The following is a 72,089-nucleotide window of genomic DNA, read 5'->3' as shown; positions in this document are numbered from 1 at the left end:
GCAGATCACTCTTTTTAGGACTAACCATCTGTAGTCCTTAATATTTTCTAGCAATTTCAGAATCTGGGGCGCCGAGCATTTAGCTGTGCTCATATTGATTGACTTTTTTGGTATACCACTGGGATATCATCATATTGTCTATTAGTTTCTGTTTCTCTTTGTAGGAGCGGATAAGGCACATGCAAAGTGTGTTTAACAGGGAGCGAAATAAGTACAGAAGGAGCTATGAGAGCTGGAGGGAAAATGGTCCCGGTGCGTATAATCAGCACTACCAGAGAGATGACTGGTATTGGAAGGCTGAAGCACAATTTAGGGATCAAAGAACCAATTTCAGGCAACCTCAAAGAGATAGTGCAAGCTGTCCATTATCACATCACTACTCGGTTTTAGGTCTTGACAGGTAATGCTGCCGCAAGACAGGGTTATAAATGCTCTTCCACCCTATCATTTTCAGTATATAGCCAAGAGCTCAGCTGGGTATTTAGCAATAATAATTGACCTTTCTGGACTTCTTTTCTCCACAGGTCCAGAACGCAACCATATACAGAAGATGAGATTAAGGTAAATTAATTATATTTATTATGCTTTTCTGTTGTTCTGAGGTATATCATGTATTCCATTTCCCAAATTTGATGCTTCATTTTGATATAGTAGTTATGTTTTTTTTATAATATGACATTTCTGGTACATCTTTATTAAAAGTTGACTTGCTTTAACTTTACCCACTATACCGGTTGTCTTAACCATTAAGCTTAACCATTAAGCTCATAATCTTCTCAAGGTGGACAGATTGCTAATTTATGTTAATGTCCATCAAATAACCCAATGAATTCATAATCTTCAAAAATGGTTCCTGTAATGAGTGGTTTGCTTCATTAATGTATTACATTGTGACTGAACCACATTTGGTCAAGTATGTCATATTCCAGTAGATAGGACGCCCTTGCAAAACCCTTCCTGTAAATGTAAGGGTTAGTTAATTGACAAAGTTTGCTGGTCTATGTCATATCAACTATATTTGTTGTATAGTTTGTTAGCTTATAGTTCTCATTTTTAAGGTGGAGCTATATCAATCAAAGAACTTAATTCAAAAACTGGTATTATCACCGTTTCTGCTCGTTACCGGATTTCATGTCATGCTTCTGTTTGCAGACAGCATTCAGGGCGAAGGCAAAACAGTTCCACCCAGATCAGAACCAGAAAAATAAAGGTGAGATGTGATGCGTCTGATGTGCTGTTAGTATTAAAAGCTTATAAATTTTAACAGCATTAATTTGGATTTTTTATTTAATGTTACATTCCTGGGACCTTTGTGCTATATTTCAGAAGCTGCAGAGGCAAAATTTAAAGAGGTAATGACCTCCTACGAGGCGATAAAGCAAGAGAGGAAGAACATGAGGGCATAAATTAAAAACCTGGTTATTTGTCTAGGAGAGTTGGGAAATGTAGTGTAATAATAGGGGATGTAGAAATTCAAAACCCTATACTTCTACCTCGACTCCAGTGTTGAAGAGTTCATACCCACCTGTCATCACTGCCGATCAACTTAAAAAAAAAAAAAAAAAAGCCGAGTTCATACTGAGGTTGTAGTTGTAGGCATTTTGCAAGAGATGAATAATTTGATAAAGGAAAAAACAATATTGATACGGAGTTAATCTCAAAGTTAATTCTAATTTCTTTAAGTAATAGCATGTATCCTCATTAACTGATTTGTCCTTGTTGTGATCAATATCATTAGAGTTAAATTTACCAATTTTTTTCTTTCTTTTTTCTCGAATGTGTCATCATATCGCATATGGTGGGCAAGTAAATTATACTTCTGATAGAGAAGTCTTCGTCTATGTATAAATCAAGCAAAACGATGATCAATCGAGGCAATTGGCCATCCAAATACTGCCAAATGTTTACACGGGTTGTATAAAGAGAACAAATCTCGACCGATTCCGCTGCACTGGATTATTCTATATGTCTATTGTGGGACCATTATTAATGTCACGGACCAGCAGCCAGCGGAAGACTTGCTGGCACCGCACCACCCACCAAGAGAATATATGCTAAAGCTTAGGGAAAATTTATACCTTAAGGACACATTCCTATGACATTTAACTTGAATCTTAATAACAAACAAAGCATAGTTTCTTTATCCAAGATACATCCCACCATTTTGTAAAACATTATGTACTTTTTTCTTTTTCTTTTTCCTTTTTTTTTTTTTTTTTTTTTGAGAGAGAGAGAGTGGAAAATGTGAAAACTTATAGACAGCTTAAAGAAAGAGGTTGTTAGTTGGCAATTACCTTTCCCACACTCTAGAAAAGGGGGAACACTAATGAGATTAGGAAGTATGGGTTTCTCACTTAAGAGGGGGAGCTCTGTAATATGCAGGAACAGTCGCTGGGAAAAACATTTGCCTAACTCCTTCTGACTTGATAATAGGGAAGATGATTCCTGATGCCCCCTGCAACATCATTACACCCAATATTTTATAACTCATCTTATAATACATTGCCAAAAGACAAATTTTAAAAATAATAATAATACTGGCATGGATCAGGATCCGCACCGTGATCAATCTAGCTCCAATCCAGATTCTTTTGGGTGAAGGGAATGGAACCAGTAAACGACCAATACCATATGTTGCCACGGCAAAGAAATGCATCACCAAACTCATAGGGCGAGGATTCAAACCAGAGAGCAAGGAGATTGGTCCTGTTGAGAACACACCACCAAGGCTTAGATAATCGAAGCAAGCTTGACGCATTTCCTTCCTTGCTTGATCAGGTGAAGCACTGAACACCTTGTACAGGGCGTCAGCCAACGTATTGATGGTGGATGCAACAGGCTGCAAAAACATAACATTACCATGACTTCACTGCAGTAATATGAAATTATAGTATTACACTATACACACAAAGAAAGTTCAGTTAATTTTTGACTTCAACATTGGTACAATCTGATTTGAGAGGGGAATCTTGGCACATCAATATCCATAAATAAATAAAATCAGCTTATTAATACAGTTTACCTTGCGCAAGGTGTAAAACGATTCAAGATATTTGCAAAGGTTAAGTGCATCATTGAGGTCACGCAGAGGCCTTAGCAGATCACGGAGGACAACAATGTCAGATAAAGCCACAGTCATTCCTCCACCAGTTAATGGATGGCGCATGTTGAATGCATCTCCCATTAATAGTGCTCCAGGAGTTGGATAAGGAGAAGCCGGCATGCTCCTGTTTGGCATTGTTCTAATATTTCCCTTATCAACAGTTGCTACAAATGAATCATAGATTTCTGGGGGAACCTATCACATATGCAGCACATTGTCAATCCAAGAGATTAATAAATATAAATTCAGATGTAATGAGCAAAGAACAACTTCTACAAAAATAAACAATGCCATGTCTTCGAATGTGCAGCAATAAGAGCAGTTAAACACCTGATGAGCCACAATGGTCTTCAGATAGTTTGTCATCTCCCCGTTTGCAATAGAAGGAACCTTCTGACCAGGTATATCAACCAGACAGCGAACCTCAGTGCTGCTAATGGGATAGAACAAAATGGGGGATGGATCTGCTAGTATAACATGCCCATGATTTGAGTATGGAAGATGGCAATTTTCGAGGACCAATCCAACAAAACAAGAGGGCACCTCTACCTGCAGATTAAAAATTAGGCCTACTAAATTTCTTTAATTTCTAGTTTACTCTAAATGATAAAAAAAAAAAAAAGGAACAAAACGATGAAAATATGGGGAATTTGATTTCTTTATCAGATAAGTCACCTTAGGGTTGCAAAGGGAGCGACGCAAGTTTGAAAAACAACCATCACAAACAATGGTCAGAGGTGCAAAGGCTGTCAATTCTCGACCATCTTTAGTTTTGTACTGCACTCCTCTGACTGTCCCTTTTTCTTCAAGTAAAGAAGTAACCGTCCCTTGCTCTAAACGTACACTGGTGAAAGAGGGGGAAAAGGTATAAGTACCTTGATATCAAATCACTATTTGTTACAATAACACTATATTAGGCAGTTCAAACATTCACATCGAAGCATCAAAGTTTTAAATAGTAAAAAGTTTGAGCAATGAATATGAGGAACATAACAAATAAAAAACTGACTAATATCTAAAGAAGGGAAAGACATACCTGGGAAGAGAAGCTGCTTTCTCCCGCATCCTTTGTATGAAGCGTCCATTGTGAAAGCTCCTACCAGATACATCTGAGTGGAAATTTTCTAAGGGGTAAGAAAGTCGGGTATGTTTCCCATCCTTGAAAAGAGCATAACCAAATACCTTCTGAGCATCAATTTCCTCTACACAATCTGCAGTCAGGAAGTACAAAAGAACTCTATTCCATTATGAGTGAAAGTAACCAAGGACAGTTGATGTTTAGACATCAACAAATTCATAATCCAACACAACTTCTAACACCATGAACGTCTACACATAGTCAAGCAAATTTAACATTCAAGAACCTTCAAGTCCTAATTCAATTAGCTTGAGATAGCCGCCAGGTTGTAGCAATTCCCCAACAATACGGTCAGGCTCTGTCAAGTCTCTTTCAATGACATGCACTCGACGTCCATCCTGTAATTTACACCACGTAATCAATTTAGTTGAAATAACTTTCATAATAGTAATCACAAATATTTTGTTAAAACGAAAATGCTATTATCTGAGATTATGCTTAATTCGCTCATAAGTAAACCATTAAAATTTATATAAGCAAGTCAAAACCCTGAGAACGGAACAAGATATGGATGCTTAATGTACCTTTATCAATTAAAATTTTATAAACAAAGGCAAGTATGGGGTGTTGCTATACATATGTGATTGGTGGCTAATTTGGAGGTCAAATAGATAAATATGTGCAGGTATTAGTTTAGCTGAACGCCTAATTTGTTATTAGAATCGAGTGTTTGGTGGCTAAATTAGCAGCAATGGGATCACAGATGACAATAAGTAAGGAGAAGAGGGGACAAGAAACTTATAAAACCGAAGAAACGTAATATTTGTTATTAAAGCAACTTGTCCTAAGGAATATTCCGTTATAACTCCAAACCAAGATTATATTAAATTGAAAGGGACTAAGTAGAAATTGAGTTACATAGAAATTGCTAATGGCAGCAGATGTCATTTTATTGAAGTCCACTAATTATGATTGCTAAATGATAACCGGTTAAGTAAGCCTACTCTTCCAAAGGAGAAGTCAGAGATATGAAACAATAAGTACAGCCTTAGAGATGATAAATACTGATTTATAATTCCAAAGCTCATAAATCACTCCCAGAATCCATGGCGGACAGGCACAAGATCGGTTTTTTGTTAATAATGCGTATTTAAAAGTTGTAACATATTCAAAACTAGAGACGAGAAAGTAAAAAGGATTTTAAAGTTATTGTACAAATCGCATGAAAACAAGATAGAAGTGAAAGCAGAAAAAGCTGTTGGGGAAACTCAGAGAAGGTGCAGGTGTGGCACCAAATGAATAGGAAACAGTATCACTTAAACTCCTCGGGAAAAAAAACGAAAAAGAAATGATGAAATGAAAAACTTTTACTAGTTCCTAATTGGTTACTGAGAAATGCGAAGTAAGTGGAGGGAAATGGAAAACTGAAAAAACGAAAAAGCACCTTGCCGAGAGTGTGAGCGAGGGCGGAGCCAGCAACGCCAGCTCCAACAATAATGACATCAGCGTCGCTGCCGTCAGCGGATCTGCATTCTCCGTTACCCGCGAGGACTCTCTTCACGGACTCACCCCTCGTCGGGGAGATTCCGTTCCCCTTCCGTCTCTTCAAAACGGAACAACGGAGAACAACAAGCGTCATCGTGGAGCACAAGATCCATGCCCACAAGTACCAATCCGCCATTCGTTCCTTTTTTTTCCTCTGAATGCCAAACAAGAAAAGAAATAGAGGCACGCACCGCCAACCCAACGATGAAGTCGATCGAGAGAGAAAGAGACTCAAATCTCGCTCCTTATTCTCTCTATTGTCTACGGTTCTGATTTCTTGAACTGCTGTGCTTGTTTGTTTGTTTGACGATTCAGAAAAGCTTGAATGCTTTCGCTTCGCTTTGCAAAATTGCAATGCTAAATGTGTTTCTTAAACCTTCTGAGAAGTAGAAAGAAACCACGAGGGAAGACGCGAAGTGTACAAAGTTTACAACTCACCAGCATATGTGCCTAGCTCTTTCGTTACTCATTTACTAACTTGCGCCTCCTATGAGCCTTCCCCTAAACCTACGCATCCTTCTTTTTAATTCCAAATTAAATTATTAATTTGTAATTACTCCCTGCCTAGCCTAGCATGCTACTTTATTTTTTGTTTTTTTCCCTATTTTTTTGGTTTATAATGATTTTTTTTTCAATTTTGCTTTTTCATAAGTAAATTTTTATTATTTATTCAATAAGTAGCAAAAATGCTAAAAATATGTATTTTTTAATAAGTAAAAATCATCTCCCGTAGGTAGCCCATGCACACATTTATATATATTATTTCGAAACCGAGAATAAGGGACAAAAATAGGGAGTGAGTGAAAAGTTGATGATAATAGATATTTATTTGGTTACGGAACAACAAAAGAGGAAGTGAGTGAGTGAGTAAACTTGGATAACATCACGAGTTTGGTGTGATAATCATTAATTACGTCTTTTCCCCATCATTAATTATATAATTAATGAACTTAAACCTGGTTAGGTCCAAAAGAAAATATAAACAAAATAACGAACCCAAGCCAATAATGAAACATCCAAAAACAAAAAGTAAAACACTCGAAATAGTCTCTGAAAACATGAAAATTTCCTATACATCCCTATAAGTAAAGGAAAACAAATATAGCAGACAAACCGACCAAATAAAAATGGAAAGAATAATCTACAACCATTCTTCCGTTCCATCAACCATGAAGCAGGTGAATCTCACTAAGCAACTGATTACATGTAGATGTTTAACCATGTGCTCCTTTTCTTCAAAATGCTCTGTGTTGAGCACTATTTTCAGAACATGGTCAAAAACCCGCGCTAATCCCATGATTCTATCCACAGCCGATCCTCCTCCACAAGTCTCCGTTCATTAATAGTTAAATCTCTTTAGCTAGGCAGCAAGCTACTTTATTTCATTCTCTTGAAACATAGTTGCCTTTGCTTTGCTATCCATTATTAAAAAGTTACCTAAATCACCAAAATTGATGCGTTTTCGATTTTGGATTGCTCGATCAGGGGAAGGCATAATTTTTTTTAAGACTGAAATTAAATTGTAAATTTTATTATAGTAAAAATATAATTTTATTATTTTTATAATTTTTAAAAATTAAATTAAATTTTTATATTTGTTGGGATCAAAGTATAATCTTACTTTTATTAATTTAAAATTTTAAAAGATCTAAATATTTTTTTCATTTTAATTTTTTTACAAAAAACTTCATAGTTTGACTAAATTACCAAAAAACTAATTTTTTTAAATTACAAAATAAGCGAATTTTTAAAAATTTACAAGAATAGACTGATTTTGGTGAAACACTTCTAGCTCAAAGAAATCTCAGGAAAACGCTTTCAATTGGACATGTTTTCAACATATTGACTCAAAATTAAAGCACTAAAAAGGCTTTTATAAAGACTCAAAGTCTCATTTTCTTTTTTTTTTTAAGTAATGTAGCTTGTTCTTAGACAATATAGATTTGTAGTCTTTAATCTTAGGTTATTAGTTAAAAGATGGAGCAATCCCACATTGTCTAGAAATAAGCTTCAAACCTATTAATAGATTTATATATACACATATCGCATATTCTATATTACTTAAAAAATAAAAGAAATCATATTTTAAGCCTATATAAATGTCTTAAAAAATTTTAAAAAAATAAGTGCTACCACTTTTTAGTGTTGATGTGGCAAAAAATATTTCTAATTTGGAACTGTTTTACTAAAATTAACTAATTTCTGTATATTTTCAAAAAATTGACTTATTTTTATAATTTTTAAAAAATTAGCTTTTTGATAATTTATTCTCATAGTTCACACTATTAATCCTTTTTCAAAATTACCGACATTGCTTCCTTTTCCACCCAACCTCAATTATTTTTATTTTTTCAAATATTTTAATTTTATTTAGTTAAGTTATTTTAATTTTAATAAAAATTAAAATAAAAAGAAATAGGTATTTATTTTTAAATATTCAGTTAATCAGATTGTATATTTAAATATTATATTTCATTAATAAAAAAAGTAAAATAAATAAACAGTAAAGATTTATATTATTAATTAAATAAAATATATATTATAAATTATAAAAAAAATGGTACTCTATTATAGTAAATTATATTTCATTCTTATTAAACGATCCAAAAGACTATCCTATTAACTTATGTTCCAAATAATTAGCTATTTGTGTTTTTATTTTCGTTCCTCGCATCATATCGATTCGTTTTTTTAGGTAACATACTTTTGTCTTCTTCTTTTTTCCTGCTTTATTGTTATTTTCACTTGCTTTTATGTAAATTTTGGAACTCCGACTTGTTTTTTTTTTTTTTTTTTATTCTTTTGTCCTTGGTTGACGAAGCAAGGAAAGAAACACGAAAAATGTATCCTTCCATTTTCTCTAAATATATCCTTATAATGCTTACTTCAAGTAAAAAAAAAACCAATCTTCCGGAAAAAGAAACATTTTTTCATGTTTCTTTCCTTACTTTATTAACCAAGGATAAAAAAAAAAAAAAAAAAAACATAGGTGTGAGTGCCAAAGTTTACATATGAAAATAAGAAAAAATAAAAAAATTTGTTACCTAAAAGGCAGATCAGTCCGATTCGAGGAACGAAAAACGAAACGTAAATTGTTAATTGTTTGGAATGTAATTCGATAGGGATCATTTAATAGGAATGAAATACAATTTTGGTTTTATTTAATAAGAACGTATAATTTTTCATGGTTACTAATATATATATATTTCAATTTAAATAATAATATAAATCTTTACAATTTATTTTATTTTATTTTAATCAGTAAACTAAAATATATATTTTATAATTTAAATAAGCCAAATTAACTATTTTTAAAAAATACCTATTTATTTTTATTCCTAACTTTTATTAAAAATATAAATTAATAAAAGTAAAATAACTTAATTAAACAAAATTAAGTTAATTAAAAAATAATTGAGGTTGCGTGAAAATAGGAATGACAAAACTCGAATCGCTATGGATTCTGAATCGATCCACTTCAAATGAAGTTGATTTTTTGTTTGAAAAGTGGATGCGAGGTGGATTTTTTTATTTTGACTAGTGGGTATGGAGCAATTATGGTAATTCCATGTCCAATTTCAATCACCCAAATATAAAAAAAATTATCATTTTATCTTAGTATGTATATATAAACTATTAAAATAGTAAAAATATAATAACGTAATAAAAAGTATATGTTTTATATTTAAATATCTTTTTGAAAAATAATGTTTAAATATTTACCTTACTTTAAAAGATTAAAAAAATTAAAGATAAAATAGCAAAAATTAAAGTGAGGCATAGTAGGTGTAGGTGCATCTAACGTCTATAGAGATGGTAACTGTTTTCAAGATTGTATATCTATAGTAAAGCGGGTAGGTGATAAAGTAAACATGCCAATTATAAAGCAATAATAGATTTGGCAATATCTGCCCCGACTCCATTGCTATAGAGCAAAGTTGGTAATTTTGGGAACTAGGGATTAGTGCTGTCAATTATGAATAAGCTTTCTGTAACAAAAGTAAAACGACAGTTGAAATGACTTTTCTATGGTCTTCATCGCTTGTATCTTCATCGCTTGTATCTTCATCACTGGAATGCTTATCCCATCGTTATGGATAGTCGGCAATCCACGATTAGTATCGAGGGATCCAAAATAGAAAACGGATTAGATTTGGGGATTTAGATAACTTAAAGGGAACCCACTTCACCGAGTTGCGCATATCTAAGGAGGCTTCCACCCTTCCCGGTGACTTCAATTTTCCAAGAAACGAATTAACATAGGTAAATCTCCTGCTGTGATTGATTGACCCCATCATGGACTAGTTTATTTCTAGAGAACCCCAAAGCCCATATCATCACAATAATAGCTCTACATTTCTCCCTGTCATATTTCTCAAAAAAGTACATTGGTCACTCCCCAAATTCTATCTATAGGCCACACAACATATAGCACTCGCCAGACCTCATTACTCAACCCACAGTCTCCGATATCATGCACTGATGTCTCAATGGCATTGGCACATCCAGGACATATAGCATTAGTAACTAGCCTTTTAATATGTAAATTGTGGAACGTAGGTACATAGTTGTTGAGAATTTTGATACAAACCAAATGGAGCTCACGGTTTCAAGTTCTGCCATTTTTATTTGTTTTTAATTGCTAATTTGCATGTTGTTAAACACTGCCTTTAACTTAATTTCAATTTTAGTGTACAGAGGACCATTTAAGTGAAACGGTAAGTTTTGTCTTTGCTTTGGGCAGCTGTTTGATCTCTTTTGGCTGTACCTTTTTAACCTCATTTGACAACAAGGAGGGTATTATGAAAAAATACAGACCATTTTTCTTTCTATTAGTTTTCTTCTCTTGACGTCTTCTTATTCTCTTCTCTTTCTGTTCTTTCTTCCTTCCCTCTGATTACTCGACTCAATTTTCCAAAGATATCAAGGGTATCAGAGCCATAACATCTTGATAGCCGGTGATGGAGTCACCACGAGATTGCAAAAGGATTTGGGTGTCATGCAAAAGACATGAGACTGATGCAACAGGAACTCACTCAACTTCAAACCAATGTATCCCAAATAGATGCTCGAATGGAATCTCGCTTCAAAGAGTTTCAAGAAACCATAAAAGTTGGCATTCGAACCGAGCTCTAAAATTTCTTTGACCAATACGTCGGGCGTGGGACCCCAACCACCCAAGGGCAAACATTCGACAAGGGAAAAAGGGTGTTGGGGGGTATGCCTTCGGGATTTCCACCAAAGGAGTCACTTTTATTATCACCTATGGTCAAATCAAGTCACGTAGGTGTCCATTCAAAGGCTAGTACCTTAGACTCTATGGGAAGAAACTCCAAGTTCGAATGTCCAAGGTTTGATGGGGGTGACTTCCGAGGATGGTGGTTGAAATTAGAGTAATTTTTTGAAGCCGAAGGTATATTGGAGCAAGATAAGGTGAGAACGGTTATGCTTCATATGGAAGGAAAAGCATTGGACTGGCACTATTTTTCTAGCCAACGACATAGAGGGATTCAAATGTTATCGTGGGAAACCTATGCTCGTGGACTGCAAGAGAGGTTCGGCTCTTCCAACTTTACTGACCCGATGACTGAGTTGGTTACCTTGAAGCAGCAGGGGTCTGTTGACCACTTCCACGACCAATTTGTAAACATTCTTAACTAGCTACACCTGCCCGAACCTTACGATTTAAGTATATTCATAAGTAATCTTAAAGTGGAAATTGGCCAGTACCTTAGATTATTCAAACCTCAAACGCTGTTAGAAGCTTTTATTTTAGCTAGACAGGTTGAAGGCATTGTATCTACAAACATGGTCAAGAGGCCTCCTCTGATGGGAGGAAGTGGGGGTATTTTAAACTTTTATTTCCTAACCCCAAACCGATCATCATGTCCCCGCCTCTAGAGGACTCTCTCTAACAAATAACAAACTGAAACCACCTCTGAACAATCATCGCACTCCAATCAAGTCCTTATCCCAAGCCGAAACGGAGGATAGGAAAAAAAAAAGGGGCTATGTTTCTGGTGGCCGCAACGTATGCCCCGGGACACAAGTGCGTGAAGTCTCAACTGTATCAACTAGTGGTGGGATCTCACAATGAAATAGGAATGAAGACCATAACCTCACCAATGGAAGAGTTTCAAGACTGCCCCGAATAGCTTGAGAATACTGAACCCGAAGTTGAAGCCATCCCTCATGTTCTCTCATTACATGCCTTACAGTGATCCCAATGGCATAACACCGTGAGAATTGCAACTAGAATTAGGCACATTGATGTAATAATATTGGTAGACTCGGGCAACACACACAACTTTGTAGTCTCCAAACTGGTTAAGAGAGTTAACTTATCTGTGGAACCAGCTAATAAAATGGAGATTATAGTTGTTGATGGAGGAAGTTTGTATATAAGGGGACAGTGTCGAGCTATTAAATGGCAAACACTAGGCTACAGTTTTGTAACTGACTTCATGGTCCTTCCGGTGAAGGGTTGCGATTTGGTGTTGGGAATACAATGGCTACTTTCTTTAGGAGCCATCACTTGGAATTTTCAGTTTCTTATTATGAAGTTCGAACACGAGAGCCACGATTACTTACTTCAAGGTATTCAACCTGGAGGCTTACATATACTGACGGGTCAACAAATGTCCAAATGCTTGTCTATGACACCACTCGGTCCTTGCCCAATAATATTGGCTGCCGAATAACACACCAAGCTGAGAATAACACCTGCATCTACCTCGATAGATTTGCAACAACTTTTAAGAGAATATGACAATGTATTCTGAATGCCTGATACACTTCCTCCTGTCAAAACACAATATCATATAATACCACTGCATGATGAGAAAAAAGTTGTAAATATGAGACCCTATAGGCACCCTACAGTATAGAAGACGGAAATTGAGAAGCTCATCAGGGAGATGCTGTGTGCTGGGATCATAAGAGACAGTAACAACCCTTTTTCTTCACCAGTTGTTATGGTTAATAAAAAAGACAAGAGTTGGCACTTGTGTGTAGATTACCGCCATCTGAACCAACTAACCATTAAAGATCGTTTTTCGATACCCGTCATAGAAGAACTATTAGATGAGCTTGGACAAGCTCTCTTTTTCTCCAAATTGGACCTTCGATCGGACTATTATCAAATCAGAATGTACGAAGGAGACATTAGTAAAACCGCTTTTAAGACACATGAAGGGCATTACATATTTCTGGTTATGCCCTTCAGCTTAACCAATGCACCTTCAACATTTCAGGCAGTGATGAATACTATCTTCAAAGATTTACTAAGAAGGTCGGTCTTGGTATTTTTTGACGATATACTTGTCTATTCCAACAGCTGGACTGAACATATGATGCATTTACAAGAGGTGTTGCAGCTTTTGAGGAATAACCATTTGTTTGTCAAACAAAGTAAATGTATATTTGGCACTTATCAAATAGAGTATTTAGGGCATGTTATAGTTGCAGGAGAGGTGACGATGGATGTTGCAAAGGTAGAGGGAGTTTCAAATTGGCCCGCCCCCAAATCGCTCAAAGAATTGAGGGGCTTCTTAGGTTTTTCGGGTTACTATAAAAGATTCATGAGAAGCTATAGGGTTATGGCTCGACCGTTGACCAATTTACTCAAGAAAAACTCTCCTTGGAATTGGACCAACCATAAACAAACTGCATTTGAAACGTCAAAGTAAGCAGTATGCCAAGCACCAGTGCTATGCCTACCTAACTTTAATGAAAAATTCTGTATTGACACGGACGCATGTGGTCAAAGGGTCGGGGTCGGGGCCGTGTTACACCAAAAAGGGAGACCAGTGGCATTTTTTAGCAAAGGGTTAGGAGTGAAACATCAAGCACTTTCCATCTATGATAAGGAAATACTCACGGTTCTTTTGGCAGTAAAAAAATGGCACACCTACGTGGTTGGAAGGAGGTTCCAAATCAGGACTGATCACTAAAGTTTGAAATTTTTAGGTGATCGACAAGCTATTACTCCATTTCAATAAAAATGTGTCGTTAAAATGCTCAGTTATGACTACTACATCACTTATAGGAGGGGTACTTAAAATTTGGCGGCCAATGCTTTGTCTAGGAAGGCCCACGAATTCGAAAGACAGATCCTTCAATATGTGGGAAATACTTCATGGTCAGACTTATAGAAGAGAGTGGTGGAATCTGCATGAGTTGACCCAAAGTTGCACCAAGTATGTATTGAGCTTCAAGAGGATCCTCAGAGGCATCTAAAATATTCGTGGAATGGGCAGGTACTAAGGAGAAAAGGGAAGGCAGTTGTAGGGAACCACATAAAAATTAGGAGGGAGCTGTTCGAATGTTTCCACTGTAGCCCATTGGGAGGTCACTCAGGGGCGTATGCTACTAAGGTACGAATATCCGGACAAGTGTACTGGAAGGGCCTAACCAAGGATATGCGAAAATGAGTCAGAGAGTGCCCTGTTTGTCAACGGTGCAAAGCAGACCTTGCCGCCTCCCCTGGTCTCCTACAGCCCCTACCTATCCCTGATCGAGCTTGGGAGGCTATCAGCATGGATTTTATAAAAGGTTTACCTATCGCCCGTAATAAAAACGCCATCCTAGTGGCAATTAACAGACTCACAAAATATTGGCATTTCTTACATTTCTCACACCTTTTTACAGCCATCACTGTAGCTCAAGAATACTTGACACACGTTTACAAGTTGCACGGTATTCCTGAAACAATTGTATCAGATTGGGACAAGATTTTTGTGAGCAATTTTTGGCAAGAACTGTTTAAAAGATTAGGAGTTAAACTTTGTTTGTCAATAGCATACCATCCACAAACAGATGGACAGACTGAAGTTCTGAACCGGTGTCTAGAAGGCTATCTAAGATGCATGGTGAGTGAATGCCCTAAGGAATGGATGCATTGGCTACCTTTAGCTGAATGGTGGTACAATACCACACACCACTCAGCCATCCACACCACCCCATATGAGGCCCTTTATGGTCAAGCACCACCCCTACACTTGCCTTACCTAGCTGGCTCTTCAAATGTAGCTACTGTAGACCGAAGCTTGCAAAACAGAGAAGTCATAAGGAAGCTTCTTCAATTCCATTTGAAACAGATTGCCAACAAGAAAAGATCTGATCAGAGTTTCGAAGTAGGGGATTGGGTGCACTTAATGCTACAACCATACAGGCAACATTCACTCTGCAAGTTGAAGAATCATAAGCTCTCTCCTAAATACTTTGGACCATTTCCTATAGAAGCCAAAGTGGGTCAAGTTGCTCACAAGTTAATCTTACCAGTCGGATCAAAAATTCATCCTACGTTCCACGTTTCCCAGCTCAAAAAGCACATTGGTAAGACACCAACTTCATCTATACTACATGTAGTGGGGACTGATGGCGTCATCGACAAGGAACCCATAAGAATATTAGACAGAAGGATGGTTAAGGAGGGCAATCAGGCAGCAACAGAGGTGCTAGTTGAATGGTTCAACAGTTATCCAGAAAACTCAACATGGGATGACTTACAAGAATTACAGCAGAGGTACCCTGCTTTTGATCCTGGAGGACAAGGATCCTATTTGAGAAGGGAGTATCTAATATAAACCAAATGGAGCTCACGGTTTCAAGTCTGCCATTTTTATTTATTTTTAATTGCTAATGTGCTTGTTGTTAAACACTGCCTTTAGACTAATTTCAATTTTAGCGTACAGAGAACCATTTAAGTGAAACAGTAAGTTTTGTCTTTACTTGGGACAGCTGTTTTATCTGTTTTGGCTGTACCTTTTTAACCTCCTTTGACAGCAATGAGAGTATTATGAAAAAATACAGACTATTTGTCTTTCTGTTGGTTTTCTTCTCTTGACGTCTTCCCCTTCTCTTCTCTTTCTGTTCTTTCTTCTTTCCCTTTGATTACTCAACTCAATTCTCTAACGATATCAAATTTTTGCGGTTGTAATTCTAATTTTTGCGGGTGTAGAAAGTTACTAAAGAGTTGTGTAAAAAATTCTGTAAGAAGTCTTCCCATATCGAGATAAAATTTCCATTTCCCTCCTTCCCTCTCAAGCTCAAATCAAGAAAACCTCTTGCACTCCAAATTTTTTTAAACGAGTCATTTTAAAATTTTAAAAGTTTTTAAAATACTAATATATTCAAATGTATATTTCAAAATGTTACTATATTTTTATCAAAACGATAAAGAATATTGTACTCTCAATAAAATAATATATATATTTGAACTTTGAAGATAAATTATTGAAATAGATAACTATGAATTTCAAACATATATCTTAAAATGGAAATAAAAGACATCAAAATATTTTTCAAGAAAAATAAATCATACAAAATATCATTAAATTTGTGAAAGTATATAAATATTTTAATGACATAAAACCTAAAAACATGTACTAAAATTAGATAAAAAACATATTAATATTTTGAAAAATATATCTTTCAATTTGAATTAATTAAATTTCTTTTTTAAAGTCTTTACATTATTTTTATCCAAACAAATAATATTATTTTTTAATTTTGAAAATCTTGATGAAAAATAAGCACTCCTCACAATCCCTCATCTGACACACACTCTTAGAATTTGAATGAGAAAATTTAGATGTCTGTGAAATTCTCTAGTTTTTACTCGGAGATTGACATTTATTATAATTTGTTGTTTTTAAGTAATTATTATTTGTCATGATATTAGTGACCTATTCGTTTTTATAAATCTAATTACACCCATTATTTTATCAAAATTCTATGTTAACTTTTTATTAAAAGAAAAAAATCTCTGATCCACACAATATAATTACACTCACTAATATCTTAATACTATAGATAGATCAGCTTTGCTACACAGCACACATATGATGACTTTTGTCTTTCATGGGGAGCAAACTAGGATACGCTGCTTCGTAGCTAATAAAGTTGTTTCTCGACTTTCATAGAGATGTTTGTATTAATAATTAGATTTTATTTTTTTATTTATTTATTTTTTAAATAAATAAAATTTAACTTACAATACAAAGATGTTTATAGAATTATGGGCTACGGCTTGTCATTTCCTCAATTGGGCTCTTCAGGTATTTTCGTGGAGGTGATGTAAAATTTTATATGCATTTTTAAGTGGGTATGCAGTTTTCCAACGAAAAGCTCAATGTATACACATTTCCATAGGTCAAATTCATGGATGAGGACATCATTCTTTTTTCTTAAATAAAATACTATGATATTACGCCATATGTCATAACAAATTGACACATCGGTGCCAATTATTTTGAGGTCAACTTATTGTTACATATGTTATTAGTTTTTATAATAGCTAAAGCTTTGACGTTTGGCTTTTTATCACGTATTGGTAATTATTTATTTATTTATAATATCCAATTAAAAAGAATAAAAAAGTAAATGGAACAATGGAAAAATTCAATTGATATAGTCCGTCTAGCCATTAAAATGAAGTGAAGACAATCCAAAAAACTTATACTAAAATCAAATATTCATGAGAGACCAAAGAAATATAAAAATTTTGGTTAAAGAGAACCAAACATGGGGAGCACAAAAAATAGGTGTGGACTTTGCACGTTTTCATGTAATTATTGGTTCACATTTAAAAAAGTAAAAGACAATTTATTGGATTTAATACAATCATATTTTTCGTTTTTCTTAACTTTATATCCATTCCAATTATGTGATTCATTTTATTTATTACAAATACAATAAACTATAATAAAAAAAAAAAATGAAAAAGTTGAGTGTCCGGGTTGTCTAATTGGCCAGTTAAAAACCTATGTATATGGAGATAAAATATGATTGAGATGAATGTTGTTTACTCCCACCCAACCTTTTCATTATATATAATACAGATGCTAAGGTCCCACATGTTTTGAATTTTTCTTCTTCTGTTAGGTCCATTTTATGATGAACTCACTAGTTTGTAGTATAAATGTAATGAAATAATGTGGTTGTTCAAAGGAATTAATCATACAAATACAGACTCAAGAAACTTCCGTAACCCCTTTTGGTTTCATTGGAAAACAAAATAAGCAAAAGGTATGGGGTGTACGCTAAGCTGTCATGCATGAATCAATGTTTGGTAATTTTATTCCACTCCCACACCATCCATGAATTTTCTTAGTTTAACTTTGTTGACCAATGCTTTCCCTTTCCCTTTCCTTTTTTTTTCTTTCCATTTTTGACCCTCTAATTTTACAAAATAAAATTATTATTTTAATCCTTCATTTAATTTTTAGTCTTTTTAATTTTTTAATTTATATTTTTATTAAATTACTTCTTAACGATTATTAATTTTGTTGATATTACATACACGTAGATTACTATGTAGGTGACATGTTAACATTTAATTACTTTTTAAATTTTAAAAATATTAAAATATTATAATTTTATATTTTTAAATTTTTAAAATAATTTTATATATTTTAAATTTAAAATTTAATTAAATATTGGCGTATTGTTCACGTAGCAATTCACCGTGTGTAACGTCAATAAAGTTTAAAAAATATTAACTTTTTATTTATCTTAAGAATGATTTGACAAAAATATAAATTAAAAATTTAAAAAATAAAAATTAAATAAAAGGTAATCATAATTTTTTATAAAGTTGGAGCACGAAATAGATGATTATATTTTTTTACATATCCCATTGTATTTCTTTTTGTTATTGACCTAAAGCTACAAGGTGAAGTAAATTATTTGTACAAAGTCCTCGTTTCGTTTATGCACGTGGATGTTTCTGAGTGTTCCAACTTTGGTAAATATAATTTTTTTTATAAAAGTAATGTATATTCATATTTGAAATAATATGAAATCAAATGATGAAATACTCCATGAAAATTGAAAAGGGCGGGCCGTGAAAACTGAAAAAATTAAGTGGAACGTTGTCTCGTATTTATTAGATATATTGTGGGCATTTAAGATGAGAATCGATGAGAATTTGAAGGGAATTAGAAAATCGTGCGACGTCGAGACGAGGAGCTCCTAAACGTCGAGACAACGCGATGTCTTTGGCAACTAAGCAAGGTTGTGACGTCCTGATGAGCAAGTAGATAACGTCACGATGAGGGGATGATTTCTACACAAATATACAGTCACATTTTTTACTCTCAATAAGACTTTTTCTTTTATCGAACTCTAATTCCTACATGGTTATTTTAATCATATTGGACCCACATCTCAGGCCTATTTAAAGGGTTTTTGGAACTCTGTTCATATAGATTAGATTTAGAGAATCATATTTGCATTAAATATCTCTTGTGTGAGATTTATTAAAGAGTTTTTGAGAGATCTTTTTGTATCTGGTGATATTTGGGTTTCTTCTGGGATTTGCTCTTTGCATTCGGGTTAGATACTCTCCATCGTTGTACTCTTTGTTTGTTGCTCAATGAAAAATTAAAGCCTTCTTTGTTTATGATTTTTTTATTCTTCAATGAGAGTTTTTCACGTAAAATATTTGTGTTCATTTTTCTCCATTTTTACTATATCGTTATTTATACAGATCGATCCCTAATAGGATATTTTTAACATTACTCTTAAAAAAACATATTCGTTTCTCTCTTGATAAATTTTGAATTAAATAATACTGAATTGATGTTGTATTTGTCGCTTTATATTTTGTTAATTCGTTAAATATTGTATAATCAATATTATTAGATATCATTTGTGGAAAAAATATTATTAGATATCTTATATTGTTTTCTTTATTAATAGTTAAAAGATACAGACCAAGTTAGCTTTTATTGCTTACATTTTATGTCAAATGATTATTATTATTTAATTAAAATTGGTTCTTAAATATTTTTAAAAAATAAGAGTTAAATTAATAAAAAAATGTAAAAACGTTGAAAGATAAATTTATTTTATATTTAATTAAAACTATTGATAATTATATATATATATATGACGATAAATATAATTATTAATCCGTTAATGTAATGGTAAAAATGGCTTAAGGTAAAAGGAATATTAGAAAAATAAGCACAAAATTAGAAGTCTTTATTCCATTGAATTTAAATCCTCAACAACAAAAAGGAAAATTAATTAACTTCTTCCATCAATAAAAATCATTGTTCACTATTACTGAACACTAATGTTATTAGAATCGTAAAATAATATGTGGTATAAAATTAAATAAATCATGAATAAGAATTTATCAAGTTAAATTATCAAGAATAAGATTAAATGTGGAATTGTATTAAATCCATCTATTTCTTAAAATTTTTAGATTTTATGGTTTTGATATTTTAAATTAGTACACAAGTAATTCAAAGAAAGTGGCTCTCTTTTTCCTAAATATGGTATATTAGAAAAGTTGCGTATGTGTAATTTGGAGACCATAGCTATAATATATAACTTTTGTACATTAAACCTAAATTTTAATAAGCTCATCATCAATTAGAAATTAGTTAATAGAGTATCTACACATATTTAACATATATTTTATTTAAAAACTAAAGCCTAATAAACTTTAATCAAATTAGATCACTTTTAATTTAGACTGATTTTTATGGTAATAAATAATAACATGTAGTTACTATTATTATATACGTGATGTTTATATTTTCCAACAAATGTAACTAACAAAAGCAATAAGAAGCTAACACATACATATAACTTTAATAAGTGGATTGACATGACATTTCACGTTAGAAAAAGCTCAAAAATCCTTAAGACTAATATTTTTATAAAGACTATTACAAAATAATACTATGCACATTTGGAGTAAATTTGAAAAATAGATATCTAAGTTTATTCAAATCCAAATATTCATTACAAATTATTAAAATATTAATAACATAACAACTGCTTAATAAAATGACAAATGCTATATAATTTGTATATATATACTAGTTTTTTACTCTGCATTTTGATTGTGTGTATACATTTTTGAAATATAATATATTTATATACAAATATAGTTTATGCTTTAATTATGAAGAAGAAATTTTGAAAGATGAAACTGTCATAATATGTATATATATAATTAATGACTATGAATTTTAATATATATAGAAACAATATATATATATATATATGATATATGATATATGATATGCTTTTTACCCGTTAATAATTAAATGTCATTAAATTATTTTGTAAATTTATTATAATGTATTGTTTATATATATATATATATATATGAAAAATATTCAAGGAAGGATAATATTTGGTACATTGCTAATAGAGTTTTTAGACTCTACAAGTAGGCTAAATAAGTTAACAAGTGTCTTATAAGAATATGGTAAAATATTAAAAGAAAACAAATATATAATAAAATATTAAAATAAATATTTAAAAAAAATGCATGATAAAATTTTTAGACTGCTTGTAGAGTAAAAAAGTACACCAATGCCAATGTACCAAATAGTACTAATCTAATATTTAAATGTCGATATAATTTATCAAGAAATGAAAAATCAGAATATAAATATGTTATGTGAAAAAATATTTAAAAACATTGATAAATTCAAAACAGTACAGTAAAACATGTCGATGCTGATGGTACCAATACTAAAACGAAAACAGTACGTCTACTAGTCCAACATTGACAGCTTTAATTTGTTATCATTAATAAATTGTCATACTTGCTCCGTCCTGTTAAATTTGTCGCATTTTAATTTTTAATGGTAATTTTTTTAACTGTTGCTTAAAATTTTTATTTTTACATACAAATGATATAATTCAATTAATTAAAATACTTAAATCAACAAACATTTTTAAAATAAATTTTTACTATGAAAAAGAAAGGTGATTTTATTTATTAAATAGCATAACTTAAAAGGTCCAATTCTTTTAATGTGTTTGGGATTTATTAAATTTACTGATTACTGTAAATATGGATTTAAAATGGTTTGAATGAATCCACCAAAAAGAAAAATGGTTTAAATGAATTTTAATTGACCCGCTACTTTCTTCTTTCTTACTTTTATTATTGTTTGAACTGTTCTCTTTCAAGTACAAAAAACAAATTTCTTTTTACTGGTAGTATTAGTCAGTATTCAGTACAATAAAATAAATATTTATTTAATTCTTTAAATTGAATTTTGATTTATTTGTAATTTTATAAAAAAAGTTCATTAAAGTTAATAAAGGAAAAGGAAATTGGAATGATGTTCCCAAAATCCAAGTGCATTATCCATTGTTCTTCCTTTTTCACCCATGGAGGACATTTTCCTTGTTAGAAACTAGAAACAGCTTTGAACTTTCTGGAGCTCGGCCTGTGTAATCATTTTAGTGGTAGGTATAATATTTTCTTTTTTCAGATTAAAATATTTTATTTCCTTTTATTTTAATCACATTTGGGTATTTTTGGAACAGGGTTAGCATTTTTACACGTGAGGGAAATCTATTCATTTTCTTTACCGCACACTGAAATTCGTCCCATGATTTTCTTTCCTAGTTATGAACATAATCACCATGCATTAATCCCTTTCCTTAATTGCCGTCTTTCCCGTAATTTAGCGTTTAAAATCTTTAAGATTTGGTTTAGGGTAAAAATAAAATCTTGTTTTGTCCAATTTGAATCGTTGATATTGACTGACAACGTGCTGTCGTGTTTTGTGGTTTTTTTTTTCTCTCTTCTTTTTTGAAAATCAAAATCAAAGACGTGTTGAGCTGTTACCATCTTTTTCCCAAATCTCTCTTTCCCTTTACCCTCATAAAATTTTTGGTTTTTTTTAAAGCCACCTCCTTTTTGCAAGCTGTAAGCCTTTAATTGAATGAGATGAGCTTTTTGGACCTTCCTTAATTTCCCACCCTCTGGTCTCAACTCTCACAAGCTCTCTCCTCTATATCTCTCCCTCACACTTCTCTGCTCTTCTTCAAAACCTTGTTTTCCCCTTTAAGTTTGATTGCTATTCTTTGCTTTTAGCAAAACTCCTATTCTTTTGTTCTTTTTTTTTTTTTTTTTAAATATCTGATAATGTTGTTTCACTTTTAGCTCTTCTTCTGTTTTTTCCTCGTACGGTTTTAATTTTCGACCGCTCAAGATCAAACCGAACAGATAAGTTCTAAGCATTTGAAAAAGGAAAAAAACCCAACAATGGCGCCGTCTTTTGATTTATGGGCAAAAGGCAGCCATAAAGGTACACCAGTTGTTGTCAAAATGGAAAACCCAAACTGGTCAATGTTCGAGCTTGAAGGTCCATCCGAAGACGATTTCCTCATCGGCAACACCCCGACCGGTTCTCGAGAAAAAGCGCGCGGCAAAAACGCCAAACAACTCACTTGGGTTCTCCTCTTAAAAGCTCACCGTGCTGCTGGCTGCTTGACTTCCCTTGGCTCCGCATTTGTCAGTCTCGGTTCAGCCGTCCGTCATCGGGTCGCTTCCGGTCGAACCGACGCCGACAGTACTTCCTCCAACGAAAACAAAACCGTTAAAACTAGGTTTTATAACTGCATCAAAGTGTTCCTGTGGTTATCTTTGTTGTTACTGGGTTTCGAGATAGCCGCGTACTTCAAAGGCTGGCATTTTGATGCCCCAAAGCTTCAGTTGCAGTACGTTTTCACTTCGCCTTACGGTGTTAGAGACGTGTTCGACTGGGTATACACTCGTTGGGTATTGATTCGGGTGGAGTATCTGGCTCCCCCTCTTCAGTTCCTCTCAAATTTCTGCATTGTTCTCTTCCTTATCCAAAGCTTGGATAGGTTAATCCTCTGTTTGGGTTGCTTTTGGATCCGTTTAAAAAAGATCAAGCCAATCCCCAAACAAGACGCTGTTGCAGATCTTGAATCTGGGGAAAATGGTTTCTTCCCAATGGTCCTCGTTCAGATCCCTATGTGTAACGAAAAAGAGGTAAAACAAAAAGCAAAAAAAAATGTAACTTTTTTTAATCATTAAAACAAACCCATTCTGTAATCATGGTTTAGTTTTAACATTTCTTTTTATTGTTTTGCAGGTTTACCAACAGTCTATTGGTGCTGTTTGTAATTTGGACTGGCCAAAATCCAAAATCTTGATTCAAATTTTGGATGATTCTGATGATCCAACCACTCAGCTGCTTATTAAAGAGGAGGTGCATAAATGGCAACAAGAAGGTGTCAACATTGTATACCGGCACCGTATAATTAGAGATGGCTACAAAGCTGGGAACCTTAAGTCCGCCATGGGTTGTAGTTATGTTAAAGACTGTGAATTTGTCGCCATTTTCGATGCTGATTTTCAGCCCACCCCCGATTTTCTTAAACGAACCGTACCCCACTTTAAGGTAACTAAAATTAACTTAATTCTCTTTCTAGTTTGATTCAATTTAGTGAATTCAAGCACAATTTAGCATGTTTAGGATCAGTTGAAGTGAAATTCAATATTGGTTATATGCATTACAGGACAATGAGGATGTAGGATTGGTTCAGGCAAGGTGGTCGTTTGTTAACAAGGATGAGAATTTACTAACCAGACTTCAAAACATAAATTTGGCATTTCACTTTGAGGTAGAGCAACAAGTGAATGGTATTTTCCTTAACTTCTTTGGGTTTAACGGGACTGCTGGAGTTTGGAGGATTAAGGCTTTGGAGGAGTCCGGTGGGTGGTTGGAGAGGACAACGGTTGAGGACATGGATATTGCTGTCCGAGCTCATCTTAAAGGATGGAAGTTCGTTTTTCTCAATGATGTCAAGGTATGGCTTGAGTTTAATCTGTGATATTGCTAGTTGAATTTAGCAGCCATTCACTTTCTTGGAAGTTAATGTTTGTTGTTTTTCTATCATCTGTTGTTTACCAGTGTCAATGTGAAGTTCCTGAATCCTATGAAGCTTATAGAAAACAACAGCATAGATGGCATTCCGGTCCTATGCAGTTGTTTCGTCTCTGTTTGCCGGATATTATCCGTGCTAAGGTGAATACTTTTTCCAAAGCTTGTTTTGGTTAACCAGCAATTGTTCTATTTTGTTGAATTCTGATTCCTATCTTTGTTCTTGTATGTCGGTAATGCAGATAAGCGTATGGAAGAAATTCAATTTGATCTTTCTGTTCTTTCTGCTCCGGAAACTGATCCTACCGTTTTATTCATTCACTCTTTTCTGCATTATTCTCCCGATGACCATGTTCGTTCCAGAGGCTGAGCTTCCTGCATGGGTTGTTTGTTACATCCCTGCTACAATGTCGTTCCTTAACATCCTTCCGGCACCAAAATCCTTCCCGTTCATTGTTCCTTACCTTCTTTTCGAGAATACCATGTCGGTGACCAAGTTCAATGCTATGATATCTGGTCTTTTCCAACTCGGCAGTGCATACGAGTGGGTCGTTACGAAAAAATCCGGACGATCTTCGGAGGGTGATCTTGTTTCATTGGTTGAGAAAAAGCCAAAACACCATCGGGTTGGATCAGAACCCAATCTTGAGGAAATGAAAGCTGATCTCCAGCAAGAACAGGAACAAAAGGCTCGTAAAAAGAAGCATAATAGAATATACACGAAGGAGCTCTCTCTGGCGTTCCTCCTCCTAACAGCTTCAGCTAGGAGCTTACTGTCTGCACAGGGTATCCATTTCTATTTCTTGCTGTTTCAAGGGATATCCTTCCTTCTGGTTGGTCTAGACCTTATTGGTGAGCAGGTTCTGTAAAGGACAGATTAGGGGCTGATACAAATACGCTGATGCCGGCGGAGACACGGAACTCAAACGTGAGACTTTGAATTGGTCTGAGAGTGATTTTCATCATCTTCTACCCTCTAGATTCTGGCCTTAATTACACCCAGCATAAGTTAGAATGGTGTTACAATGACAGCATAAATAGTCTCCATTTCGAACATAGGCAACACTTGAAATTTGTGATACTGTTCAGTGTATGTAAGGTTTTCCATTTTTTTTTTCTTTTTTTTTTTATTCTTTTGTTTTTCTGTCAATTCTTTTGTAAGAAAAAGAAAGAAAAAAATTGTTGTTCAAACTTTAAACTTAAAACAAGATGTAGTTAAGAGTTTCGGTTGAGGGTGTAAAATGGATGATCCCTTCCATCACCATTTTTTTCACCAAATCCAGGAAAAGTCAAGGAAACTTCATATCGTTATTGTCATATTTGGACAACTATCTCCTTTACTCTGTACATTAATCTTACCCAAACTCCACCCCAACCATCATTTCATGATCAAAAGCAACTTTTATAATTTACTTTTGGATAAACATATATCTTATCAAATTATGTCATTTTTGGTATTATAAAAGCCATCGTATTTTTCTAAATAATTTTAAAAATGATAATATTTGTATAGATTAAGTTGTTTTCATATCATCTAATTTTATTATACCAAGAATATCCTAAGGGTGTAAATAAAGGAAGAGTCTTTTTCATTTCTCGGCTACCTACAAATGGCAGTGTAGTAATGTAGGCTATTAATTTACGTACTTCATTTTTCTGAAGTTTTCAGCGGACAGTTAAAAATTTAGATGGAAAAAAACAGTGCCCATGAATTCTGTTTAGTTACATTGATTTTTATTACCTTGTTAAAAGAAATGTTTTTTTATTAAGAATATTCTCTCCATTTATAGAGTTTAAATCGGATCTCTCCATTTATAGAGTTTAAATCGGAAATCACACTTCAAAATGTCAATTTCCTTATCAAGGGAGGACTAATATAAATGAGTTGAAAAGCAAGAATAGATAACCCAGAAATGACGTTGTTGGGGTAGCTGGGAAGCACATGGGGGGTCTCCATTCCATTTTGTGGGTTCATAGGATGTAGCTGGCTCACCGAATTTATGATTGTAAAGCAGCTGGACCACACTATTCCATTAGGATGTGGATCCCCCCATTCCATAATTTCTTTTGTTTTCCCTCCACCCCCACGCCCAAACTTTAGAATATGATGTAATTGAAGGAAGAAAACTCCAACATGTTTTCCGATGATTGATGAGTTTCATGCAACCGTCTGCTTGCTTTCACAATGTTGTTCTTGAAAGAAAAAATAAAATTACATGAAATTGAAATCCATGGTCCAGCTGCAACATCTGGGAATTTGACTGGGTGGCATGTTGATGTGGCTTTTGGGCCCCATAAATGAATAGCTTGGATTTATTTTTGTAATTTCTCCCATTTTGAAAAAGGTATCTATAAAAGGATAATCCAGTGTTGTAATTGTCAAAAGTTACGCCAAAATGCAACCATTTTCCTTAAGGTTTAGCCTCTATATTAAACACGATGGCTTAATATAGTTGCGTAGATTGTAGAATACAACCAGTTCATCACTTAAAACAAATAACAAAATGGGAAAAACCATGAAAGGAATCTCAAGTTGGTAAACACAGCGACCACTCAGGTATGGCATAGAATAAGATGGTGACCCCTTAAAAGAAGGAAAACATTGGCAAGGATGTGGGTGACTAGGGACCAACGCAGTCGAATCATTTGCTAAAAAATATATGGAGTACGTATGGACCCAAAACAAAATTAAAATATGGGCAGTGCGCCATAACATCGTGGAAATGAAAGGGTGGAGGCATCACCCTTATGAAAAACACCAATCTTTATTCGTTGAAAAGTGAAAAAACTCTGATTCAGAAACTACACATTGTGGTCCTCTGTCCTTGCTGATTCTCCATATGAGGTCCATGATCAATTTTTATTATCCAAGTCAATATTCCCGGAATGCTACAACATACTCTTTTAATTTGAGCTTCAAAGAAGGTCCTATAGCGCAATCTCCAATGCCTCTGAATATCATGACTTAACCAGAGAGAGGCATCAATTTCAATACCTTCTAAATCTGTTGCTGTTGGTCACATGAAAAGCAATGACAAAATATGAACACCCCAGACATTGTTTTGATTGAAAAGACTGAAGGCCAATTCATTGTGGTCTTATGGAGTGAAAGACCCCAATAATTGAGAAATTAGAATGACTTCCACAATAAAAGACTGGGCCCCCAAGAACCTAATGACCTTAAGGCGAATGCCCATATGAACTGGGCTCCCATACACTTTTCACTAAATCCCTCCCTCAAATGAAATATTATTATACATTATGGTTTTTACAAAAAATAGTTACAAGTTCGAGAATAAATCCACCCCAAAATTAAAACATAATAAATCAAATTCGTGTTTTGAATTTCGCACTATTCCTATAATAAATTATTTATATATATTTTTGTGAATTATTAAAATATTACATAAGCATGAAAGGAAAAACAAAGTTAGTGGCTCCCCTCCCAAAAATAATAATTCAATTTAAACTCTTTTAATTTTGTCGTATAATATATTTTTGGTCCTCCTAAACTTTAATAATTAATTTTAAAATTTTAACATAAAACTATTAACTTTATAGTTTTATCTCAATTCCATAAACTTCATCCTTGCATGAAAAATAACAATAACAATAATGGAGACCATAGTGTAGAGAACATTGATAGAAAGCTAAAATAAATTTTAATAAGACATTCAACTTTGAAAACAAATAAACTTATTTTAGATGTGTTCATGGGTTAGGCTAGAGAATGATATTAACATATTTTATGTTTGCTCAAGCCCGACTTAGCCTGAAATATGGGTTTAAAATTTTGGCCAAACCTATCTATATTTGCAAAAGATAAACCCAAACCCATTTCAGACTCATCCGTATTTAAAAAAAATATTTTATTTTAATATTTAATAATTTATACATATTTTATTTATTAAAAATTCTTATAGTCATCTTAACATTATTTTAAATTTTACAATAGGGCAGCATTATATATTTAGTATAAGTTTGTTTTCATAATGTGTCCTAAATTACACAATATATAAAATAAACATAAGTTGGATCAGGTCGGGTGAGCCTTGAATGTTTAAGCTTGAGCTCAGCTCATATTTTAAATAGGTCTAATTTTTTTATCCAGATCTATTTTTCGGGCCTAATATTTTTGCCCAAGCCCTCTCAAATTTCAAATGGGCCTTCAAGCCTAAATAAATAGCCCGATCCATGAACAGATCTAATGGCAATACAAATTGCTTACACCCTATGCAACGACCCGAACTTTAAGGTTATTAAAAAGGTGTATCTTCGGATCACTGTTTTTGAAAAATGGATTAGAAAATATTTATTAAAAATATTTATGAAGTTAATCGAGTGGTTAATTAGAGTTTTAATTAAGTGAATTTAGCTTAATTAAGAGTAATTAGGAAAAATGACTAAATTGAATAAAGGATGAAAGTTGAATTGTAGATTAAAAGAAAATAAAAAGGGACCAAATAGGCAATTATGCCTAATGTATGAATTTAGGCGGCAAAAGATGGAAGAGTCTAGGATTTTCTTATATTATTTAATTAATTTATTATTATGGTTATTATTATTTAATTGATATTAAGTTATTATATTATGAAATAAATTGAAATAAAGACAAATGTGTGATGATAAAATTGTACAAGTGTAATATATGTATTTGAACACTTGGAATATAACTGTATATTTACTTAATTTTAGAATAAAAGATATTTATTAATTAAATAATTAAATAATGAGTTTTTGTTTGATAAATAAATTAAATAATGACAATCGTAATGAATTTATTGGTACAAATGTGAAATATAAGTGTGTACAATTGTAATATTAGTATTTAATATTAAATAAGATATTTATTAATTAAATAATTATATTATGAGATTTTTATGTAATAAATATATTAAATTATAAAAATATATGGTAAAATTTGTGACGTGTAATAATAAAAAATGCATACAAGTGTTAAATAAATATTTGTTATTAAATAGATTTTTAAATATAGATATTTTTTATTATATTTTATATATATATATAGTAAAGACAACGGAGTTAGCTAGAGAAAATACGGTTTGTATTTCTATAATCCGAACTCAGTCATTATTTGTTATATTTATATTTAGTGTTAGAATTATGATATTTTACAATTGAAATGGATTGATTTTGGTATGTGATGAATTTATCAAATTTATATTGATTGAAATCATTTTGATTGAATTTATATTGATTGAAATATATAATATATATATGTAACGCCCCTTACCCGAGACCGTTGCCGGAGTCGAGCACAAGGCACTACTAAACTTATTTGAGCACTTAACCAAATTCAGATAATTTATATCATACTTTTTAGATAAGCTGTCCAACTGCGTCATAGTTGCTAAATAATTCATATCTCGAGTTATAAAACTTGAAATCCAAATCCGTAAATTTTCCCCGAATTTATACTCATATATCTAGTTACCAATTTTTTTATATAATTTTTGGTTGGTCCAATTAGTACAGTTTATTAGTTAAATCCTCCCCTATTTCAGGGTTTGGCTACTTTGACCCCTGTGCACTACGAACCAAATTTCTCTCTGTACAAAATTCAAATAACCATGCCGTTCATTTCTCTTAAAAATAGACCCAACGAGGAATCCATACATATACAGTATGACTCATAATTATTTTTGTGCAGTTTTTAATGATTTTCTAAAATCAGAACAGGGGATCTCGAAGTCATTCAAACTCTGTCTCACAACAATTTAAATATCTCATAGCATAAAATCCAATTGCATACACTGTTTCCTCTATATGAAACTAGACTCATTAGGCTTTAATCTCATTTTTTTCTCAGCCCTTAACTCAATTTCCACAATTTAAAGTGAATTTTCAAAGTCAAACTACTGCTACTTACCAAAAACTGTTTTAGTACAAATATTGTTAACTAGTTTATAATATCTTTACTTCAATTCATTCAAACTCTATACATGCCATATAAATCTTTAAACATAAAACAAAAACTACCGGAATTGATCTGAATAGTGTGCCCTGTTGTGTTGATCCGATTTACCAACTTCTCTTTAATTCAATCTACAAAAGAAATTATCAAACACACACAAATAAGCTTATTGAAGCTTAGTAAGCTCATAGGCATAAAAACACAAATCATATCAAATATTGTACACAATCATATATCTATTAGTTTAACTATTTCATCCTCCAAATCACAATTTCATTAATAACTCATTGGAATAATTTCCATATGGCTACTCACAATTTAACTCCCTTAGGCCCATTTCTCATTTACTTCATTGTCAAATTAGGGAACAATAAGGAATTGAGTGCTTCATTATCACATTGCCATAGTAAACTATGGACTTTCACATTGTTACGCATCACACACAAGCCATAGCCTTGCCATGGTCTTACACGGTTCACATATCATACCAAGCCATATCCTGACATGGTCTTATACGGAATCACATTATCACATTATACCGATGCCATAGCCCACTATGGTCTTATCTGAGTCATATTATCACATTGCACCGATGCCATAGCCCACTATGGTCTTATCTGAGTCATATTATCACATTGCACCGATGCCATAGCCCAGCTATGGTCTTAAACGGCGCACTTATCACATATTTTTCGTCAATTCATCGAGGTCACGAATAGAAGCACTCAAATCCATTGTTCCTACTAATTTGTACTTTTAGTTACACATTATTTATTAGTTAATGCAAATTGATAGTATTCATCAACAATAAAATACTTTAACAATCAAAAGATTTTCATATCAAAACATTGAACTTTGCCATATGAACTTACCTGGACTAATTTGCAAAAGTCATAGAAATTCAGGGACTATTCTTGAATTTTCTCCTTTCCACGATTCAGTTTGTTTTCTTGATCTATAATTATAAAATCATTCCTTCATTAGCATCCATTTCAATTCTATTCTATTTCACAATTTATGCCCTTAAATTTTCAAAATTACACAATTACCCTAAACTTTTCAATTTTTACAATTTAATCCTGCTCAATTTATTCATAAATTGAACTAATTCTTCTCAAATAACACTTTATTTAAACATTATAAACTATTTCACAACCTTTTACATTCAAAGTTTCATCACAAAACCCTAATTTTATAACTTTCACAATTAGGTCCTAAATAATGATTTCTATGAAAATCTCTTCATAAAATCATTATATAATAGAATTAAAACCTCAATTCCTTGATAAATCATCATAAACTTTCAGCACTTATTCATGGAAACTTTCAAAATTATCCATATAATCAAAAACTAATGAATTAAACATATGGACCTAGTTGTAAAAGTCACAAAAACATAAAAATTATCAAGAAAAAGCAAGAATTAAACTTACATGATGTAAAATATTAAAAACCAGCTTTCTCCAGACCTTCTATGGCGTTTTGGCTGATAAAATATGAAGAGATCTCTAGATTCTTCAATTTTGTTCTTATTTTATATGTTAAAGTTGTGAAATTTCCAATTTTGCCCTTATTTCCCTTATTTTTCTGCTGATTTTCTTGCCTTTTCTGTCCAGCCTATTCACTTTTAGGCTTAATTTCCCTTTAAATCTTCCTTCTTTTAACACTTGAGCTATTTAATCCTTTTAGCAAAATTTATTTTTATTACAATTTAGTCCTTTTTATTTAATTGACTACCTAATCGTTAAAATTTCTCAACCAAACTTTAATACTAGCTAAATGAAACTTCATAAATATTTATAAAAATATTTTATAGCTTGATTTTCAAATTCGAGGTCTCGATACCTCGTTTTTGACCCGCTTGACCTAATAAATTCTTTTAATTCACTAATTTCACCATTTCACAAATTCTTCTAAATTCTTACTTGACTCATAAATATTAAATTACTATCTTGTTCAATCTTATTTGTCGGATTTAGTGATCTCAAATCACCATTTCCGACACCACTTGAAAAATTAGGTCGTTACAATATATATATATATATGATTTATGTAAAATTTGAATATTGAATGAATGTTATATTAAAAAAATTATATTGATTGGAAATATGAGGAATTGATATGAATATATGTGATTATTAGAATGGTATATTGATGAAAGACTTATTAAATTGAGAAAGTGAATCAAATACCCTATTAATGATGTCGGACCAGATTGGATACAAATGGCATGCCATTGGATTTGTGATGTGATGGGGAGATTTGTAGTTCGGCCGAGAAGATGTTTCTGTTATTATATACTTCGGTTTATCCGAAGAGGCATTTAATGCCTTATTGGTGTGTTTGGGAGGATATGATATACTGGTGTATTATGGAGGATTTATAATATTCCGGGTGTGTTTGGGTTGGATATTCTGGTGTGTTTGGGTTGGATATTCTGGTATCTATCAGAGTCCGAGTCTTGTTAATAGCGATAAATAAGTGAAAAGATAAATCGAGTGAATTTGATTGATTGAGCTATTGGAATGAAATGAGAAATTGAATTGAGAATTGAAATTGAGATATGAGATTGAAAACATGAACCAAAAGGTTCATGAAATGAGTGAAGTTCAAATGGATGATGATTGATGTTAGAATGAATTAAAATTGTATATTGTTAAGAAGTAAAGTGTGAATACAAATGAATTGTGAATATATTGTAAAGAATTTATACGGTAAGCAAATGAAAAGAATTGAGCAAATATGTTGTTGTGTTTGTTATATGGCTTGTATAGAATTTTTATGGTAAGTAAATGAAACTTATCTATAAAATAAATAAATGAATAGTTTTATTTGTTATTGTGATTTTAAGTTTAATTGTTATATTATTAAGTGTTTGGATTATAGAAATACCACTGAGTATACCATACTCAGGTACGGTTTGTTTCCGTGCGCAGGTAAAGTAAAGATAGAACGTTGAATCAGCATCCCAGGCCGATCCCGAATTCAATGAGGTAAAGTGTGTTAATTATGGGTAATGGCATGTACCTAGGATGTCTTATGTGTGTGTCATTTTGAAATTGTAAATGTAAGGATGAAATAAATAAATTTAGGTTTGGTTATGGTATAAAATAGGATTTGACTAATTTGGTATGAATTTGAATTTTGTGAGACAATGTCGATTGATTTTGGAATTCCCTATTCTAAATTGGGAAAATCATTAAAAATTGTATAAAAATAATTATGAGCTATAATTTATATGCTTAGAATCTTTAATGAGTCTATTTTCAAGAGAAATAAACGGGAACATCATCCGAGTCCTATGCTATGAGATAATTAAATTTTAGTAAAAAAGGGTCGAAGTTGTCAAATAGCAGACCAGGGGTAACTTTGAAGAATAAACTGTACTAATTGGCTATATTAAAAATTCTGAAAATTTTATGGTAGAAAGGTATATGAGTCTAGTTTTAAGGAAAATTAACGAACTTAATTTGAAGTTTCGTAGCTCAAGTTATAAATATTTTAGTGACTGCTGCTCAAGAAGACAGCTTTGACATAAACATAAGAAAATAATGGAATTGTGTGTAATTATTTTGTAAACTCCGGTAATGCTCCATAACCCTCTTCTGGTGACGATTTGGGGTTAAGGGGTGTTACACCCTACAAATGGCATTTGTGATCAAATTAGATTTAGAGGTGTGCATGGGTCGGGCTACCCGGCCCGGCCCGAAGGCCCGCCAGAAAAATGGGAGAGTTTGGGTAAAAATATAGGCCTGAAATATGGGTTTGGGCACAAAAACGAGGCCCGTTTAGAAAATGGGCTGGGCTCGGGTACAATTTTTTCGGCCCGGGCCAGGCCCGGCCCGAATTATATAATAAATATATATTTTTTTTATTTTTAATTATATTTTAATTTTAATTTTAATTTTAATATAATCAATTTTTATTATATTTTTCAAATCGTGTATTGTTTTAAGAATTGTTTTAATATATTTTTATTTGTTTTTTTGTTTTAATATTTGTTTTAAATGTATTTGATTATTTAATATATTTTAAAAATTTTATTTAATAAAATAAGTTAAAAAAAATTTAATATGGGCCGGGCCGGGCTCAGACTTCATAATTTTATTTCGGGCCGGGCTTGGGCAGATTTTTAGGCCCATATTTTGGGCCGGGCTGGGCCCGGGGCCTAGAAAACTAGCCTAAAATTTTTTATGGGCCCGGCCCCAACCTCGCCCGGCTTGACCCGGCCCATGCACACCTCTAATTAGATTGAGCTCAGGTCAAAATTTCTTTCCAAAGTTAAGCTCAAATAAAAGATGGGTCTATCTATTATTTTGCTCAATCTCATTTTTTAAATTGTGGATTTTTGTTCATATCTCTTCATATTTTGAGAAAATTTTATATTTTGACGAATAGTTCAACCTTTGGACGAATCTATTTGTGATGTTTTTTTTTTCTTTCTTTTTGTAACTAAAATATTTACTGTCAGTAGCAATAACTAATCTCCTTATCGGGATGCTCTCCATAAAAAATAAATAATTAACCATGAAATATGCTCCATTTTCATGAATCACCATTAAAATCTCTTATTGACACTCTAATAATGAATATTGCAATTGGGTTGATATAATCCTCCTTCACCTAATTTGTAGTTTTACAGTATAAAAAAAAATACAACCTTTCATTTTTTTTAAGTGGTAATTAAAAAATTCATTCAAACACGATTTTCAAATCCAATTAAGTAGCATTGTGAATGATAAAAGGTGAAATTAGAACACACTCACACAGGCTAAATGTGAACGGGCTTGCTTAAGAAGAACAAGTCTCCTGCGTTACTCAGTTATTTTGACCCAATTGAAAGATTTGCTTAACATATGCTTTTTGTTATGTTACATCTTAAAATTCGATTGAGTTGGTGTCACTAGCAATTGAGTTTTAATTCGATTGTGAAATTATTTAAAAAAAAAATATTTTGGTTTTTTCTTTTATATTTTTATGTAAAATCTTGAAAAACACCATAACATTTACTCTTCAATTTTACTATTTTAATGAAAATCATATTTTATTTTTATTTCAGTTTTTATAATTTTATTACATTATTATTTTTACTCACAAATATATTAAAATTTATTATTTTTTATACTTTCATATCTCATAATCATATTGATATCCTTCTTTCCATTTTATTTTACTGTTATATTCTTTTCTTTTCATTTTATATATATAGTAGATGCTTGTTAGTCCAGTAGGCAAGGAAAGAAGATACTTTCTTTCAATAATAATAACTAAGATTTGATCTTTTCATAAGCTTAAAAATAATAATAATAAAAGAAATTGAATGTAGCAAATCATGTAAGAGAAAGTGATCTTAAGGGTTCTTTTTCCTCGCCCACATAAATTTGACACTCTTTTATAAACGGTGTTAATTCAATTAAAATTGATATAAATATTATTTTACGTATAAACAAGATTAATCATCAAGCCAAATTAAATGAAGGCAACAAAATATGTAATAATATATGTGTAACTCAACATCAAAAGAAAAACAGTATTTTATTTCTCTGACAATTTTTACCATTTTTAGACAAGTAGAAAAACACAACGTGTTCATAATCATTTTTATTTTGCGAAATTCTAAAACCTTGTTCCATTAGACATAATCAAATCATTGAATTTTTGCCTTTGATTTTACTAAATTTCTTTCCTGCTACAGTAATGATTATGAAATACCTTGAGACAGCAGTAAGTTTTAGTTAGGTTTTTTTTTTTTTTTGTGGGCAAACTAAGATCGGATCGGAGAGGGAAAAATTAAGAAAAGAATAACAAAGTTGCAAAGCTTGTGCAGAGTGATCCCAATCCCAAGATTTCCTCACATGCAGACCTTGCAAGCTTATTTCCTAACCCCAAAATTAATTAAACCCTTAATATAATAAAATATCTTATGCGTGCGAATATTCGATAATCGCGCCCCAAGTCCCCAAACTATTTTTTTATTTTTCTCAATTATGTAATATGTGAACCCTAGATTAATCATTTATCTAATCAATCTTTTCCAAATTCCCCCCCTTTTTTATTTCTTCTGCATGTGACTCTTTATTTGCAATAATCTTTGAATGATCTTCACGTAGATATTTGCGGTCACAATAATAAAACCTAACTATAAAGAAATGGTTTTTTTTTTTCTCAATTTCTTTTCGTTATTAATAATGGTCAAAAAAATAAACTTGAGTTATATCCTATTTTAATTGACGTTCAGAAATTTGGGTTTTGACCATCTTTTAAGGTGGTGCCCTAAACCCTAACACACCTTGGAATTAATTAAAACGAGTTAAAGATTGAAGATGATGTAAGAAGCATCTTTAGGTGTTTATTGAATTAAATCTTTCCTAGGGTTTACCATTCTCACTTCGCATTCTTTAAATCTTTGTCATCTTCTCGTTGCCAAAAAAAAAAACATCATCAAATGAAATCATATTCAAGTGCTCTTTCTCCATTAAAAAAATGGTTTTCATTTTCTTGGGTGTTGGACTCTATTACACTTGCAAATGGATGGCATGAGTGGAGCCCAAACTCCAACTAATTAAAAGTGTGAATTGTCTACGTATATTTTATTAGTAGTATGTTTGGGGGTTTAACCAAGGTTTTTAACTTGTTCCTCTTATGCATTTGCCAATTGTTCAAGACCTTCATGCTTCTTGCACTTTTCATGGGAAGCCTAGTCAACCACGTGTCGATCATGAGCCATGTTGGGGTTAATTAACTTAACGTTGTTCGAGGGATACTTAGAGAAGCGATCTAACATTTAGTTTAATTTGATAGATTTTGATCAAAGTGGAGGATCAAATCTACACTTAATACTAATTAAGAGATAGTCGATCAAAGTTTGAACTTTGATCAGATATAATCATTTGATTAAATATTTTAAATTATCATTTTGATTTAAATTCTCAAATGTTTTAATGAAAAATTTAAATATTAATGTTGTATTAATTATGTCATTTAATTAATTTAATTGTCAATTTAGTATAAATACCAATTCAAATATGATGTGATGTATTTTTAAAATAAATAGATCAAACTGTCAAGACATGTAAATATATTGTATGAACAACCGAGAGGTTTTCTTTCCAATATTAGATTCAAGATGTTCACATGGTATGTATATTTGTGTTTGTAATTTCATCCACTTATTTTCAATATATTTTATGTCAATTTAATATGATATTATTGATAAGTATAGAGATAATAAAGTTTAAATTATTTAATAAATTTTGAATTAATTTGCTCAAAATAAATTTTTTTAACAGCAAGGGTAGGGTGGGTGGATGATTTCTTTTAAATTTATTATTTGGAAAGGAGGATATGGAGTGGTTGGGATTTTGTTTGCCTTGTGCTCTATGATATTTATATTTTACTTTTAAAATGTATTTATAAATTATGCATTAAATTTTAAATTATTTAAGTGTTTTTCATGTTTATATGTTAATTGTATATTGATTTTTTTTATAAATAATTAAGAAATATCAAATAGGGACATGACAATTATAATATCAATGGAGATAATAGTGATATTCAAATTTTAATAGTAGTAGAGGAATGGTGCCAGGGGCGGAATAGAACAAACCAATAGTGAATTGGTGGTGGATTTAACTATATTTGCTGTTATGTGTTGTTATCTCCAACAAGATTGATGGAATTACCTAATTAATAGGAAACTAGTATTTAAGACTCAATTAGAATAGTCTAAAAATTAAAATTAATTTAAATTATAAATCAAAATTGAGATATATATATATATATATAGCAAAATTAACCCTTTATATTATTATATGTCAAGTTGAAGTTGTTTAAAGCATTTCAAGATGTGGTGCAACAAAAACAAAGCTGAGTCAAATGAGGATGTGTGACCTCAACATGCTTCTTGTGCACATGCAAAGCAATTTTATAGAATAAACATGTAGTATTAGACACGGGAACTGACTTTAAGGTTTAATGAAAGATGCTAAGCACTTTGGCCCTTCATGATTTTGTCCAAATTGATGGCTTGTAGAAAGAAGTATCCCAGTATGGGAGGAAATTGACATGTACTTCAAGTAACTAGAGATTTCATTTAAGTTGCAATTTTATGACGCAGGACCTCTACTTTTATGGTTACCCATTTCCATTTAAATGAAACCATATTTGAAGAAGAGAACAAAATGGTAGTTCCCATATTTTATTTTCCATAAAATAAAATATGATATTAACTGGGCTGAGAGAGAAAGAGAATGGAGAGAGGCGAAACAGATACCAATGAGTGAGCCGAAGACCCTTTTTGAAATATTAAAAATTTCTAAGCCAAGGCCCTAGAAAACCTTGGAGCTAAGGGGTCTTTTAAAAAAATAATAACCAAAGGGAGACACCAAACCCAAGTTGAAGCAGCTTAGGCAGGAAGTGAACAAGGCAAAGATAGGCATGGTTTGGTCCCTTGAAGATCTCAATTCTAGTTTATTTTTATGAACAAGAAAACAAAAAGACGATAAGACATGCCTTTGGGATTACACACTTCTTTGGACTTGCAAACAAACAAACAAAAAAAACCCTAGAAAGAGATAACAAAAACAAATTTAAAATCATGGTCGTTGTTTCCCATGCGTCTTCGATTTTGATACCTCTAGGTGTTATTGTTCATATTCGTCATTCATTTAACAATAAATATAAAATAAAAATGAGGGTCCCCTGTACTTCCCGACGTAAATTTGTATTATTTTCTCACTGCCATGGAAACTCGCAGAAAGTTTCTACCTCAAACTCAGGGAGAGAGATGAATGTAATCATGTTCTCATCCAAATAGTCTATTTTGCTTCATTGGGGTCCAACTTGAAATGTTCTTTTGACTCAGCAACACACATTTATATATATATATATACTTGTGTAACACTTCTCACTTATCTCTGGTCTCTCTAGTCACTATATCTAAAAGAGTAAAAAGAAAGAAAAAAAGTAAAATATTGAAAAAGGTGGGGCTAAGCTACAAAGCTAGTCACGTGAGCATCATGACCTCAACTGGGGTCACCCTATTATATGTTTCTTCCCTTGTAATTATTACATGTTTTGGTTAGGGTAGGCTTTCTAGGATACACTGGCTTAGTTACTCCCTCTCCCCCTTCCTCACTTTTTCTTTAATAATACCTATTTATTAGTCTATTAATACTACTTATTTCTTTTTAATTATCTTTAACTTAAAAAATATGTAAGTGTTTTCGAAGAAGAAAAAAAAACGAAAAGATGCAGTCAAAGATAAGAGTTTGGCTTCGTTTTATACTTGTAAAGGTTTGTGTTGTTGTTGGTTGATAATAATAAGTAGTAATAAATCTGTCTGTCCCTCACTCTCTGCTTGCCAGGATGATTATTATTATTATTATTATTGTTATTTGGTATAATTCATAGGTGATAGGTCCCTATTGGAGTAGGACCTCATAGCTGTAGATTGTGAAAAGAAATCCCAATTTTCAAACCCGGCAGAGGGAAGGGCGTGCTGGCACCTCACTAGCTAGGTTGGCTGCGCAAGGTCTTCTATCCATTGCTTTTTTTACCGTGCATTTTGAGACCCATATTTTAAACATTTTTTTATTTCCTTTTAATTCTTATTTTATTCATCACTGTGACCCCAGGAATTTTTATAGCGTCTCATAAAAGGGAATAACCTTTTATTTTGGAAAATAAATCATATATTTTCTCCAACACACTATATCCTACATTTATTATTGGATTATAGCACAAGTTTCATACGTTTGTTTGTGTCAACTATGTTTTACATAGGGTAGTAAATTAATTGTTATGTGGGGACGAATATTGTTAGCTGAGGGTGGTAAATTAAGTGTTATGTACTGACGAATATTGTTAGCTGAGTCCGCACCTTGATAAAAACTCCTATATAAATCAAAGCTCTTTTTAATATTAAATTTTAGGTTGGCCATGAATATAGTACTACTATCTAAAAATCATAAAACATCATATTTCCATCTCCGTCTCTGTCTCTGTCTCAGTCTTGCCTTATCTTAGTTTAATTTTAATATTTGAGTTTTTTTTAATTTAATATTTATATTTAAATTTTTTCTTTTGCCTTAGCCAATGTTTAATATGTATACTCTAATAAAACTACTTTAATTGATAAAAAAAACTAAATTAATAAATTTTAAATACCATTTCTAATATTGAAACTAAATTAATATATTTATTATTTCCAAAATTATAACCAGAAAAACATGCCACTGTCCTTGTATTGAATTCGCAATCAACCTGTTTAAAGAGGGCTTAGACGTCACATCCTGTATATTTAAATATTTTTTATTTTTATTTTTAATTTATTAAATAGTATATTTTATAAGTTTAAAATTTTACATTAATTAAATAAAATTAGTTTAATTTATACAAGGCATCAGTTAATTTTGAAAAAAATTAAGTAATGAAATTAAAGGCTAAAATATTAATAAATGCTTTTTTTAAATTACGAAAATAGGTTGGATTTTTGAATATTTTAACTAACTAAAATTGGTCTATTTTGTAAATATTCAAAATTCGACTTATTTCTCTAATTTTAAAAATATATTTTTAATATTTTTTCAAAATGAAAGAATAGTAAGAAAGAACCGGATAATAAAACATTAAGTAATTAGATAAACATTTAAAAATAAAAAAATTGATTTAGCAATAATAACCATAATAAAAAAAGATGATCTAGCAAAAAAATTAATTCTTTTTACACACTTATAATTTATTAGTGCTAATAATATTTGATTAATATGCATTTATACACGTAATTATTAGTTGAAAAAAAAAAAACATTCACGATTGTGCAAGAATACACATAATAGTAACAATATCAAACAACAAACAATAATTGAAGATATAAATTTTGATTTAACTTTTTCTTAATCATAACATTATTTATTTTTAAAAAATTATATAAAAATAATTCGATATAATTTTATTACTACACATAATAAATCCTTTTATCGCACGGGCAATTATGGTCGCAATTTTTTCTTCTATTTTGGACATATGTTGCAACTTGTTAAAATTAATTTATTTTTAAAACTCATAATTTAGTAATACACATATTTAATTCGTACATAGTACGAGAATATAAACTAATATATATATTATACCAATTTAAATTTGTAGTTATGAAATGTAATCTAATGTAGCATAGTTAAATTTTAACCATTTATAACCATAATCTATTGACACATGACAAGTAACCAAGTTACATCAAATAAAATTTCAATCTTAAATTATACCCTTCCAATTACTCTACAATTTCTAGTCAAGAAAAACATTTCAACTTCACTAATAATGAAATTTATTACAGTTAATTAACTGAATTTAGGAAATAAATATTTAAAATCAAGGTGATTTGCATCATTACGGCTCAAAAATTAATTCCGGAAAATTTAATAACATGTGACGTAAATTACTGACATGTGTTGAAATATTAATAACAAAAACACATTTTTAATGTATTATCTATGAATTTGATGATATTTTTATTCCTAACAAATGTTACTACTCCGATTTTTGAATTCTAATAATTTTTTACTCAAAGAAATTTTTTAACGAAATCTAAGAGTGTGTTGAGATGTAAATTTTAAAATTTTGAAGATTTTTAAAATTTTTACACTCGACAACTCCTCATTTCAAAATACTAGTAAACGTAATTGATTTGTTTGGATAAATAATTGTTGTAGGAAAGTTTATAGTATTAGAATCTTACAAATTAGAAAAATAACTACAAAAGAAGAATAATGATATTAAAATAAATAATATAAAAAAATCAATATGGGTATTATTATATTTGAAAAATTATAAATATTTTAATAAAATAAATTAAAATATATATATCAAATTTTAATAAATATAATCTTTGAAGTTTAAGATTTTATTTTATTTTATTTTATTTTATAGTGGGGCCATATTTATTAAATGAAATAAATTTATGATGAAATTTGAAAATCTATCTCTTCAGTGGAATTCAAAAAAGAAATTGAGGACAATGTCACTTTTTGTTATATATGGATAATAAGATAATTTTTTTAAATTTTAAAATATTACACCATCGAATTTAACAAAAAAATTATAATGGTGTAAACAAATAAATTTAAATTTTTAATTCAAAAATAAAGTAATTAAACTCTTAAAAATAAAAATATAAAAATTAAATTTTAAATATATGAAAAATATAATAACATCTAGCGTATTTTAACCTTTAAAATTTTACCCTATATTTAACCCAAAATGTTAATCCAATACAAACGGTGAGCATATATATACATTAAATGCTCGTATATATAGTTTAAATGCCATATACTCTATATTTGAAGTCCCCGCAAAATTAGAGTGCCTTAAAAAGAAAATAATAAGCAAAAAAGAGTTTATGAAGCAATTATTTCCTAAAACATAGTTGGTGCCGCAGCATAGATTGATTTTCGAATTGTGCCATTTTACTCTTTACGGTACTCTCTTTAAAATGTGACTTGTATATTTGTCTCTTTATTAACTCACAGGATGGGAAGAAAGTATAATCCTAAAAAATATAAATAAATATTCAACTAGCTATCCCTTTGACAAAAACTAGTACAAGACGAAGCAAAATCTTGGGAAATTTCTACCGAGCTAAAGAACAAAATAACAACAGTAAAAGATTAGGTCATACAGCTCATGTCCAGGAGGCAATGATGTAACGTATAAATAAAATAGAAAATACAATCCACAATTGGTTTGTTTCTACAGTTCTTTTACTGTATAAATTTTAAATTTTTTAAAAAATTTACAAATGGAATTATAGTTTATCACATAATATTTAAAATAAATATGTGACAATTTTAACATTATTTGGTAGAGTTTATAAAATTTAAAGCACCTAATACTTAGCAGTGTAGTAAATAATAATTCAAAATAAAGAAATAAAAGAAATAAATTTTATATATTAAAAAAGGGTGGACACTTAAAGGAGGTGCTTACTGGTTTCAGAAGAGAACGCAGCAACACAGCCCATAACTTTCTTTCTTTTTCCCTCCCATTAAAATATCAGTGTTTGTGGGGTCCAAATTTTCCCTTCCTTTCAATTTAGTACGAATATGGCAAGGCAAGTGGGCCAAAATAGAAAACCCAGGAAAATTAAAAAAAAGTTTTCAAAAAATAAAAATAAGTACATTCATTTATTTATTTTTTTAAAAAAAGGAGGGAAGTAAAGGGGTGGCCGGGGGGGCCAAGGGAAGCGCTGTCGGCACAGGGGAAGCGAACCTCTCTAAACTCCAGCATCACGACATGCTTCCCACTCCTTGTTCCTTACTGGGATGGGAATTGGGTTAATAATTTATATTTTACAAATGAAACAAAAAATTAATTTTGGAAAAAAATATCTCATTTTTTTAAAAGATAAAAACCTTTAGTTTAAGTAAAATTCATAAAAGTTACATATTTCACCTTTCAATTCGAACCATATTAAATTTCTCCATCAAATTGCAATTTTTATTGTACCAAACAATAAAAAAATTAATTATTTTTTATAAATATCTCAAATAAATGAATTTCATTCCTAAATTTTGTACTCCAAACACGCACTATTTTTTCCCATATATATAAAACAAAAAGATTGATTAGTAAAATAGATACAGTTGTAGATTAATTAGTGAAACAGTTGAGAAGTCGGCACCTTTTGGTGCGGTCTTATTATATATTTAGCTCAAATGAAAAATGAGCAAATATTATAAATAGTCCCCATATTTTATCAAACTTTCCTAATAATTAATTTTAGTTAGTTTCAATTTTTTTTTTCAGTTTCAATACGATATTAATAGGTTTCAAGTCAAGACTTTTGTGAGAACTACAACTAAATATGACATTTATTTTATTAATTTATCTTAAAATTTGGATAAAATTATGAGGACCATTTGTGACATTATTTTACTTTTAGTCCAAAGCATAGAAACAAGCTGATCTTACGTTCAACTAAAAGAAAGGAATAATATCACAATGGTCCCTCATAAATTTATAACAAATTCAAGATAAATTTTTTAAAATAAGAAATTAATAAAATTAATGCTATATTTACTTGTAGTTCCCACCAAACTTTTGGCTTGAAACCTATTGATATTGTGTTGAGATTAGGAAAAAGAAACAATTAAAACTAACTAAAATTAATTATTATGAAAATTTGATGAAATATGGGGACTATTTATGATATTTTCCCAATAGAAAACGGCACTCGGAGGTGCCAATTTTGAAGTTGGGTCCTCCAAGGCACTATCAACTATCTTACTAATTAATTTGCAATCCCATCTATTTTGTTAATTAATCTTTTTATTTCATATATATATGAAAAATAAACCCGAACACGCACACTCTTTTAATATTTGTATTAATAAGATAAAAACTAAATGAAAAAATTACAATGGTCACGTCCTGAGGGCCCACGTGGCATTATCTTAACCACTGTCTACTGATTGGTCAACGTCATTGTACCCACAGTTCTCCCTTAGAAAAAAGAATAAATTTTAAATTTAAAAAAAAAAAGAGGTGTGAGGAATCCGAGATAAAATGAAAGAGATAACATTGCTATTACAGTCCTTTTTTCTTTTTTTCTGAACTTTTATTTTATTTGTTTGTTTGTTTCTTTTAGCTAACTTTTTTTTTTTTTTTTGGTTCATCATCTTCCCTCTTTTATTGCAATCGTCGAATTGTCTTCTCCAAGCTAAAATCTCCTTTTCCTTTTCTTTTTTGATACCTCACTTGCTCCTACACTCACGCGCTTTGTCCCCTACTTCCCATCGGTTTGCTTTCTTTTATCTAAACAACAATGAACAAGCTTTGGAATGTTAAATGAAATATGCATATATATATATATATATATATATGTTGATTGTATGTTAATAAAAGTTATAATTTGGTAAACATGAAAGATTATAACATATTCTCATATTGTTATAAGTATCTTGTTTGTTATAAGCTTCATCACATGACCTTGTCATGTTGAAACCTCAATCGCTATGTCACCGTCATGCCTTGGCTAAGAGCAGCACTTTCATTAAACACGATTTCATGGCAACATGTATGTACGTCATGTAGAACTCCTCCAATTTATCCCATCAAAGACAACTCTTCAGTTCTCTCTTCATGGCACACATGGTACTTTGTCTACCTATATTCATCCTTTCACAATTTATCACGTACATGTATCAAGACATAAGATTATGAGAGAGTGATTCTCTTTTATAATTATTCATATTTGATTTTAGAAAAATAGTCCTTTTTATTCTCTTTATACTTTAATTAGAGACACTAACTTGATGCAATCAATTTCATTCTAGTATTGTCCAAGCCGGTTGGAACATTCTATTCCAGTACTAGATTGAAGCAAAAAATTTCTGTTTTGTTATGATGTGAATTTTCAATTGGTACTAGTTGTTTTGTTATGATGTGAATTTTCAATTGGTACTAGCTGTACTAGTGTGTACCAGCTTAATTTCACTCGATTGAAATATGGTGTACCGATTAATACTAATTTTTTTTTAATTTTGAATTTTATTATTTATTTTAAAATTGTTGAATGATGGATTGTTATATAGATAATATGTGATGATTTTCTTTTTAATGTATAGAATAATTTTTACCTTGTTTATTTAATGATGGATTGTGAAGTTGAAAATTTTGACACTAATTCACCAAATAATTATCTTTTATATAATTTATAAGTATTTTATATTTGAGATTTATTTAATCTATTTATAAATATTTTTAATATATATATCAGTTTTTTTTAAATAATGATAATTTGAAATGATACATCAAAATATACCAATATTAGAAAAATAATATATGTGACTCCTTGCACTTGCTACCTCCCTTAGGAGTCACGGTTGCCAAGCCTCCAACTTCACATGTATATAAATTACCGTGTTGTGAATTTGGATTGTATTACTAAAGTAGTGCCCTTGTTTTTTATAAGGAGAAAAAGGGAGTTGGAAAATGAAAGACCATAGAGAAAAAGAAACGAAGCGAGTTCTGGACTTTTGGGACCATTTTTAACTTGGAATGAGATGTTTAAGTACCCAAAAAACAAAACATGACTTGTGTGGGTAAATAACAGCAAATATGGGTATAGCTTTTATTTGCAAAGAAGAAGAATAAGAAAGAAGAGAATAATTGTATGATGTTGTACATGCCTCAACTTGTCTTCCTAGTTTCAACCTTGACAAGGATGCTTCGAAAGCATGCATCTATGCCCTTCCAAATCCATCGTTTTCCTTTCCTTCCCCCCCCCCCTTTTTTTTTTGCCCATCTTTCTTCTATAATGTTCCCTTTATAATTTATTTCTCTTTATAATGTGTAGTGTGGAAAACTCTTTTTTTTTTTTTGAATGGAAGAATGTAATATTTGGAGGTGAAAGAAATGAAAATTGCTGGATTTTTACAAAGACCATGGATTTGACTTTACGGTTTGTCATTTTAACACGAGGCAAAAAGGTAGGGTGCAAAATGAAGTAACATGGCCCCATTTGGATTCTCAATGTAACTTTCTATATTTTCCACTATGCTTGCATGTTAGAATTTATGGTTACATTATGTGCTTAAAAAAATGGGCGGGGGAGGGGGGACACGTAATTTCTAAAGAGTTTCACCGTGGTTTGATAAGTTCAATTAATGTCCAATAATTATCTTTAACAGTTTCAAACAACTAAAATCTAGAAATCTCTTTGAATGAAATAGAAGGTCTCACAGTTGGGTGGAACACCAACAGCATTTATTTTGAAGTAGTGAATGCCAACAAATAATGTAAAAGAAAAGGGGGTAGTAATGAAAAGGTCCGTAAATTGAGTTGAAAGAGCAATTCATTTGTCTCCACCCTTTTTTACGATATGAAGAACATCAAAGGTTTAACGTCGAATTAAGAGGCTGTCTTGTCTATGTTTGGGATGAAGTACAAAGTGTGTTTTTCCTGAAGTGATGCAACATGTTATAGGTATAAGATTAGAGATGCTCAATCATGGATTTTAGAAGTTTTGGGTTTCTTTTGCTATTTATTTCCAAACATAACATTAACATATTCTTTATGTATGGTCTTTTTTGGTGCAAATATTTTAATTTACTGCCTTTTGGATATGTTATGCATACTTCCGCTTCGGTGTTAAATATAACTAAATTATGTTAGTAAAAGGAAATTATATAAAAAATATGTAAGAATCTCGATTAATTTTACGCTAATTCGTCTCAGATGTTGAGAAATTTTTTTTAACAATGGATATGGAGTTGTTATTAGTTGTTTGCACTATATGAAGTTGCCATTTTGTTTTATATATATTAATTATTAAAAGAGTAAAAATGTAATAACGTGTTAAGAAAAAATCATATATTTTATGTTTAATTATTTGTTGAATAATTGTGTTTAAATATTCACTTGTTTTTAAAATGTTTAAAAATTATAAGAAAATAAGTAGCAAAAATTAAATTGAAATAGAGCGAAGTGGGATAGGGATGGATGCATCTAACATCCATAGAAGTGGTAGAGTTTATCATCAATAGAGATGATAGTGATTTTAAGATTATACATCTATAATAGGGTGGTGGGGTGATTGGAGCAAGGTGTATCAATTATAAAGTGGTGATGAATTTAACAATATCCGCTCTTGTCCCACTCAATTACTATCTTTAATCAAAATGATGAATTTCAAAATTTTAAGTTCAAGTTGAATTGACTTTTATTAATTTTATATAAAAATATAAAAAATATCCTAATAACTAACTAAATCATAAATTATATTCATACAATAAATTATATGAAGTTACGTTTCAAATTAAACAAACATAAATTTAATTATAAAAAAGCCAAATTTATAATAATATTAATAGATTTATATAAATAATTTAATTTTTTAAAATAAAATAAAAACCACTTTCTTAAAACCTTTCAACATACGCGCTTAGGATTGAAATTCTACATATTGAAATAATAAAAGTATTTTGCGGTGCTAGAATTGAAGCATGTTTTAAAATTTTCATGAAAGAGGCTGTGGTTAGAATTTTGTAGAAATTTAGGAAGGGATGTCCGGAGAAGAGAATTGAGGCTGAGGGGGGAATTTTATTTGTGGCGACTGTCACGTGGCATTGCATATTAAGTGAATGAGTTCATGCAGCCCACCACATCTTGGCCTTTTAACTTTATGAAGAGAGAGAATGGCGAATGGAAACCGCTAGCGGACTTTGCAAGGCAAACTTCTTTTTTGAATAAATTACATTTTCTGCAATTTTCTTCTACTTCAACCATCTAAATAACATATGAAAAAAAGCAAGCACCAAGTACTATAAAAAACTCAAACTTCTGCATATGGATGGTTTCAAAATTACCGATAAACCCTTCCTTTTATCTGTCATAAGAAGAAATCACTTTACTGTCTGAAACTTTTCAAGGATAATTCCACTAGTGAGAAAATTATTAAGGCAACTTAGGTGGTAAACTTTATTTTTTAGGCTTAGATATTTAAGGTGTGAAAAAAGAATTATCTTTAATTTGCTTCAACAATAATAGGAGTAACCTTACTCCTCAGGTTTTCTTATCACTAATAAATAAAAGCAGATGTTTTTCTTTTTTTGCTCTCCTTATTATGTCTAAAGATATATAGAGAGAGACAGTGGTGTTTAGGACTAGCTTTGTCCGCTTAGTTTTCGCCTTGCCTCGCTTACTTTATCTCTCTCTCTCTTTCTCTGTCTCCAATTATTTTGTCTTTATTCCCTTTAAACATCAACTCTTTAAACGAAAACTAGTCTGGTTTTGAGTTTGAGCTAACGCTTAAACCATAATACCTATGAACCAAACACTTGAAATGAGCATCTTTGCACCTCACAAGCTCCTGTCTTGAGTATTAATAATAACCCAATGCTTCATTTCTTGAATCTTGAGTTTGTGTTGTAGGTTGGATTGAGGGGGGCGGGGTGTGTCTTTCTAAATGGATTTTGGGGTGGTGGGTTTGGAAGGGTTTGTGGGTTCAGATACTGCAACCACTACTACTACTACTACTACTACGACGACTGCTGGTTTTACTAGTCTTGCTGCAGATCCTGAGGCAAAGCAGAAATGGTACGGTTCCGGGTTCCTCAAGCAAGAGAGATCCGGTAATAATGAGGACGACTGGAGGAGTTCGAAACTGGCCAAATTTGATGATTTTTCGACCTCCAAGGCAGCGTTGCTCAACCACAGAAATACTTTACTTAGATCCAATTCCTCTATCTTCTCTGACGGTCAACACCAGCAACAACAAATGCTGAGCTTTTCTGCTCCCAAATCAGAAGCTCTTTCCGTTGATACAGCCTCTCAAAGTGTCGCATTCCCTTACTTTCAACTCACATCACCTGCTTACACTAGAAACACAGGTATATCACTATATATATACACATGTATATATGTTGACAGCAACGCTAAGATTCTAACATCATTACCCTATTCATCATCATTTGAGGAAATTACGGAAAAGGAAGTAAAATGGTTTTGCCCTCTTGGCTGGTGCATATTCTTGTGACTTGTAGCAAAGACTAGACATGCTTTCTCTTGTTTTTCTTGTTTGATTCCATGGTTCTGGTGAAGGGTCTTTTCATGAAAGTCTGTGAGAGGTCTTTGTTTTAAGTCTTGTCAATAAATAAAAAAAAAGTGAGGTTCTCTATTTTTATTTTCATCTGCCTGTTCTATGAGAAAAATAGTTTTGGTAATAAATCAAACAGTGATTATGAGAACAAAAGAAGAAACCCAAAAAGGTTCATCCTTGATTGTTTTTGGGTTCTTACCTGTTCCCATTGTACTGCTTTGAAAACCTTGAAATTCTGGCTTTTCTGCCTTCATTTTTATTTTATTTTATTTTATTTTTGTTTCAATATGTTTTGCTTAACCTTCACTTATTTTCTTCCTGGATTTGTACAACAGGCTACAACACTGGAGGATTTAATGGTGCAAACATGCATGGGGGGGTGTTAGCAGGAGGTAGAGGACCATTCACCCCATCTCAATGGATGGAGCTGGAACACCAGGCTTTGATCTACAAATACATAACTTCAAATGTGCCTATCCCGTCTAATCTTCTCATTCCTATAAGAAAATCCCTTGATTCTGCTAATTTCTCTTTGTTCTCCGGTGGACTCCTCAGACCCAATACATGTAAGTTGTCTCTTCAAAAAGGAAACGTTTTTCTAAGAACTTTTCTATAATGTCAATATAATTTCCATGCTTGATGCAAAAGTAGAAGCAAACAGACCTTCCTCTCTTCCTCTCTCATAAAGATTTGGGAATGGGAAGGGGGGAGGGGAGGGGAGGCACGAGTTAGTGCTGCACTTTACTTTCTGTTCTTATTGGCAAAGAAGTACTTTCTGGGGTTTTCATTGTCTTTTTTGTTTCCCCTTCTTTTTTTTTTTTTAATTTCCACCCTTGATAGAGAGAAACACTGTTCAACTAAGCCAAAACAGTGCACCACACGCGCGCTACTTGATTGCATAATCTGTTTGAATCAAGCATCACTGTCAGGACATTTCAAATTTCAACTATAGCTCATTGCCACATTTGTTTTGGTCCCATGTCCGACAAGGCAACTTCTACCCTGCCTTTTTTAAAGTAAAATAGTGTGTATATTTTTTTTTCCAAAAGAAAAAAGAATAAATGGTAAACCTGAAAGCTCAAAGCTATATCAAACACAGAAGAGCTAACAGATAGGGCCTTGGCATGCATGCTTAAGCCTGCATCTTCCACTTTAATATTTCTGGAATTTTTTGTTTTGAAGTTACAATTTGAAATTTATTGACCTTTTTTTAATGATGTTCAAACAGTGGGTTGGGGGGCTTTTCATCTTGGGTTCTCGAATAACACTGACCCAGAGCCAGGGCGGTGTCGTAGAACAGATGGAAAAAAATGGCGGTGTTCAAGAGATGCGGTTGCCGACCAGAAGTACTGCGAGCGGCATATGAACAGGGGACGCCATCGTTCAAGAAAGCCTGTGGAAGGCCAATCCGGCCATTCCGCTGCAGCCATCGCCACCACCGAACTGATGCCTACTGTCTCCTCTTCAGCATCAGTGGTAGGGCCAACCGGTGGCAGCGGCGAATCCAACAGCCTCGCCATTGCACAACAGCAGTTCAAGCATTCGCAGCCTGCTACTGCATCTAATCTTTCTGCGGCAGCTACACTGAACAGGTGACAGAATTATCCCCTCACCATTGCTTCCGTACTTGTTTGTAAGCTATAGGGAAGGTTCTTTCAACAGGTTGTTTAATACCCTGTTACTTAAAAACTTGCCATTTAATGGATTCTAATTCCGTTGATGATTGTGGATCTTTCAGCTAAACCGTTATAGCATTTATCCTGGCATGGTAGGGTGCCTGCCTTCTGCCCATATCTTCTTATCGCTTTGGCTATATAAAATTAATAATAATTGTAGAATCTACTTATCTTCTGCTATCCTTGACAGTGACCGGTCTTACTAGTTACTATTAGGGAAGGTTCTTTCTACAGGTTGTTCAATACCCTGTAACTTAAAAACTTGTCATTAATGGATTCTAATTCCATTGATGATTGCTGATCTTTCAGGTTGCTTCTGAGTAAAGACACAGTGGGTGATACTGCACCAGGACTCACCATGACATCCCTGATCGGTGACTTAAAATCAAAAGAAAACCCTTTCTTGATCCCAAAGCAGCAGAGCTCATATGAACATCACTCCAGAACTGAGTTTGGAGTTGTTTCCTCTGACTCACTCCTTAACCCTTCTCATAAAAGTTCTGCCTTGATTAAGTGCAGAAACTTTACTAGTCAAGAAACTGAATCTCAGCATTCCCTTCGCCAGTTCATGGACGAGTGTTCTAAAACCCAGTCTGATCGTTCAGCCATTTCCTGGCCAGAAATTGATGTTCAATCAGATAGGACCCAACTCTCTATATCAGTACCCATGGCTGCCTCTGATTACATTTCTTTTACTTCCTCTACTAACAATGATAAAGTAACACTATCCCCTCTCAGATTGTCACGTGAGTTTGATCCCATACACATGGGATTGGGTGTGGGCAGTGTTATTAATGACTCAAACCAGAGGCAAGCAAATTGGATTCCTATCTCTTGGGAAGCATCCTTGGGTGGTCCTCTTGGAGAGGTATTGCACAGTACTAACAGCAGCACAGGTGAGTGTAAGAGCTCATCGGCACTTAACCTCATGACAGAGGGCTGGGATAGTAGTCCTCGGTTGGGATCATCTCCTACCGGTGTCTTACAAAAGACTTCCTTAGGTTCTCTTTCTAATAGCAGTGCGGGAAGCAGTCCAACAGCGGAGCACAACAAGACACATGAAGGTGCTAGTCTTTGCAATAACCTCCTTGGTTCAGCCCTTGTCCAGTCTTCCTCTCTGCCTGCTTCTTGAATCCCACTTCACTAGGTTGTGGGAGGAGAAGAACGGAGAAATGGAAGCATGGATTTTTATATCTATTGACAAACATGGAACAATTAATTATGAAAGCAATATTATTATGTTTATCCTTTTTTACATTTTGTAATTTGTACTTTCTAGCCATGCTTTGTTCCTAGAAATTAGAGATTAAACGCAGTTTGTCTAAAATTGTGGTTTGAAACTTCAAAAATTTTGATTTTCAGCTTTACATGCAATGTCTGGTACGACTTGTTTTGGCAACACAGTAGTTCTATTGGTTACTTGTAATTATGCTCTTGAAAATATTTATGTATCTTAAGAGTTTAAATAATTCAGAAGGTTCTTAGAACATGAAATTTATTTAATTTAAAAAATGGCAAGAATGGGTCCATCTTTTAAGGTCAAGAAGAAAGAAAGCAACTCACAAGTAAACTGTTGTGCCAAAGTTTGCCACTCAGCAACCACAGTAAAATGTTACTTTTCCAACAAAGTTTCAAGCAAAACCTGGATGTGACTTTCCATGAAAATTTCATCACTTTGCAAGTTGGCAACTACCCTACAATCTATATACAACAGTGCCCTGCAGATGATAAGGATCAAATATTCATTTCATCTGTGATTGCGGATATAGAACATAGAGACTGCAATTCCCACAATAACCTGCACATAATCATGTTACATTTGATTTACACATTCCTTTCTGCTTGGAACCTCCAGTCAGTTCTCATCACAAAGACAATTCTTAATCTGGAAAATATTTAATGTTATCAAAATTTATTAGGCCTCCATGATTATAAAAGCTTTCCCTCAAAACTCATTTTCTCCAATAACCTAACCAAGCCTGATCCTTTACTGTCTCATGACTGCAATTCTACTGTGTCTCAAACAATAACTATTCATAGAAAACAACCATACAATACGAATACAAACATTAGAATAACACCTTTGGTAGATGAGATATGAAGAGTATATAAATGTTGGTTTTGTCAGTGAGACAAAAGGTCGATCAGACAGAAGTTTACTACATACAGTCTTTTGCAACGCACCTTTTTTTATTTATTTATATTTCCTTCTATTGTGAGAAAATCCATTTATTTTTGTGCAGATTTTACCAAGTCTGTTTCACCCGTTTACTGAGATGAACTTAACTTCTCCATCAATGTCCCCACAGTAGAATAGGAAACTGTTAAAACAACTTTTTACAGCAAAACCTGAAAGACAGGATACTTATTCATCTCTTGGCAACAGACTTCTAGTAAGGAAATAAAGCCACCTTTAAACCAGGCACCAGGGTTGCTAACAAATAAATATACTTTCCTACAATTTTTCGCTATTTGTCATAAGCTAAGTAACCCGGATACTGTCCTAAAAGATTTTTTTTTTGTTTTTTTTATTGCCAGAACTATCCGGAAAAAAAATCCAATATATACATGGCTCATGTATCCATATCCAACAAACACTCACACACATGAAAAATTCAGAAGCAAGGAATTAAAAATGTAGTGGTGTGCGTAACCCACAGGCCTCAACCATGTCTTGTTTTTGTGATTAGGGCTTGAAACACCACCAAATTTGGATTTAAGGAGCTGGTTACCATCACAAAAGCGTATAAAATAAAATGCATTGTGCATATTATTCAGCCATTCCTAAATTGTCAACTAATACATTGGGTACTCTGTCAAATTTGCAATCTAAATCTGATGATCGTATAAGAATTAGATGAGGCTGCAGAATTGAAGATGTCTCTAATGTTCTTCCATAGAAAAGAACATCCCCCAACAAGCAAAATTGTAAAGATTGTTGAGGCAGGTCTGTATACTAAGATGAACCAGAAAGAGCAGAGGAATCTGTTTATCTAATAGGTGCAGTTAAAGCTTAGATTAAATAGCTTTTGAAACCTTCGAAATTCAGACTTTTTTTAGACATATTCTTCGAAGTTGGTTACCTATAGTTCTTATCCTAATTCTAACATTAGTTTCGGTTTTTCTTTTATAAACGTAGGAACGGAAAAGAAAAAAGACCTAAAGGCATCAAGTGTAACAGAGTAGGCCTGGTCTTGTGGTTCCACTTTCCATGGTAGGTTTAGCATTATCCTAAGGCATCTTACAGCTCTTATTCATATTGTCCCCTACTTTGATTCAGGAACTAATGCTCTACGGTTTCTCCTAAGATTTTTTAAGATATTGTGGAATCATCTCTCTACGGTTTCCTATCCTTTTTATCTTAATTTTTCTTTTTGAAAATATAACTTCCAAAATATAACACTTATCCATATTCCTAATAATAAAATACCATGTAAACATGGAAGAGTTTTGTAAGTAAAAATAACTACCATTTATGCCTTCTATTCGATTTCAACCGAGTTCGCCTATCCGTCTAAATTTAAAGATTTGTTGTAAATTTTAGAAAGTTTATGCAAAAATATCAAACTTGAAAAGTGAATTTAAACAAACAAAAAAAAAAAAAAAGACCTATTTAAAATTTGGGCTAAATTAATTTAAACATTCAAGATTCATAAATAATTTGATTCGACTCATTTTTAAGTTTGTAATAAATAATGTTATTTTATTTGTATACATTAGGTAATTTATAACAAATAACAATGAAATATATAATGTAAACAATAAAAATTTAAGTTGCTTATATTTAAAATTTTAATCAAGAAAAATATATAAAATTTTTAAATATAAAATTTAAAATAATATAAATATTTTAAAATTTTAATCAATTATAAAAGTGAATCTAAAACATCTTAACTTAGACGTTATAAATATTAATGATTTTGAGTAAAAATTAGAATTTATGTTCTGAGTCAGACCGAGCTCAGGCAAAAGTTAAAATATATTAATGTCATATATAAGTATGACTCAACCTAATCTAACCCAACCCAACATACTTATGATTCAATGCCTACAAAATGTTTAATAATAGTGGATCCATCGTGTAGATATCCAAGTCCATGTGCGATGGGCTTTGTTATGATATAGTGTCCCATCATCATCATTGATCGAGTATTAAAATGTGTTTCCAATAACTCAAATTATCTATATTTTACATTAAAAAATAAACTTTCCCTAATAAGGTTAATGCTTCGATGCGTTAGGTTTTTGTTTTGTTTTCAATTATAGTTTTTCTTTTTATTTTTAATGATTTTTACATTTAAAAGTTAAAGTTATTCTATATTTATTCTGAGCTTGATATTTAAAATATTTAATTTGGGTTATCTTTATTATTACGTAAGACATATTTTATTTTAAATATTGCATTAAAATAATTCCTCTGTGTGGTTACGCTCAAGTTGATTTTTAGGGTACTTTTGAAAAAAAACAATTAAAATTAATTCGAAAATTAATTTTTTAAAATATTATTTTTATATTAGATGATGTAGGATTTGAACCATCCCTGCTAAAAGAAAATGATTAATACAAAATTATTAAAAAAGTAAACTTATTTCTATCTTTACTAAAAATATTGTTATTAAAAAGTACAAGTTACTGATTTAGCGATAATTTATATGTTTCGCCTCTCCTTAAAATGTATATAGAAAAACAAATTAATCAGTATAGTAAGAACGGTTAAGGCAGAAGTGGCAGTGTTAGAGGGACTGTTGCTGTCATGCAGATCGGTCGAAGGTGGCCTATCAATTGCATTTATATATACGTCATAAGTACATGAGGGGAGGGATGACATTAACATTTAACTTCCCCGAAGGTGGCCACTCCAAGTTTGTTAGTTAGCCAACTTTCATTAACAGCTTTTCTACGTTTCTTCCTGATGTAAACCACCGTTAAAGCCACTTAGGCTTCTTTCCCGTAACATGCAAATTTTGTCTCTAATCTCGTTAATTAATTTCGGAACTAACACTCGAAGGAATACCAGCTTTTGAGAGCCTTAAAAAATCACAGTTTTGGTCTCAAGAGGACCAATATTCCAACTACAACAAAAGAAAATGAGTCTCAATATACCCTTTTCATGGGAGCTCAAACCCGGCGTCACAAAACTGTCATGTGAAGAAACCAGCATCGGTGTTAGATGTGCCACGCTAGATTTACCCCCTCCTCCTCGCCTATCGAAGAATGCCCTGTTTTGCGTCAATGATTTGCAGGGTGTTCTTCGACCTCCGCCAATAAGTCGAGTAAGGAAGGGTGATGTCAACAAGAAGGAAGACCGTCTCGTGGCAGCTCATAGGAAACGCACCAAGTATTCCATGAATGGGAAGTTGGGTACAGATGGAGAAAAGGATACCTGCAGGACTAGGACTATAAAGGACATCTTCACTAGCTCATGTAAGTACTCATGCACTATTTGTAGTGAAAATAATGTGGTAAAATTAAGATGTCTCGATGCTCCAAGGAGAAGGCAAAGGAAGAATGAAAAGAAAAAGACACCGGTGATTCAAAATTAATTAGACAAACCCAAGTTAAAATATAATAACGAAAAGTAAAATTTGTGGTGTGTGATTGAATAGGTAATTAGCTCGTATATTAAATGATTGATGAATGTGATTTGTGTGATTGTATCGCTATTAAATTCTCTACTAAAATAATATTTTCATGTATAAATTTTAAAAATCAATGTATTTGTCAAATTTTAATTATTGTTGTGTATTACATAAGAGCGGCCTAAAAGGATCAACAAGTGTACAATTTTTTTATTTCTTTAATAATTAGAGGACTTAATTTAAGTAACATTCATAATTTAGAGATGTAATAATGTTTTGAAATTTAGGAATCAATTTAAAACAAAGGCAGTAGCAGAGGGATGTTTGAAGCAATTAACTCTTTTATTTATAAATTTACTGGATAATTTATTTTTACCCAGTTTAAATAAAATTTGAAATTGAATTAAATAGATTAATCCATTTAGAGTTCTACTATGATAGGGAAATCGCTATTATAGTGGTAATATAGTTTAGTTTTTAATTTTGTTGTTGTCTAATTTCACACTGGTTTCCATCTCGGAATCCGATCGACGCCGTCCCCTCAAATTCCGCCAGAAAGCTCCACCCTGAGAAATGGGCAAAGACAAGAAAAGAACACATTCCCAGCGCTCCTCTTCGCCCCCTAAACCCCCAAATTTCCCTTCATACCAAACCGCCCCTAACCTCAACCCCAAAGTCAGACTCCTCTGCGAAATCATCTCCACCACCCCTTCCTCCGCCGTCGAAACTCTTCTTCAAGACACCGGCCTCCGTATCACCCAGTTCGACGTCGAAAACGTCCTCAAATTCTCCTACTCCTTCCCTTCCCAAGCCGTCAAGTTCTTCCGTTGGTCTGGCCACCAACTCCAACACCACCATTCGCCTTATTCCTGGAACCTCGTCGTAGACTTGTTGGGTAAGAACGGTCTCTTTGATGCTATGTGGGACGCCGTTAAGTCCATGAAAAATGAAGGGTTAGTTTCTTTGGCTACTTTCGCTTCCGTTTTTAGTAGTTATGTTAGTTTTGATAAAGTTAAGGAAGCTGTTTTGACTTTCGAAGTTATGGACCAGTACGGCTGTGTTAGAGATATCGTTGCTTTGAATACTTTGATTAGTGCTATTTGTAGGGAAGGTAAAACCATTGATGGTTTGGAGTTTCTGAGCGTAGCTAAATCTAGGATTAGGCCGGATTTGGATAGTTATGCTATCTTGCTAGAAGGGTGGGAGAAAGAAGGAAATGTTAGTTTGGCTAAAACTACTTTCGATGAGATGGTTGCTGAAGTAGGGTGGGATCCCGCTAATGTACCGGCTTATGATTCGTTTTTGAGTACTTTGATTAAGGGGAAGGATGGGGTTAATGAGGCTTTGAAGTATATTGATATACTGCTCCAGAGGAAGTGTTATCCAGGGATCAAGTTTTTTAGGGATGTCCTTGAGGATTTTCAGAAAGTCGGTAATGTTAGGGGAGCTGAGTTGATTTGGAAGGCAATGGTGGAGAAAGTTGGGATTAGGCCGGATACAGAGATGTATAATTTGATGATCGAGTTGTACTGTTCCAAGAATTACACAGATACAGCGAAGAAAATGTTGGATGAGATGGTTTTCACTGGGGCATTTCCAGATATGCAATCATATAACGTGTTATTTCATTTCCTGATCAAGAATAGGAAGTTGAAGGATGCTTCAGTGCTTTTTAATGAGATGGTTAAAAATGAGTTTTTCCCAAGTAAAACAGATTGCATTGCGGCGGTTAAGATTTTTCTTGACATTGGGGACCCTTATGTGGCTGTAAAAGTTTGGAAATTCATGATAGAGAATTATGATTCTGATTTGGATGAGACTGGAAATCTGCTGATTAATGGGCTTCGTGATGCAAACATGCTTCCTGAGGCAGTTAAGCATGCTGAGGATATGATTGAGAAAGGAATCAAGGTCACCTCAGCCACATTGTCAAGGCTGAAACACAGCCTTAGCCGAGAAAAAAAGGATGGGGTATATGAAGAACTTTTAAGAAAATGGAAATCCTCTTAGGTGGATTGAAAGTGCTTGAATTCTACATACCCGCTTTCTGAAAGGTAAACCTTTAAGATGAAAGGTTCTTGCTGTTCCTGGAGGGAGCTCTCCAAGTTGCTTCAATGGCTTGGATGATCTGGCCCCAGTTGCCATTTGAGCAAGTGTTTAGGCTCAAGGGTTGCAGAGTTGAAAACAAAGCTCAATGAAGAATAAAATATACAGAAGATGTGAGGGTGCAAACAGGAAAAACAGACAGGGTATTCAAGATTATAAAAGGGAGAGAATTGGAAGAGACATAATCCAAACCATCTCAAGGTTGTACGTAGCTTACACTGCCGAGATACATTACAAGAGTTGCCATGTTCTTGGCTGTTAGGTGATGTAACAATCGTTTATAATCAAGGCATCTTTTATTCCTTTCATTGCCTGTCGTTAGTGGCTGTATCTCCCGCACTCACACACTTTATATACGTCTTCGAATTTAATTTATTGTGTTTTGGAGGGTACGTATGTAGGCTCCAAAAGCAAATTTTCTTCATCTGAATGGGTAGTCCATAAACATAGCTGATAGGAAGAAATTAAGGTGAATTGAATGCTATAATTCAAAGGTTGAAGTGGGCTGCTGTCTTTGTATTTACTAAAAAACCTAATCTCAATTGCATATTGATGTCTGAATATGTTTACATTATAAACCTGGATTCCCTCTCGCTTTCCCCCAACTCTAGGACATATACAATCGGTCAGTCGATATTATGGTTCCAGCTATGGGTCTAAAGTGGTAAAAATGAATGTTTTGTTGAGCTCTGTAACTATTTGGATAACATTTTTATGTCAAGTAACTTCAGACCATCATCTCCTTTTGCCAACATTAATATAATATTATAAACACAAAACAATGATTGAAAAAGGGTATGCTCAATTTCTCTTGTAAACAATCCTGCATTGTTGAGAATGACAATTTAGTTAGGGTTTCTCAGCTTCCTCGTGAGGGAGACAGATGAGGTATAGAGATGTGAGCAAAGGTGGAAAATTGTTTCTCAACTTTGGCAAGTTCAATATCCTGAACTGTTCCTTGGAATTTTATTGTTTGTCTTTTCTTTTATCGTATCACTGCTTCAAAAGTATAGCTTCCAACAGGGTTAAAGGTTGATTAAAATGTCAGTTCTTTCATAATGTAAATTTCAAGGTTGATTACAATAGAAAATGTAAGGTCGGGGTGATTATAATCAGAGACTGATTCAACCATTAAATCTCAGTGCTTTAAGCAATTTAGGGTGAATTTCAGATAAAGTAAAGCTACTTGCACATAATTTCTTACTCTAACTTCAATTTGAGAAAAAGATATGGATCAACTTTTCTTTCTTTTTCCTAACTTGTTAGGTACATATCTGTAATGGAACAAATCTAAAAAGAAAAGACAGGGACAACTACATTTGAACAGTAACTGAAACTGCACAAAGTAATTAAAATTTGAAGCAAGCAAGCAAACAAATTACATCTTAGCTACAGGACATTCATGATGTCCATCACTTCACCTGTAATCTCCTCTACAATGGCGTTTCCAATTACTGTCCCCACATCCCTCTACTGGGATTCAAAACCATTCTTCCATTCCTGGGTTGAATTAATTATAGCCAGCTCCAACAATTGCTTAATGTTGGATCCATCTCCACATTGTTTTCCCCATCCCTTGATATTCTCACATCTAACCTTCCTATTCTCCTCACCAGATCCTTTAAAACTTTTCCCTTTCTGTTCCTTGTCATGGTTATTTTCCACCAACTCCCTAACACAACCAAAGAGAAGCTGCTTTGTTTGTTCCAAAACCCTCTTCAATATGGACAATGGCCAGGAAGAAGTAGACTAGTGAAGCACTTTAAGTTGTTTGAATCCTACACAACTCGATTTCACTGGCCTGTGTTGAAGAAGTAAATTCAAAAGCCAAGCTGACAATATTGAGTCCTCCTTTATTAGCTTAGACCAGAACAGCCTTTTGCTGGAAGTAACCAGGCAAACGCAGTTTGTCTAAAAACCATGGTTTCAAACTACAAAAATTTTGATTTTCAGCTTTACATGCAATGTTCGGTAGGACTGGTTTTGGCAACACAGTAGTTCTATTGGTAACTTGTAATTATGCTCTTGAAAATATTTATGCATCTTTGAGTGTAAATAATTCAGATGGTTGTTACATGAAATTTATTTAATTTAAAAAATGGCAAGAATGGTCCATCCTTTTAAGGTCATGAAGAAAGAAAGCAACTCACAAATAAACTGTTATGTCAAAGTTTAACTCTAAGCAACCACAGTAAAATGTCAACTTCTCTAACCAACTTTCAAGCAAGGCCTGGATGTTACTTTCCATGAAAACTTCATCACTTTGCAAGTTGGCAACTACCATACAATCTATATACAACAGTGCTCTTGCAGATGGTGAGGATCAAATACTCATTTGTCATCTGTGAATGCGGATATGGAACATAGACCGCAATTCCCACAATAGTCTGCACATAATCATGTTAAGCATCTGATGTTCTTCCATATGATTTACAAATTCCTTTCTGCTTGGAATCTCATATCAGTTCATATCACAGAGACAATCAAGTGTTGTTTGATTGGGATTTAAAGATTTTTACATATCATGCAACTTAACACCAAAATACATTTCTTAATCTGACATATAACTAATGTTATCAAAACTGATTATGCTTACATGGTTATAAAAGCTTTCCCTCAAACCCCATTTACTCAAATAATCTAACCAAGCATGATCCTTTACTGTCTCGTGATTGAAGTTCTACTGTTTCTTAGACAGTAACAGGAAATATCCATGGAAAACAACCATACAATACACATATAAACATTAGAATAACACCTTTGGTAGATGAGATATGAAGGGTATATAAGTGTTAGTTTTGTCAGTAAAACAGTCATTTGCAAAGCACTTTTTAAAAAAAAAATATTTCCTTTTATTGTGTGACTTGTGAGTAAATCCATTTATTTTTATGCAGGTTTTACCATGTCTGTTTCACCCGTTTACTGAGATGAGCTTACCTTCTCTATAAATGTCCCCACAGTAGAATAGGGAACTGTTAAAGCAACCTTTTACAGCAAAGCCTGAAAGACAAGATACTGTTCCTCTCTTGGCAACAGACTTTTGGTAAGGGAATAAAGCCAACACTAAACCAGACACCAAGTTTGCTAACAAATAAAATTATTTACCTGCAAATTTTACCTATTTGTCATAAGCTAAGTTACCCGGACACTGTTTTAAAAGATTTTTATTGCCAAAACTATCAGGAAAAATCCAATATATATACATCCTATATGTATGCGTACCCAACAAACACTCTCACATATGAGAAAATTAAGAAGCAAAGGATTAAAAATGTAGTGGTGAGCGTAACCCTCAACCATGTCTTGTTTTTATGATTAGGGCTTTAAACACCACCAAATTTGAATTTAAGGAGCTGGTTCCCATCACAAACGCTTATCAAATAAAATGCTTTGTGCATATCATACAGCCAACTCTTATATGCCATTATGAAATCATTCCTAAATTGACAATCAATACATTGAGTTCAATTTGCCATCAAATTCTGATGACCATATAAGAATTAGATGAAGCTGCATCAGCAGAAAAGGACACCCCAACAAGCAAATTTGTATAGAATTGTTGAGGCAGGTCTGTTAATATTAAGATGAATCAGAAAGAGCACAGGAATCTGCTTATCTAATATGTGCAATCAAAGCTCAGCTTAAATAGCTTTCGAAACCCTCCTTAACTCAGCCTTTTTATAGGCTTATTCTTAGGAAAGACCAAAGTTGGTTACCTACGATCCTTATCCTATTCCTAAATTTACTTTCGTGATCTGTTTTTTCTTAAACGTATAAAAGAATAAAAAAGAAAATCACTAAAGCCATCCTGTGTAACAGAGTAGACTTGATCAAGTGGTTCCACTTTCCATGGTAGGGTTTAGAATACTCCCTAAGGCATCTTTCCATGGTAGGATTCCTAAGTTTTTTTTTTTTAAGATATCGTGAAATCATCTCCCTACGTTTTCCTATCCTTTTTATCCTTTTTTGAAAATATAACTATCAAAAGGTAACGCTTATCCAATAATCATAATAATAAAATTGTATGTAAAGATGGATGAGTTTTGTACGTAAAAATAACTACCATCTAATTTATGCATTTTATCCTATTAGATTTATTTAAGAGTTGGATTCCTCTAAAATTGAAAAAGATTATATAAAAATATTAGTATTGCAAAAATTAGATTCATTTAAATTAAGAGTTCAACTCAAGTTTTAAGAGAAATTATTGTATGGATACTTCTCAGCTGAGAAATTATTTTATAGATTTTTTCCACAACATTATTCATGATTCCTTTTTAATTATTTAAGAATATTTTAGTAATTTTTTACTCTCAATCTTGGACTCGAAATTCAAATCTAGATTTAGGGTTTTGGTTTGAGATTTAAGATTTAAAATTAAGATTCGAGTTTAGTATTTGGGGTTCTAGGTTCGATGTTCAAGGTTTGAGTTCAAGGTTTAAAAGTTCAGGATTCAAGATTTAAGGTTCATGGTTCGGGGTCCATAAAATAATTGGTAATGTACAAATTAACCTTTTTTTAATTTTACTTATCTAATTAACTATTTATTTTAATTATAAAATCTTAAAAATATTAATTTAAAAATAGTTATAGAGTTAAAAGTTTAGTATATGCTAATAATTAGAATAAGTACTAATATATATTATATAAATAGTATATAATTTAATAAATAAAAATTATTTAATTTAAATTAAAGGGAAAATGGTAATATAATTTAATAAATAAAATTTTATATAATTTAAATTATTGACTTAAATTTTATGTTTATCTAATTAAATATTTATTTTAAAATAAAATTAATTTAAAAATTAATTATAGATAATATATAATTAAATAATTTTTATTTAAGTTAAATTAAATGAGTAATTTTATTTAAACTAAATTAAATAAAAAATATAATTATGCCACGTGTTGCAACTTTAGTGTCTTGTTATATTATATATATATGATAGTTTAGGATTTGTACCACCCTGTAGAAGAAAATGATTAATAAAATGTTATTAAAAAGAAAAGAGAGAACTTGTTTCTTCCGTTGCTAAAAAATATAAACTATTAAATTTTATTTGTACAAAAAAACCTTTTAAATATTATAATATTATAAATTATATTTGCATAGAGTGCACTCAATATAATTATAGCAGCTTAATTAAGTTGTGTTTCCATAGAAAACAAATTAATCAGTATGCTAAGAATGGTTAAGCCATAAGTGGCAGTGTTAGAGGGAATGTTTATTGTCAATCATCTAAATGCAGGTCGAAGGTGGCCTATCCATTGCATTTATATATACGTAATAAGTGGACGAGGGGAGGGGTGACATTAACATCTAACTCCCCCGAAGGTGGCTACTCCAAGTTTGTTAGTTACCCATTCTTTTCAACTTTCATCAACAGCTTTTCAGAAGAAAATAAAGATTCTGTCTGTTTTCATAATGGCCACAACTTCAAACTATCATGATTATACTTGTCTTTTTTAAGAGTAGACAGATTTTAGAACAAAATTATTGGGTTAATTATTTTGAAGATATTTGGACGAATAAAGTCAACGTCATTTGAGTTAAAATTGAATATTTGAAAAATTGGTTTTTTGTGGATTAAGTTAGGTTTTTTGCAGAACAAGTTAAGTCACTTTTAATAGTTGAAGACTTTGAATTACACCAAGACTCTTATAGAATTAATATATTATACTATTTTTTAGCTTTAATTTATAGAAAAGTGATTAGATTATAATCTTATGTAATCAAAACTTAAGTATTATATAAACTTAAGTTTTACCTAAGTTAAAGTATAACGGAGAGTTTTGAGAGTTTGATAGAACACAAATTTATTCAAGTTAAGAATATGCATGTGTGCATTATTTCTATAGACAATCAAGAGAGCCTCTTAAGTTGCGTAGCTAACTTTTGAGGGGGAAGCTTAGTGAGGGAGTGATCTAACCTTTGTACAATGGTGGTGCTACTAAATTGGTGAGTGTTATACTGTGAGAAAAATAATAGTATAGATATAGACTGAGATCGGACTGAATAAACAATCTCGATATTATTTTTATTATTTTCACACTTTTTTATTTGTACTTGAAACTATAATCATAATTCTAAACACCATTTTAGCCAAAGTTTGAGTTTGCAAAGCAAATATCCCCTTCGTTTTTCCATAAACCTTTAAAGCTGCTTAAGCTTCTTTTCCCTAAGATGCAAATTTGGTCTCTAATCTCATTAATTAATTTCAATTCAAAGCTAACACTGTTTCTTGGGAACGAGCACCAGCTTTTGAGAGCCTTAAAAAACCACTGTTTTGGTTTCAAGAGGACCAATGTACCAACCACATCAAAAGAAAATGAGTCTTAATGCACCCTTTTCATGGAAGCTCAAACCCGAGGTCTCGAAACTGACATGTGAAGAAGCCAACATCGGCGTAAGACGTGCCATGCTAGATTTACCCCATCCTCCTCGCCTATGCAAGAGTTTCAAGAGTTTCAATTTTGCGTCGATGATTTATAGGGTGTTCTTCAGCCCCCGCTGATAAGTCCAGTAAGGAAGGAGGTTAAATTCTGTTATTAGTTCCTCTACTTTGCTAAAGTTGTGGATTTAACCCATATACTTTTATTTGATCAATTTTAGTTATTGTTTTTTTCGAATTGGTAAATTTTAATCTTTACTTTTCAAACTTTGAGCTAACAGTTACATTTATTTGGTTAAATTTAATTTTTAATCCTATACTATAAATGACACGTCTACTGACTCGTTTAAATACTCGTGCATTATTTAAAATATCTTGATGCTTCAAGGAGATGGCAAAGAATTTAATGAAAAAAAATTGATGATTTAAAATTATCTGGACAAACCCATATTAAAATGTAACTAAGTTAAATTTGTGGTGTGTTTGTGTGAATGAATAGGTAATTAAGACCTATGTTGGATGATTAATCATGTGTGCCATTTGTGTGATTGAAATATGTATCCATATCTGCATGTACAGTTTTTAAAGCCAATCCTATGTATTTGTCAAACTTTAATATCTGTTGTGTAGTACATAAGGGCGGCGTAAAAGCATCAACAAGTGAAAAACTAATTTTTTCTCCCATAACTTTCAACTTCCAAAGTACTGTGTATTGGTCTTCGAGACTGAGCCGTAATAGCGCAAAAAGGCAGGCCGCAGCCGGCAAGGAATGTAAATCCATCAGAGAACTGACTGTTCACTGTATGCTTTTCAACGTTTTCACAAGACTTGGTCTTCTATCATCCGCAAACTCACCTGCCTTTTCCTTGCAAGTTTTGTTTAAAAACCTAACACCCAACTTCTTTTCTCACGTTTTATATGCTACTAATGCATGAAAGCTGTGTTATCACAAATCACCTGTTATAATAAACCCCTTCGCTATAAAGAGCCTTTATTAAACCATTTCTTACCCGCAAATAGAATTAGAAAAAAAGAAAATGAATCAAAACAAGGCTCAGTCTCGAGGGAACGTGCCATTCTCATGGGAAAACAAGCCAGCAGGGATTCGCAAAGAAACATGCCAAGAAGGAATGGAACATCATTACTTTATGCTTAAGCTACCGCCACCTCCATTTCCACCTCAAAGTGTTGGGATGTCGATTGATGGCATTAAAATTTCACCTCCTCCTCCTCCTCCTCCTAGAAGACTTAAGAAGTCCGATGATCCCTTTTTGGCAGCTTACAAGGAGTGCACTAGGAGCACTAGCAAAGGTAAGTTGGCTAAAAGGGATAGCGTGTCAAGTTTGAAGAAGGGTATGTTCAATTTCTCCTGTAAACAATCCTGCAGTGTTGAGAACGACAATTTAGTTAGGGTTTCTCAGCTTCCTCATGAGAGAGACAGATGAGATATAGAGATGTGAGCAAAAGTGGAAAATTGTTTGTCAACTTTGGCAAGTTCAACAGCCTGTACTGTTCCTTGGAATTTTATTGTTTGTCTTTTCTTTTATCGTATCACTGCTTCAAGAAGTATAGCTTCCAACAGGGCTAAAGGTTGATTAAAATGTCAGTTCTTTCATATGAACTTGAGCAAATGTAAGATTCAAGGTTGATTACAATAGAAAATGTAAGGTCAGGGTGATTATAATCAGAGACTGATTCAACCATTAAATCTCAATGCTTTAAGCAATTTAGGGCGAATTTTAGGTAAAGTAAAACCACTTACACATAAATTTCTTACTCTTAACTTCAATTTGAGAAAAAGATATGGATCAACTTTTCTTTCTTTTTTCTAACTTGTTAGGTACATATCTGTAATGGAACAAATCTAAAAAGAAAAGACAGGGACAATTACATTTGAACAGTAACTGAAACTGCACTAAATAATTAAATTTTGAAACAAGCAAGCAAGCAAATCACATTTTAGCTATAGGACATTCATGATGTCCATCACAACTTCACTTGTAATCTCCTCTACAATAGCGTTTCCAATTACTATCCCCACATCCCTCTTCTGGGATTCACAACCATTCTTCCATTCCTGGGTTGAATTAATTATATCCAGCTCCAACAATTGCTTAATGTTGGATCCATCTCCACATCGTTTTCCCCATCCCTTCATATTCTCACATCTAACCTTCCTAATCTCCTCACCAGATTCTTTAAAACTTTTCCCTTTCTGTTCCTTGTCATGGTTATTTTCCACCAACTCCCTAACACAGTCAAAGAGAAGCTGTTTTGCTTGTTGCAAAACCCTCTTCGACATGGACGATGGCCGGGAAGAAGTAGACCAGTGAGGCACTTTAAGTTGTTTGAATCCTACACAACTCGATTTTTCTTGTCTGTGATGAAGAAGTAAATTCAAGAGCCAAGCTGACAATATTGAGTCCTCCTTTATTAGCTTGGACCAGAACAGCCTTTTACCGGAAACTTGTTGTCTTGCTGCTTTTTAACTTCAGGGGAATTAGTAATGAATTCTAATCAGAAGGGAAAGTAATTATGAAAGCTTATATCAACTTTAAATATACTAACAATTATCGAGTGGGCAGCTGCTTGTTGAAGTAGATACTTGTTCTTCCATGCATCTCCATTCAAACTCTGTATCTGCAGCAGCCTGTTTATCTTTGTGAGTTTCAATTAGAATCTTGCACCATGGAGAAGATTAAAGAGAAGAATAAGCAAAAAAATTAAGGTTATGTTTACCTTCTTTCCTGTTTCATGGTAGAGTTTTAGGTCAGACATGGAAGTATCAGCAAACATCGGTGGTTCATCTAATTCTACATCACTATCTGAGCATGAATTATACATTGTTGCACTGCTGGCTGAGGAAAATCTATCTGCGTCTTCAGTTTCTTCATCATCGGAATTCTTGGTTTTTACGCCTTTAATTTTAAACAACTTGTTGCATAGCAAAGCCTTAAGTACCTTGGGAAAGTGTGAAATGCGCTTCTTCTTGCTCTTGTTTTGACTGCCACACTTGTCCAAAAACTTGCCTGAATTGCCATGGCAGCACCCTCTTTCTGAAAGGTAAACCTCTAAGATGAAAGGCTCTTGCTGTTCCTGGAGGAGCTCTCCAAGTTGCCTCAGTGGCTTGGATGATCTGGTCCTAGTAGCCATTTGAGCAAGTGTTTAGGCTCAAGGGTTACAGAGTTGAAAACAGAGCTCAATGAAGAAGATAATATACGAAAGATACAGAGCGTGCTAACAGGAAAAACAGGCAAAAATTTTGAAGAAGAGCAGAAACAAAAGGAAGACAGGGTATTCAAGATTAATAAAGGGAGAAAATCGGAAGAGACATAATCCGAACTATCCCAAGGTTGTATAAACTGCCGAGATACCTTACAAGAGTTGCCATGTTTTTGGCTGTTAGGTAATGTAATAATCTTTTTTAATCAAGGCATCTTTCTTTTATTCCTTTCATTGCCAGTCTCTAGTGGCAGTATCTCCCGCCCTCGCATTTTATATACGTAATTCCATTTTTTTTTTTGGGAGGGGGTAGGGGTGTTACGAATTTAGGTTCCAAAATCAATTGTCTCCATCTGAATCGGTAGTCCATAACTAGTCAACATAGCTGCTAGGAACAAATTAAGGTGAATTGAATGCTATGATTCAAAGATTGAAATGGACTGCTGTTTTCTTATTTACTAAAAAGCCTAATTGCATATTGATGTTTGAATATGTTTACATTATGAGCCTGGCTTTCCCCCAACTTTAGGACATACACAATCGGCCAGTCGATATCATGGTTCCATCGTGAACTTAGTTAATGCTCAAAAATCAAAGCTGCTTTCTACTCCTTGTATTTGTTTGTGCTTTATGTTATGAAAAATAAAACTGAAGCATCTTTGGGTAGGGGGGATTTGGTTTATTGCATGATTAAAGCAGCTATGGCTCTAAAGTGGTAAAAATGAATGTTTTATATAGCTCTGAAATTATTTGGATAACATTTTTATGTCAAGTAACTTCAGAGCATCGTGTAAGAAATTGTCTGTTTTTACCCTTTTGTGTATAGCTTCTGTCATGATATTGGGATAGGGTTTTCAATTTGAAACTTATAGTTGGAACTTGGATGGGTATTGGTAAAAGAACAATAATCTAATTGGGTTAGGGCATCATGGTTTTAGAAACAGTCATGGTGACCGATAGTGTTGTATAAATCACATCAAATGCTTTGAAAGGTGGAACAAAAAGACTTAATTTGAGACACGTGGTGGAATTGAATAGTGGAGCAACTTTCTTTTGCTAACGATAATATTGTAATATACGTAGGGCATCCATTCCAAAACCATACATCAGACAAAACTATGATGGGATAGGAAATGGGGGCTCCTTCCATCACAATCGAGCACAGGGTGGGCAATCACCGCCCCAACTAGGCTGTATATATCTTTTCAACCAATACCTCTACCGACTCTTCTCCCAAAGGGAACCTTTTCCTATTCTTTTCTCTTGTCTTTTCTTTGTTTTGGTGTTTGACCCCTGAAGATTACAAAGGATAATAATATGTCTCTTTTCATGAGTAGATTCAAGGATTCTTCGTTTAATTTAGTAGCTTTGATTTGTACATAATTCTAGAGTCCAATTTTAAATTTTCAATTAATAATAAAATATATTTTATTTTTTAAATTAATATTTTACAGTCACCTGGTAAGTAAATAAAATTCATAAATCATTTCTCACAAAAATTTTACTGTGTTCTTATTAATTTTTTGTATTTATTATAAAACTAAAAGAATTATAATAAGAATAAAAGAGAAGAATAGACACAAAAGTAAAAAATAATTTTATCTTTTCTTAGATTAAATAAGTTTATGTATGTCCTTTATTTATAAGGCGAGTCTCAATTACTATAAATTATAAATATATAATGAAAATATTTTATAAATTCTTAAAGGGTTACAAAGAAAATATCCATTATCAATAAATTTATACAAAAGATAATGATTTTCTAAATATGAGAATAGCACAAAACGAACAACAACATAGAATATGTAGACTGTGGAACCGCAATATCTGCCCTTACTGACATCTCTAGCTGTTAGTGAAGGAGGGAAATGCATGCCCCCTAAAATGGAGTTGGAGATTGGACGATTGGTACCCAATAGGATTGTTCTCGAGGCCCAGCATGCCTGGGCCATGTTTGGACAACTTTGTCCATGTTTTACAAAGTTTAGAAAATGACTTATAAATATTAGCCTTGTTTTGGTATTTGAAAATATATGTTATTCTTTATCTTTTAAAAATAATTTCTATTTTTCTATTCTAAAAATTAAAAGCACTTTTAACAAATAGAATCAAGAATTTAAAAACATGTTTACTACCTATTTTCTCATACTAGAAATATAAGAATTAAAAATATACAAAAAGTAAATTAAACAAAATTTATTTCTTTCCTTCTTTCTCTTTTCTTAAAAAAAAAAAAAACCTTGTCTCTCTTAATATTCTTTTCTTCACCAAATTGTTGTCGCTATTGTTTTTATTTTCGTCTTCAATTTTCGGTGTCTTCTCTGATGAAAAGCACCATCAGAAGACTTCTTTTATTTCCCTCTTTTGATTCCTCCAAGTTTAAGTCGAAAACCTCTTAGTTTTATACTGTCATTATTCGACAAGCTTCTTCGTCACAACATTTCCAATAAATATACAAATTTATTATTAGAAATATATTTAAGTTATTATTTAATATAAAAATTAAATATATTCTATTATTAGATATAAATAAATTTCAAAATAAATTAAAATATATAATAAACTAGTTTTCTAAACTGATATTAAAGTTTAATTAAAAAATGAAGAGATGAAATTATAAACATAAAATTACTAGAAAATTTAATTGGTTACTTATTTAAAAAATTAATCCAAAATGAGTAATTTGTAATTTATATTTGGTACAGTTTTAAAATGATCTGTCATCATTAATGAATAAAATTGGAATTGTTCCATGTGGAACTAAAGTTGTGCATGGCCAGGCCGGATCTGAAGGCTCGCCCGAAATGTAGGAGAGTTTGGACAAAAATATAGGCTCGAAAAATGGGCTTGGGCAAAAAAAAAAGACCCGTTTAGAAAATGGGCCGGGCCTCGGGCAAGACATTTTTGGCCCGAGCCCTGCCTGACCCGAATTTAATAAATGAAAAAAAAATCTATTTTTTTAAATATTATTTTCTCCCTATTTTGCTACTATTTTGTTGTTATTGTTTGGATATTATATAAAACTTATTTTATTACTAATTTTTTTATTATTTTAAAGATATTTGCTAATTTTGTTATTATTTTAGAGGCATTTGTGATAATACTCTAAAATGACGTGTTTTTATATATTAATCATGTGTTTATTTTGAGCTTGAGCCTACTAATTTGAG

At 32.3% G+C, this 72,089-nt stretch overlaps 6 protein-coding genes and 1 long non-coding RNA gene across 7 annotated transcripts in view; 4 read left to right on the top strand and 3 right to left on the bottom strand.

Moving 5' to 3' along the window:
• Positions 1 to 1,753, top strand: part of LOC108450319 (uncharacterized) — a 3,391-nt gene extending 1,638 nt beyond the window's left edge. The window contains exons 4-7 of the mRNA XM_017747882.2: positions 165 to 400; positions 525 to 561; positions 1,153 to 1,210; positions 1,327 to 1,753. Coding sequence (XP_017603371.1) covers positions 165 to 400; positions 525 to 561; positions 1,153 to 1,210; positions 1,327 to 1,406 — 411 coding nt within the window. The 3' untranslated portion in view covers positions 1,407 to 1,753. The remainder of the gene's footprint in view (positions 1 to 164; positions 401 to 524; positions 562 to 1,152; positions 1,211 to 1,326) is intronic.
• On the bottom strand, positions 1,356 to 6,273 carry LOC108450247 (squalene monooxygenase SE1-like). Its single transcript, XM_017747780.2, has 8 exons — positions 5,626 to 6,273; positions 4,468 to 4,579; positions 4,140 to 4,314; positions 3,779 to 3,947; positions 3,434 to 3,652; positions 3,023 to 3,298; positions 2,561 to 2,839; positions 1,356 to 2,455 (listed from the first exon to the last, which is right to left on the bottom strand). The coding sequence occupies exons 1-8, from the start codon at positions 5,860 to 5,862 to the stop codon at positions 2,351 to 2,353; spliced, it is 1,572 nt and encodes a 523-aa protein (XP_017603269.1). The 5' UTR covers positions 5,863 to 6,273; the 3' UTR covers positions 1,356 to 2,350.
• Positions 6,274 to 22,085: 15,812 nt separating this feature from the next.
• Positions 22,086 to 25,726, top strand: LOC108453597 (probable xyloglucan glycosyltransferase 12). The gene is made up of 5 exons (XM_017751797.2): positions 22,086 to 23,514; positions 23,618 to 23,926; positions 24,045 to 24,335; positions 24,440 to 24,553; positions 24,652 to 25,726. The coding sequence occupies exons 1-5, from the start codon at positions 22,762 to 22,764 to the stop codon at positions 25,276 to 25,278; spliced, it is 2,094 nt and encodes a 697-aa protein (XP_017607286.1). The 5' UTR covers positions 22,086 to 22,761; the 3' UTR covers positions 25,279 to 25,726.
• A 4,431-nt stretch (positions 25,727 to 30,157) lies between these two features.
• Positions 30,158 to 31,857, bottom strand: LOC128292941 (uncharacterized). Its single transcript, XR_008282931.1, has 3 exons — positions 31,778 to 31,857; positions 31,217 to 31,299; positions 30,158 to 30,475 (listed from the first exon to the last, which is right to left on the bottom strand). It is a non-coding gene; the product is annotated as an uncharacterized LOC128292941 (long non-coding RNA).
• A 17,083-nt stretch (positions 31,858 to 48,940) lies between these two features.
• Positions 48,941 to 53,086, top strand: LOC108453663 (growth-regulating factor 1-like). The gene is made up of 4 exons (XM_017751909.2): positions 48,941 to 49,732; positions 50,277 to 50,507; positions 51,170 to 51,533; positions 51,927 to 53,086. Exons 1-4 carry the CDS (start codon positions 49,309 to 49,311, stop codon positions 52,747 to 52,749), a joined length of 1,842 nt encoding a protein of 613 aa, XP_017607398.1. The 5' UTR covers positions 48,941 to 49,308; the 3' UTR covers positions 52,750 to 53,086.
• Positions 53,087 to 57,296: 4,210 nt separating this feature from the next.
• On the top strand, positions 57,297 to 59,880 carry LOC108450638 (pentatricopeptide repeat-containing protein At1g77360, mitochondrial-like). The gene has a single exon (XM_017748355.2). The coding sequence runs from the start codon at positions 57,770 to 57,772 to the stop codon at positions 59,204 to 59,206; it is 1,437 nt and encodes a 478-aa protein (XP_017603844.1). The 5' UTR covers positions 57,297 to 57,769; the 3' UTR covers positions 59,207 to 59,880.
• Positions 59,881 to 67,501: 7,621 nt separating this feature from the next.
• Positions 67,502 to 69,187, bottom strand: LOC108452164 (uncharacterized). Its single transcript, XM_053027873.1, has 4 exons — positions 69,072 to 69,187; positions 68,437 to 68,839; positions 68,266 to 68,347; positions 67,502 to 68,175 (listed from the first exon to the last, which is right to left on the bottom strand). The coding sequence occupies exons 1-4, from the start codon at positions 69,086 to 69,088 to the stop codon at positions 67,661 to 67,663; spliced, it is 1,017 nt and encodes a 338-aa protein (XP_052883833.1). The 5' UTR covers positions 69,089 to 69,187; the 3' UTR covers positions 67,502 to 67,660.
• Between the last annotated feature and the right edge of the window lie 2,902 nt (positions 69,188 to 72,089).

Source organism: Gossypium arboreum, chromosome 5 (assembly GCF_025698485.1).
Source record: "Gossypium arboreum isolate Shixiya-1 chromosome 5, ASM2569848v2, whole genome shotgun sequence".
NCBI lineage: Eukaryota > Viridiplantae > Streptophyta > Magnoliopsida > Malvales > Malvaceae > Gossypium > Gossypium arboreum.
The sequence above is the reverse complement of the archived record's forward strand: the minus strand, read 5'-3'. Positions and strand labels throughout refer to the sequence as shown.

Excerpts from the sequence above, each read along its gene's own strand:
- LOC108450247 (XM_017747780.2), bottom strand. The coding sequence starts at position 5,862 with ATGGCGGATTGGTACTTGTGGGCATGGATCTTGTGCTCCACGATGACG. Across the intron at positions 3,653-3,778 it reads GCTCCCTTTGCAACCCTAAG|GTAGAGGTGCCCTCTTGTTT; the intron begins GTGACTTATCTG and ends TTTAATCTGCAG. Across the intron at positions 3,299-3,433 it reads AGACCATTGTGGCTCATCAG|GTTCCCCCAGAAATCTATGA; the intron begins GTGTTTAACTGC and ends CATATGTGATAG.
- LOC108450638 (XM_017748355.2), top strand. The coding sequence starts at position 57,770 with ATGGGCAAAGACAAGAAAAGAACACATTCCCAGCGCTCCTCTTCGCCC.
- LOC108453663 (XM_017751909.2), top strand. The coding sequence starts at position 49,309 with ATGGATTTTGGGGTGGTGGGTTTGGAAGGGTTTGTGGGTTCAGATACT. Across the intron at positions 49,733-50,276 it reads TGCTTACACTAGAAACACAG|GCTACAACACTGGAGGATTT; the intron begins GTATATCACTAT and ends TTTGTACAACAG. Across the intron at positions 51,534-51,926 it reads GCGGCAGCTACACTGAACAG|GTTGCTTCTGAGTAAAGACA; the intron begins GTGACAGAATTA and ends CTGATCTTTCAG.
- LOC108452164 (XM_053027873.1), bottom strand. Across the intron at positions 68,348-68,436 it reads ACCATGAAACAGGAAAGAAG|GCTGCTGCAGATACAGAGTT; the intron begins GTAAACATAACC and ends AAAGATAAACAG. Across the intron at positions 68,176-68,265 it reads CAGCTGCCCACTCGATAATT|CAAGACAACAAGTTTCCGGT; the intron begins GTTAGTATATTT and ends GTTAAAAAGCAG.
- LOC108453597 (XM_017751797.2), top strand. The coding sequence starts at position 22,762 with ATGGCGCCGTCTTTTGATTTATGGGCAAAAGGCAGCCATAAAGGTACA. Across the intron at positions 23,927-24,044 it reads GAACCGTACCCCACTTTAAG|GACAATGAGGATGTAGGATT; the intron begins GTAACTAAAATT and ends TATGCATTACAG. Across the intron at positions 24,336-24,439 it reads TTTTTCTCAATGATGTCAAG|TGTCAATGTGAAGTTCCTGA; the intron begins GTATGGCTTGAG and ends GTTGTTTACCAG.